Genomic DNA, 53671 nt, shown 5'->3' on the forward strand with positions numbered 1-53671 from the left:
TAATATATTGATCAAGTCTGCAGCCAGGCCAGGAGGACACTTTTATTCAGATTTCTGCTGGGATGTCTAACAGCCCATTCCCCACACCTGCGAAGGGGAAACAAGACCCAAGAGTCATTCCCTATGGCTAAAACCATGGAGGACCTAAAGGTTAAAGGCCGGGAACTGTCAGCAGGCCTTTTACTCTATCTTTTCACACTATGTACTCTGTCTCTTCCTCGCTATATATCCATGTCAAAGGAAATGGGAACTAATGAATGATTTATAAACTGAATTCCCTGAACACTCTGAGTCCCTCTCAGTGCCTTTACTCTCTCTCTCTCTCTCTCTTTCTCTTCCTCTCACTGTCCCTCTTCCTCTCTGCCTCTGAGAGGAGACCACACTCTGTCTATAGAATATTACCCTTTACTAATAAACTTTCCTTTTGAATTTAACTTTGGCATATGTGTTGAATTCTTTCTACGCTCTTTGTCAAAGGACCCTCTTCTCTCACACTCGGAGAAATTTGCCCTGCCCTGAATCATCAGGACCATGACTCCTGCGTGGGAAGACGGGGGTCATGTGCACTCAGCTATTTCTGCTTTAAGAGGACTAATTAGGGTCCTTTTTTTTTTTTTTTGAACTTGGGAAACAAAGGAGGTTGTTGAGAATAATCAAAACAATATTCAGAGTGAGTGAAAGTGAGTTAATGTCTGTTCTGTGCCAGGTGCTTCTGAAGGGGGTATGGGAGGAGGAAGATTTGTCCCAGATTTCCAGGAGATAGAAAAAGCTGGCGAAAACTTCATGTCCTTTGAAATTTTATGTATTGTTAGGAATGGTAATGGCACTTGCTAGAATGTTGGATGACCTTAACGGCCCTGTTTTCATGAGGTCATTTCTGGGTTGGGATTGGAAGGGAAGGAAATGACAATACTTCATCTCATTAGAATCACCTGGTTACATCAGTAAGCGCTTGTACTTTATTTATTTATTTATTTATTTATTTATTTATTTATTTATTTATTTATTTATTTAATTTGACCCCAGGGGAACCAAACCAGTGGACAGGCCTCCAGGGGGGAAGAAATAATCCTGAGTAATGGCCCCTAAACAGCACTTGTGAGTCTCCCTCCTAGACATGAGTTGCATAGTGTGGAGGACAACTTTTTTGGCTCAAAAAATATATATTCCTATCTGCCGTGATACTGTGTCATGAGATAGGGAGCAGAAAGAAAACAAAATCTCCTTTGAGCAGGTGAAGGACTGACTCCTAAAGAAGAGGAGACTTCCGCAGGCCATGCAGTGAGTTAGGCTGGGTGTATACGCCTCTTCTCCTGATTAATGCTGGAGTTGTTTGGTCCTCTATTCCTGCTGACACTCCTTAGAACTGCAGTGAGGCATTGTGAATGGTCGACTGGAAGTAGGGAGCTTCCTCTGTGGGATGCTGAGGTAGCCGACCCGCTTTAGTCATTCACTAAATATTCAGTGACTTTTACAGTCTGGGCACTATTCTAGTTGAGATTCATTTGCAAATAAAACAGACACAAGTCCTCACCTTCATAGAAGTGATGTTCTAGTGAAAGGAGGCAGACAGAAAACATAATAAGCACATTATAGAACATGTTAGAAAATGTACATGTCTGGAAAGAAAAGAGTAGAGCAGGGTAATGAGGGAGAATAGTTTGGGGTGGTTTGAGACCCAATTTTAAAATAGGGTGCTCTGTGTAGAATTCAATGAAAAGGTATGAGACAAGCAAAAGCTTGAAGGAGGTGAGGGAGTTAGCCAGGCAGATCTCTTGAAGATGAGAGTTTCAGGCAGAAGGAATAGGTCAGTGCAGAAACCCTGGGGTAGAAGTGTGACTGGTATTTTTACCAGGGAGTGGGCACGTTGTCCAGGTTCTTGATGTCTCGAACAAAGAATTGAGCAAGACACCGAAATACAGTAGAAAATAAAAGTTTTATTAGAAAGGAAAGTACACTTCCAGAAGTGGAAGTGGGCCCGAGTAAGAGAAGCATGGCTCAAAATGCCTGGTAACAAAGACTCTGGGGTTTTTATCCCTTTCTGCTGTGGGTGGTTACTTTTCTTAGAGGAACGGGCTTCCTTGATTGACAACTAAGATCAACAGGACTCAGTGATTCATCATTTTGCTTTCTGTGCATGTTTGTCCCCAGAATTCAGTCTGTTATAATGATATTAATGAACTTCATATTATAATGATGCATCATATTATAATGATGGTATGATGAGGCTCAACTGAGTTGAAGGATATTGGGCTCTTCATTGCGCAAGTGCGAGTGACTGGCTTAAAGTGGTACCTAATTCTTTGCCTACTGGTTTCTTCCTGTGAGTTAAAAAATGCCTTCTGGCTTGCTTAATTGTGGGTGGATTAGGGTGGACCTCTTCTAAAAGAGGATGACCTCAGTGTCTTTGCAGGCAGACCAGAAACTCCCAAATTTTCTTGCCTACCTCTTCTAAGAGCCATGAACTTCCTTATTAGTGTGGACGTTGAGGGATGGGAGGTCTGTTTTTCCGTATCTGCTTCCTGCTGAGAATGGCCCATAGTTCCTATCTACAGGAGTTTCAAGGAGCTCTTTCCTTTTCTGCCTCAGTCAGGGTGGGGTCTTGGGTTTCCTGCTGAAGTGCCACCTCAGTCCCTAGACAAGGAAAAGAAAATACAAACTCATTATTTAAATCATACATCTATTAATTTCTATTATTGATTTTCCTATTAAGTGAGTAAAGGAAAACAGGCTTAGTTAATATGTTTCTTACACAGTAAAAAGAAAAACCTTTGGCTTAAAGTCTCCTTCCCCATCAGACTCTATGGGTTCTGCCTGGCTTAACACCATTTCTGCTTAAAGATGGGCTGATAACTCTTATCAATAGCCCGAGAATCTGAGTTGCCAGGGCAATTATTAGGATTTGAGGGAGAGGGCCTTTTTCCCAAGGAAAGGAGGGAAGAAAATGAGGTTTACTAAAAAGATTAATTCTGTAACTAAAAAGATTAACTCTACAAGAGATGTTCTGTTTTATTTCCTGCTAAAAGATTAAGAATTTTACAAATGATGTCCTGTCTCAGTATTTTCAAAAATATTGAGACCAGTGTGACTGGGGGTGACTGAGGGAGAGAACACAAGTTATGGGGCCAAGTCATGGAGGACTGGGGGACTGGGGTGGGGGTGCTTTGGTGGTTATTCTAAGTGGTTTGAGAAAACATCTGAAGGTGTTAAGCGAGGGTGATCTCATCTAATTTATATTTGAATAGAATCTCCAGGACAGCTGAGTAGAGAATTTCCCACTTAAATTGCCAACGTTTCTAATCAGTCCTTTGCTCTGCTTCTGTAAACATGCTTGCTGCATAGGCCAAAAATCTCAGGGTCAACTAAGAACTAACCCTTCCCTTAAGTGTTCAGTGCTTTTAGTGTTTATACAGATGTATCCCCTCCCCTCAAGAAGTATTGCTTTAGTGCTTGTTAGAAACTGCCCGTAGCACATAGCAATTTCAGGGGTCTGTAAATCAGCCCATGCCAACTGTAACAACATGGGTATAAAAGTGAAATTGCCCTTAAGCTCTGGGCCCAGATTTTCAGAGCACTAGCTCTTCTGGGACCGCTGGTGTAATAAAACAGTTCTCTTTCTCTGGGTTACTGCTTGGATTTTTGCTGGTCTGATTTTTGGAGCTTTGGGGATTTTTCCATAACACTTATAGGGTTTGAAGGTGGAAGAGTGAGGTGAGTCAGGAGGCTGTCAGAATAGCCCAGGTGAGCAGTGATGGTGGCTTTGGCTGGGGTGGTAGCTGCAAAGAGGAAGACAGATTATGGATCTATTTCTAACGAAGAAGCAACAAGATTTGCTTGTGGATTAGATGTCAGGCATGTGGGGAGGAGAGAAATAGTTGAGAACTCTGAGTACTCCATGGTTCTTAGTCTGAATCGTTGGCAAATGGGAAGAGGTTATTCAATGAGATGGAAGCACAAGGATGACTCAGAGTTAGGGACACCGTTAAGTTTGAGATCATACTGACACCCAAGTGGAGATGTTAAATAAGCAGTTGGATCTATCAGACCATAGTTCAGGGCCAAAGTTAGGGCTGAAGACATGCTCTTGTTGATGCACTTTAAAATCATGGCGCTAGATGAGCTTAATGAGGAAGTTAATCTAGATAGAAAAGAGGTTTGAAGACTCAGCCCAACTTTCAAAGGTCAGATAAAAGAACAGGATGTATTAATAAGTCAGGACACTGAGAAGGAGTCAGGTGTTGTGGTGTGATCAACTTTAAGACCCATGGAGCCAATTGAGATGAATTGTGAGCTTTTATTAGCCGGCCAGCAACTGATTCTCCCCACTAGAAAGAATCAGCCCCGAGCTCCCAAAAGAGGCAGTTTATAAAGCCTAGAACAAGCAAGCAGACTACAGAAGCAGAAGTTGGCCGTTAGCATATCTTTGAGCAGATTACCCCACACCCTGGTTTACAAAAGCAGATTATAGAAGCGGAAGAAGTTGGCTGTTATTGTCTGGTGCAAAATTGTTGTTTCCGGGAGACTGGCACCTGAGGATATCACTACTCCCTGTCTTGCTCTAGTGACTAGTAGGTTACAAAAGCAGAAGTTGGCCATTAGCATATCTTTGCACAATACATCTCCTAGAACCACACCCTTACACTCACCTTTGTCGGAGGCTGCTATGGACTGAGAATGACCACTGGATTTGGCCATGAGGAGGTTATTGGTAATCTTATTAAGAGAGGTTTTTCTATGGGGGACCAAAGTCTGATTGAAGTGGATTACCTCCCACAAAGGGAAATGAAGAAGCGGAGACTGAGTATAGGCAACTCTTTCAGGAAGTTTTACTATTAAGGAGAAACTGATGAATAATAGCTGGAAAAAGAGTGAGCAAGCAAAGAAGGGGGAAATGACACAGAAAGGAAGAGGGTAATTGCAGGTCACTATCTTTCAGTGGGTGAGGTGATGCGGGCTCCAAGGTGGTAGGCAGCCACAGGCAGGAGCGCAGACAGGTGACCCACCTTCTTCCCTGTCTTTGTCCACACCTCAGCTGCCTTTCCCAGCTCTGCTGGCCTAGGAACGTGGCCGTAGCAGGGTCTTTGCCCTGTAGCAACCAGGAGAACTCTATGGCCTACAAACTCAGAGGTTTTAGACCTAATATCAGGCCTAAGAATAATGAATACTCTGATATAAGGCTCAAGTGAAACACGTAATGTCTTTGACAAAAAAAAAAAAAGGAAAAAATACTTTATTCTAAAAAAAAACAGCCTATTGGGAGCATGGCTATGTAAAAGAAGCACTGTGCCCCCATAGAGTAAAACACACTCCACTTCACCCAAGAAAGGAGGAAAAGAGGATGTCATGAGTTTTCCTTCCATGGCGACGTTTTACTTCATTACTAATCAGATAAAGGCAAATAAAAACTGAAAGGTATCATTTTTTGTCTAATTGACAAATATTTTAAAGGATAATCCTTAGTCGTCACAAGTTTGGTGAAACACATTCTCTTAAAACATGGGTGGAAGTGAAAATTAGTTCAAGATTTTGGGATGTAATTTGGCTATATTGAAAGACAGAAAAGTTCATACTTTTGGAGATCAGTAATTCCTCTTTGGGGAATTCCGTCTAGAGAAACCATTGGAAAGTTGGAAAAAGATGTAATTACAAGATTTCTCACGAACTTGAGAAATTAAGTTACTCTTAATGGAATAGATAGAAAAAATTAGCTGTCCAAACATGACTAGTTTATAACATTATTACATATTCATATTTAAAAATATGGAAAAATGCTTAAAATATGTTGATAAGTGAAAAAAGTTACAAAATGATTCCAAATGAATCATTCAATACTATCTTAGAGATTATACATCCACTTTTCAAATATGCCTAATCTAAAAATTGTCCTATTCGTTGAATAATTAAACATTTTTAAATACCATATTTTTTCTAGTTGTGTTTTCTATAACACCAACTGTGGTTGATTTCATTTCTGCCTATTTTAATTTCTTAAATTCTTATCCTTATTTATTTAAATGAATATTTTTTTTTCCTTTCTCCTTTTGAGGATTCTAAATATGCTTGAAGTCTACTATTTTCACTCTTCACAGAATGAATTCTCCCTATTGTTGGTTTGACTGGCTGTCTTCTTAGCATTCATTCTTTTTGGGTCTTTTGGAATACCAGCTTGCTGACTCATTTTGAACAGTGTGTGTGTGTGTGTTTGGCCCATCTCTGGAAGTTTTGTGGTTGCTTCCACCCAGCCTCCTGATTCCTGCAGTTTAGTATTGGCCACACCTTGGTGGCTTCGCGCTCTGGTCCATGAGAATCGGAAGATAACGTGGGTCCAGTCACCAAGCAGCAGTAGGCCTTGCCCAGGTCTTGGCTAGGAAGCTACATCAACTTCTCCTTTTCTTCTAAGTACAAAATACAAATCGCAGTTCCCCGACGATGGTCAGTCACAGCTTTTTCACCCCTCTCCCATAAGCAGGGTCCGCCTCAGCTGAGGGGTTCATATCTCTTCCCCACAGCAGAGCTCCCAGAAGCCTCTGCTTGCCTCTGCACCCAGAGCTGAGCAGGACCAGAGCTTCCATTTCATTTGCTGTTGTTGCGTGTTTCTGCTTCATCTTTGGTCAACAGAAATGTTTATCTTATTTTTGAGAGCAGCTTAAAAGTTTTTCTAAATATTTTATCTATCATTACTTAGTATGTGGTACAGACGAGGATGCATCAGAAAGTGAACTTAATGCCATCTTAGCTGGAAGTTCTGTGTTGCAGCTTCTTACTTTCCTGACTTCAGTCTTGTGGGTGTGAAGGAAGTGTCATTAGCATTTATGTGCACCTTTTGTTGATGGCATTGCTTACTCCACTTCCAGTTTTCCCCAGGCATTTCTGTGTGGGCACTTGGGTGCCTCACTCGTATTCACCAGCCAGCCTGCCTCAGGTCTGGCCCCTCTGGTATCATGGGACTGTCTACCATCTGGCAGTCATTTGAGGGCATCTCCCCTCCCACTGCCTGTAGCTGGTGTCCTTTCGAAAAGCACTTCCTAGTGCAGGGGTGATCTCCTGGGCCCCCAAATATTCAAGACCCCTTAGTCCAAACAGTACCAGAGCCACCTGAATTCCCTGCAAAAGAGGAGAGAGAACCCCATGAAATAAAAACAGCAAAATGGAGTTGATACTGTGAAACGGAGCCAGGAGGCATCTAGAAAGCTGAGCTCACATACCCCTCCCTGTGAAACTGAACTAAACTTCAAATGGCGACACCCTGAAACAGTGCCTGGAACTGGCTCTGCATCACTGAACTCTCTATAAGGAAATAAAATTTCCACCTAGCAGCCAATGATATACAGCAGCGGTCCCCAACCTTTTTGGCACCAGGGACCGGTGCTCCTATGAGAATCTCATGCCTGATGATCTGAGGTGGAGCTGAGGCGGTGATGCTAGCGCTGGGGAGCGGCTGCAAATATAGATGAAGCTTCACTCACTGGCCTATCACTCACCTCCTGCTGTGCGGCCCAGTTGCTAATAGACCAAGGATCGCTACCAGTCCAGGTTGGGGACCCCTGAGCACAGAATAAGTCAGCTTGCCAGCACCAATCAAACTCTTTCAAAACAACTTGTATACCCCCCTTTCAAGCTCCCTTTTTCTGTCTTTATAGACTCTTTTTTCAGATCACAGTTGGGTTTCTGCTCAAATCTGTGTCTTCCAATCACAATTCTCAAGACCTCCAAATAAAGCTTTTGTCTGCTTTGCAGTTCTTGGTCAAAACTGAGTGATAATCCCCTCTCTTCAGAGAGCTCAGACCAGAGTCCAAGAGCAGAGCTAAAGAACAGACACATGCTTTCCCCTCCCTCTTCTCCAGTGCCACCCCAAGCCCTCCACTGACACCATTCTCCTCAGTGGCCTCTTTCCCGCAGGCAAACCAGCTCTTGTGGATGAGTTCATCAGACACAACCCCACTCTGGATCCCATACCGGCTTACCTTCTACAGTAGGCTAGAGATAAATCTTCAACTTTAGCAGAGATTTTAACTGAGTGGGTGAATTACAGTGACTTTTAAAAATCATATTTTGAGCTTTTAGGTATTTTTCTGATTTTCATAATTAACATATATAACTTTTATAATAATGCAAAAATGTTATTGGGAAAAAAAATTCTGTCCTTCTAGAATGTCTGTTAAAAGGAAGACCCCTTTAAAAATTAATTTTCACAATGTTGATCATCTTCCTTTTAAAAACTTGCACTTTGTCCAGCTACTAGGGTACAAACTAGACTTTTATCTGCCTGAACTTTGGCAAGCATCTGCTGTTTCTCCTTCTCCAGCTCCCAGAGCTGAGTCCTAGCTCTTTTGCTTGCCTCATACCAAACCCTTCATGATGCGACTCCTGCTTCCCACTCCAGTTCTGCTTTCAAGCTTGTTCCATCCCATGTAATGGTTTAGTTATACCCGAACTGCTTATACTTCCCCAAACGCAGAACGCATCCTCATTTTCATGCCTCTGTATTTGATCTTCCTGCTGCTCAGAATTTCCTTTTCCTTTTCTACCTGAAAAACTCCTATGCATACTCTAAAACCCATCTCAGATCAGTCACTTCCACTGAGAAGTCCTCCTGATGCTCTCCTTCTTGGCGCTCTCTCTCCACCACGTACATACTTCTGTATCTGCCTTTATCATGTTAGATGCTCATCTCTGTATACCTACACAGTGCCTGGCATGTGATAAGTCTTTCATAAGTATTAGTTCAATGGAGGATGGTTTATTCATTCCACAAATATACATTGAATGCCCACTGTGTACTGAGCATAGTGTTGGTTTCCTGGGATTCAAAATTAATGAGACATAGGTTTTGCCTTAAAGAGCTCATGTCTAGTGGGGTAGCCAGAGAGATGCACAGATAATTACAATGACAATAGGATACAGGTAACTCTGTCTCATCTCTTCTCATTCTTCCTTTTCCCCCATAGTTGGCCATAACTTGAAAACATAATTCATACTTACTACTTGGCTCATTTCTTCAAAACATTTTTTCATTTGGAAACTGCTTAATACAATTCTTTATTATTTCTGTCTTCACTCTAGTATGAGGAAGACTATTTGAACAGTCAAAGTATCCCCCCAAATTGCTGCTTCCCGAGCGAGTCAGCATCCCGTCACTGGAGGCATGCAAGTGAGAACCAGTGACCACCGGGAATGGCTGGGGAAGGCTGGAATAGGAATCAAAGCTAAAAAAAAGGATTGGTTGAACTCTGCAACCTTGAAGGGCTTTCCAAACATGATTCTCAGAAAAATAAGGCAAGTCTAAACTGAGATCATGAAACTGGCCTCCTAAAATACTGTCATCTCAGTGCGAACCCTGGGGCAGTTCCCTTTGTGGGAGAAAAACCGAACATAGCGGATGTTCTTCATCCTCCCTGGAATTCTGTATTAAATCATTTGGACCCAATGGATTTAATCTCTTGCCAAGTCAGAATGAGAACATTTCTAGAGATCATCATCAGATCATCTCAGTTCTGCAAACTTTATCTTGCCTTGGGCCTGGCCTAAATGAGAACTGCTGAGCCTGTGGGTAGAGGAGTATGTGGGTAACAGCAGAGGGGCTTCCGTTGAGCCCCCATTAAATCAAGAGTCCTGACATGACTACCACCCGAAGAGCCCTTTAAAGTATCCCATGTAGGCCACAGAATTGGAGAAATTTCTTCTACCAATCTGCTTTAATTTTTTATTTTTCAATTTTGTGTATATATATATATATTTTTATTTTTATTTTTCAATTTGAGTTGACATTCAATATTATTTTATATTAGTTTCAGATGTACAGTATAGTGGTTATACATTTATACGATTTAAGAAATAATCTCCCCCATTAATCTAGTACCCACCTGCCACTATACATAGTTATTCCAATATTATTGACTAAATTCTCTACGCTGTGCTTCACATTCCATGACTATTTTGTTACTGCCAATTCATACTTCTTAGCTCTTCACCTTTTTTACTCAGCCTCCCCAACCCCCCTGTCTCCCAACCTGGCACTCACCAGTTTGTTCTCTGTATCTATGAGTCTGTTTCTGTTCTGTTGGTTCATTTATTTCGGTTTTCAGATTCCATGTATAAGTGAAATAACATGGTATTTGTCTTTCTCTGTCTGACTTATTTCACTTAGCATAATACTTTCTAGGTCTATCCATATTGTTGCAAATGGTAAGACTTCTTTTTTTATGGCTGAGTAATATTCCATTGTACATATGTACCATAACTTAAGTTGCTTCCATATCTTGAATACTGTAAATAATGCTGCAGTGAACCTAGGGGTGCATATGTCTTTTCAAATTATTGTTTTGGTTTTCTTTGGATAAATACCCAAAACTGCAATTTCCGGATCATAAGGTAGTTCTATTTTTAATTTTTTGAGGAACTATGAAACTTTTTTCTATAGTGGCTGCACCAATTTGCAATCCCACCAACAGTGCATGGAGTTTCCCTTTTTTCCCCATCCTTGCCAACATTTGTTGTTTTTTGACTTATTGATGATAGTCATTCTGACAGGTGTAAACTCTAGCAACTTGCTTTAAAACAAAACAAAACCAAAATTATTTCTCTCATTTGGAAATAAACCAGGAACATCTAAGGTCACTAGTAGGATGTCCTAATTTTCAACAAATGTCGAGGTTTAACAGCCCAAGCTGATCTCTTGCCAGGTAGGACAAAAAATAATAAGCACTTAGAATTTTAGTTGCAGAGTGGCTTTATTTAAGTAATTGTATAATTTCTCTTACATTTTTAACAAATAGAGCTTGCAGACCTCTGTCCTTCCCTGGATCCCTTGGACCAGGAACCCCTACAAATGACTGTTCCAGTATATTTTTTCATGGTATGTTGGGGCTGAGTTTAACATCTTGCATAGTTAATGCAGTCTCCAGAGTCAGCACATCATAGCTGATTCCTGCCAAGCCATCTGGACATGTTACTCTACCCATCTGAGTTTCCCTTTTCTCATCCATAAAATGATACTGTTAACGTCCACCAGGCAGGGTCATATCATGTAGTAAATTGAACAACATGTGTAAAGTCCTAGCACAGGGCTCAGCTCAGAGTAAGCGCCTCAACATTTTTGTTGGTAATTGACATTTATGTGATCGTATAAGTCTCACATAGCTCATTGGTATGGAGCAGGGCCTGCCTCCAGTTGTTGGTGATTTTTTTCGCGGCGCATTTCTAGATCTCTTACTTGCATTCTCTCCTTAAGGGAGGAAAAGTAGAAGATATGGGGGCAGTGGGAAGGCAGCCAGTATTCTTCCCAGGGAAAGTCTTGCCCCGCCCTTGCATCAATCTTCCTTTTTGGAATTTCTCTAGACCAAGCCAGCTGCCAGTCAACATATGGCTGTGGGTGTGAGCAGCTCTTTAAGAAACTCTGAAAGAGGAGGAGCTGGGGAGAGGTGAGCTGTGGGCTTTACCATAGAGGCTACTGTACAGACGGCAGCTTCTCTGGGACCTGTGGTCTGAAAGACAGGAGAAAGGATGAGCATACCAGGAGACCCCACCCAGCCAGACCCTGAAGGGCACAGAGGGTGAGTGGTTCATTTGTCAAGCTTCCCATGCCAGCGACAAAGGAAAGGCAAGTGTTCTTTGCTTTTGGGGGCGGGGCAAGACTTTCAAAGAGTGACTATGCCTGCAGAAGTCAGGAAAACTGAGCTCTGCTCTTGCTTGGTTACTAGCAAGCTGTGCAGTCTTGCATAAGCCACCAGCTCTCTCTGGACCTGTTTTCTCATCTGTAAAATAAGGAATTGGCCAACTCACACTAATAACAATAGCTAACATTGGTACAGTACTCGTCAGTTGTACTTTCCCAAATAGAATCTCATTTGGTCCTAAGGGCAGCCCTTGGCTGGAGGGATGCTTGTCACATTTCATAGATGAGGAAACTATAGTGCAGTGGGATGAGGTATTCAGTTAATACAAAGCAAGGTTGGACCTAAAATCCTGGCCTCTTGGTGACAATTCTAGCCTCTGTGAGCACATTATTCTCTGGAACTCTGGCATCTGAAGATCCCCAGTTCCTTGTCAGGACTTGTGTCTCCCTCGGAATTGCCTTCCCCCCTCCGTCCTCACATCCTATGCCCTCGCCCCCTACCTCTCTCCAGCCGTTTCAGTCTCTTCTCCACCTTATACCCAGAGATACCTTTCTCATTCTGCAGGCCAACACATATTTCTGAGACACCCAATCCCCACTCTCCCTGGGTTAGCACTTACCTGCAGCTTATTTTCCGGAGCTCTCTCTGCTTTATGGAATATCTTCCTGTGTGAGAGATGAAGTAAGTGGAGGCTGTTTAACCCTCAGGGCAGCGTTTCTCCAGCTGTGAGCCTGGCCCACACTGCGTAGTTCATAAACATCCAGAGTTCTGATTAAATGTTCAGATTCTTGGGTCCCACTCCGAAGTTGTGTTTTAGCGAGCTTCCTCTGTTTCTAACAGGCATATATCAGACAGTTTGAGAACCACTACTCTTTAGCAGACTGTACTGTTGGGTTGTAGAAGGTTGTCAATAGATTTCTTAATAGTGAACTGTCCTTAAATTACTGGAATAAGTCCTTCCTGATAAAGGTAGATTATTATTTTTTAAAGTAGACTTCAAGTTTTAATTTGGTTATATTCTGGTTTGAGTTTTGCATCTCTATAAGTTAAAATTGTCTAGAATTTACTTTTGTGTGTGTGTTATCTTCATCGAGATTGGGTAATGCTAGCTTGGTAAAATAAATTGTAAAACTTACCATTATTTTCTACAATTTGAGAAAGTTTGACATTGGACTTATTCTTTGAAGATCAGATAGTACTTGACTATGAAAACAAGCTGGGTTTGACATTATTTTAAATGGTTAACATTTAACTGCCTTTCTAATTTCTTAAATGATTATTGGTCAGTTCAGGTTATTACTTCTTGAAATTAATTAATTTCTCTAAGTTCACTAAACATTTGCACTTGACATTCTTATATTTCTGTAGCCTTCCATTTTCTGGGGGTTCTATTGCTTTTCTCAATGTTAATGTTATAATTTTTTTCACTTTTTTTCTTTATTCATGATTTTCTATTTAGTCTTTTCAAAGAACTAATTTGTTTCTTCACTACGTTGAGGCATAATTAATGTACAACTGCATATTTAAAATGAACAATTTAGTGAGTTTCAACTTATAGATATCTGTAAAACCATCATCATAATCGAAATAAATTTATCACTTTGATCTTTTTTAGTTTTCTAGTTCCTTAATTTTAGATTTTATATTTATTAGTCTATCCCTCTACCTGTGTATGTGTGTACTTATTCTTTTTCTAGTCCTTTAAACAGAAGTTAACTCATTTATTTTTAATCCTTATTTATAAATATAGTTGATTCTTGTTATTCATGATTGTTATGTTCTATAAAGTCACTGTAAACACTGAGGTAGAGAATCCTGAACAATTACTTCTAGGGAAAAATACATCTTGGTTCCTGCCAACATCTGGGCACAAATTTTTCATCAAACGAGCAGTATATAACCTTGTGTTATATGTGTTTCTGTTTAAAGACTCCTTTAACTTTGATTTGTTAAAGTTAAATAGAACTCACAGTCAATAGCACTAGAACTCATATATGAACAAAGCTTATCTAACATGTGTTTTCTCTGTAAGGCACATCCCAGCCTTTTTGTGCTTAGAAAACTAGACAGCTCTTCAACACTACTCTAGGGGGCTATTTTAAAGAGCAACATCACCAACAAAGGCACGGAAATGTGAAACATGCAGCACTGAATAGATGGTGAAAAAGACACTCGTTCACAGTATGAGAACTGAAACAAGAAGGCAGAATGTTGCCTTATTTAACCTCAGCTGGTAACGTGTGCATCAGGAGATTCAAAATTCATCACTGCTTTGCTCATATCCACAAGGATTGCTTAAGATGCTGCAAGTATTGATTTGGGAGTTACAAATAACGAGTAGGTTAATTTGCAAATATGGAATCTCCAACTAATGAGGACTGATTTTGCTAAATTATTTAAAGTTATATCAAACTTATAGGTAGCCATTCTTTCAGAGGAAAATTTGTAGCAACAGGATGCTGCTATAAATCCTCACTCAGTGCCTCATTTTTGGTTTGTTGTGTCCTGATGCCTAAGGAAGTGGTGTTCTCATTTCATCACTAACCTCTGTTCAGATCATTGGATAGATAGCTCACCCGTGATGGTTTTAGACAGCTGATACCCTTGGGGTTTTGTAGAATGAGCCCTGGACCTGCAGAGTCAAGACCCAAAGTCTGAATTCCGGGGTGGCTTGTGCTATAAGTGTTCTAGCACAGGGTGAAGGCCCTGGGGAGTGATGGAAAAAACACTGGCTTTGGATTTGAACTGTCTCTCTGTCTCTCAACTGCTGAGTAAATTTTGCTAAATTACTCGACTGCTTTGAGACTATTTCCTCCCTGTAAAATATCATGGTCCACCAGATTGTCACAGAGACCAAATGAAGTAGTGGGTAGGAAGCATTTGGGAAACGGTACAGACCTGTGTAAATGTGAGTGGGAAAGTCATTGTCATCCTGTTGACAGCGCTCCTGTAGTGTGCCATTTTTAACCTTATGTCCACAGTCTTGGGTCCATCTCACTGGGGCCCTGTCCTTACAGAACCTAAAGAGACACAAACCTAGGCCAGCCAATGGGAGATGAAAAGAAGAGACAGTGACTTAGAGACGAAAGCAGCAGCTGTGAGGAGGCTCTGCTCCCATGGCCGTACTGAGTCAACCCCATGGGAAGCCTGAGGCCCTCGCTAGAAGTAAGCAGAGGTCCTGGGACCACTGTAAGCCCTTGGCTTCGCCAAACCCATATGCCTGTCTCCTTTGTCTCTCAGCACCGTGAGTGCCAAGGAGGATGCCAAATGGCTTCAGTGGGTGACACAGCAGTTTGAGACCATTGCAGGAGAAGACCGAGAGATCGACCTGCAAGAATTCAAAACAGCCCTGAATGTAAAAGAGGCAAGTGTCCACTCCAGAAGCGAGGGCCCTGAGAGTTCCTCCGGGCTTAAGGCTCCAATGCTAGCAGAATCGAAGTGTTTCTGTCTGTGCTACTGGGGCCCTTCCATCTCTCTTGCTTGCCATACCTCCTATGATCTTCGAAACAACACATGAAGTTGGAAATCAGTAGCTTGTCAAATCTCGAGAAAAATTATTGACCTCACAATTCCCACTGGCCTCTGGGGCAGAGGCAGTGTTATGATGTAAGCCTCCTTCCAGGAAATAAGTTTTTCCCACCATCACACCATTCCCAGTCCTCAGTTTCGTGGTCTTCTGCCCACGTCCATAATAGTCTGCATGCTTGAAAAACAATGGTGACATTAGCAGAGAGATCAGAGGAGTGAGCCTGCAGAAGCCAACTTCTCTCCCCAACTGTCCTTTGCGATGGCATTTGGTGGCCTGTGTCCTTGATAAAGGCGAGCCAACAAACGTTTGAATGCCCCTGTTTGGATTGGAGGGCCACTCACTTGCCGGTGCCTGTGGTACCACTAAGGACTCTAAATGCTCTGCCTCCTTCCGTTGTAATTGTAGGGAAGGAAAAAAAGACCTTCTGCCTAACGACACATTACCATCATAACAGGAAGCTGTGAAATGTTTTAAGACAGAGGCCATTCAGGATGGTAGAGAATAATAAAGGCAAATACTCAATGGATCTGGGGAAAAGAGTAAAGCCAGGGCAGCCTTGACTGTCCACACTAGACTTCATGCTTCATGTGAACTCATGGTTTCTTTAGGTCAGACACAAAATCCCTGCAGGCTTCTCTCCCTGCCTGGAGGACAGCATCCAGGGCGCAGCAGAGCTGGGAGTGACCAAGCCTGTCTTCTTTATTTTTCCAGTGCCTACCACCAGATCTGGCAAGGAGGGGCTATGCAGGACATAAAGAAAGAAAGAAAGAGAGAAAGAGAGAGAGAAAGAGAGAAAGAGAGAAGAAAGAAAAAAGAAAAAGAAAGAAAGAAAGAAAGAAAGAAAGAAAGAAAGAAAGAAAGAAAGAAAGAAAGAAAGAAGGAGGGAGGGAGAATTGGCATTTAGGACTACGTCTTAAGTGTATATGGTAGGCAGTGTAAACAACAAGGAAAAGACACAGGTATTCAAGTGACATCTACTCCGTAAGTTCTTCTCAGGGTTTACTTTTCTCTGGAGGTCACCCTAAGAGGGATAGACAGGACCTGGGAGATCCTACAGGGGGATCCTCTGTCTGACCCTTTCCCATGTTGATTAAGGGACCACCAGAGGTCAGGACTGCGAGGCTGATGAAGATGATGGTATGTAGGGACACAGAGCTTATACCAATGCCCAGGCCCAGGGGCCAGAAGGGGGCTTGAGCCCCAGACACAAGTGCATCCTCACTGTAGGGTTCTGAATAGTTCTTTCACCAGAGCCCAAACTTGCTCTTAGCAGGCGGGATGGGCCATGGACACTGAAGTCGTGGTGTGGCCTCGTTGGCGGATAGCACTAGAGTCCTGTCCGAATTCCACCACCCCGTCTCCACCCCTTTTCCCACCACAGCCCTTCTTTGCGGAGCGGTTCTTTGCTCTGTTTGACTCCGATGGAAGCGGCACCATCACCCTCCAGGAGCTGAAGGAGGCGCTGAACCTGCTCATTCACGGCAACCCCATGGACAAACTCAAATTTCTCTTCCAGGTGTATGATGTCGATGGTAAGGACACTCTGGGAGAGAGGGGACTCAGTGGGAGGGGACAAAGGGAATCAGCCCATCTCTGTGCCGTGCCCAGCACAGGGCTGTTTTCTCCAGGTAAGGCTGACAGTTCTTTCTCTCTCTATCCAATGCCACACCTATGGTCTGTCTGGTCTCTGCCTCCCCTTTGTGGGGAATGGGGGAGAAGAGAGGATTCTGGCCCAGGAGACGAATGCCCTCGATTCGACTCACCAGAAACCAGAGCTTTCCTTTTTTTTTCTTCTATGTTTGAAAAAAGAAATCTCTTTGTTGCTTTTCCTTTATAACAATAATAATCTAAGCCCACAGTGAACATTTTAGAATAGTTTAAATAAGAAAGCAAAAATTACCCATAATATTTTTCTATATTGTCTTCTAACTGACCACAAACACACATTTTTAAAACAATACTATATATATTGTCTTTTATTACTAAACAATTTGAACGTTTGTTCATGTAAGACTATACTGCTTTATAACATCATTTTTATTGTAGTAAGTATACATACCATTAAATTTATCATTTTAACCATTTTTGTGTGTACAGTTTAGCAGCGTTAAGTATATTCACACTGTTGTGCAACCGTTACCACCATCTATTTCCAGGACTTTTTCACTTTTCCAAATTAAAACTCCGTACCCGTTAAACACTAACTCCCATTACTCTCTCCTTCAGCCCCTGGCAACCACCATTCTACTTTCTGTCTCTATGAATTTGATTTTTCTAGGTATATCATATAAGTGGAAGCACACAATATTTGTCCTTTTGTGACCGGCTTATTTCATTTAGCATAATGTCTTCAAGATCCATGTTGTACTAGGTGACAAGATTTCATTCTTTTAAAGACTGAATAACAAATAATTTATTGTACATATGTATCTCATTTTGTCTATCCGTTCATTTATCAATGGATGCTTGGGTTGTTTTCACCTCTCGACTATTGCAAATAATGCTGCAATGAACATAGGTGTACAAATAGTTCTTTAAGACTATGATTTCAATTCCTGTGGCATATATCCAGAAGTGGAATTGTTGGATCATATGGCAATTCTATTTTTTGAGGAACTGCCATAATCTTTCCCACAGCAGTTACACCATTTTATATTCCTACCAGCAATACACAAGGGTTCCAATTTCTCCATGTCCTTGCCAGAATTTTTTTTTTTATATATAATAGCAAATCTAGTGGGTGTGAAATGGTAAGTCAATGTAGTTATAACATTATTTTTAGTGCCTGTATCATACCCTACTGTTATGTATGTGATCCCATGCTCCATGTAGCTCAGCCTAGTAGTTAAGATTTCTGACTCTGAGGCCAGTTTACCTAGGCTCAAATCTCAGCTCCACCAGTTACTAACCAGGTGACCTTGGACAAGTTCCTTCATGTTTCAATTTCTTCATGTATTACATGAGAATAATGGTCATAATAATACTACATACTCATGATGTTTATATGAAGATTAAAGTAGTTAACTTACGTAAACTCAAGACAATGCCTAGTACAGGTACACTCTTTATAGATATCAGCTGTTTATTACTATTACTATTTACTCAGACCTTGTTACCAAAATGGAGAATTCCTTTCTCGTTCCCCTCTGGGGGTGGGGGGAATGGGCATCATAAATGATGCTGCAATGAATATTCTGGTATTTACATCTTCGGTGACTTTGTAACTTAAAGGGTCTCAGAAGGCTTGGAATCAGAGCCAAAGGAGCTGAAATGGGAAAGAAGCACCCAATGAGACTGGGATGGTGAGTGAGGCCAGACTACATAGGCCTCGATCTCAGTGCAGTGAGCAATGTGGAGCCATCGAAGAGTGTTGAGCAGGAGAGACACAGGGCTGGACTTCCATCCTGTCAAGCTCAGCCTAGCTGCAGACCTGCTTCTGGGCAAGGCCTTCTGGCCTGTGGGGTTTCTCTGGCTCCCATTCCCAGTCTAACCAGACATCATTCCTGGAACCCTTTTCCCTAAGTTGACAGCTCCCTCCGCCCCCCACTCCATGGGCAATTCACCATGCCTGCTTCCCAAGCATCCTCCTCAGACTCCACTCCAGGAGTCATCATGGGATCCTTTTCACTGACTTTTCTGACCACCAAGCTTTGCTCATATGTGAGGTTTGACGGAGAGGTTGGCCTGTAACAGGAGGAAGCAGCACACTCATACTCGCGAAGACAGAAGTGGGGAAGGAGACAGGACTTGTTGCAGGCAATGTGAGAGTGACCTTAACAGAGAAGTAGGAGAGGCCTATCTGGCAAGTTGCAGGCCTTTCTGGGGATCAAATACTTCCTGCCCTCTCGGAGACTGTTCTTCAGCAATGCCACTTAGCTGCCCCGGAGTAGGAAAGGAGAAAACAGGTGGTCGGATTCACCCAGAGATGGGATATTTTTAGGGCCAGGGGAATAGAAGGACAGAGGGATGAGGAAGAAGAATGTGCGCATGAGGATGATCGTGAAGGAGGACCCTGGATTTGCACTGCCCAAGGAGAGAATAAAGCTCAACAGACGAGAGGGTGTGAAGGGTGCAAGGGAGGGACTGGCATTCGGGATGTGCTCAGAAACCTGTTGCATGGTGGCTCTTGACTAGAAAAGCTGGGGATAGGAGGTGTGGCTGGAGAGGGATATGTTAGGCTCTGCACTGATTGTGATTACGGACTTTGGCTTTGGCCCAAATAATGATCACAAAAGTAATAAGACTTTGCATTTATGTGCAACTACCTTCTTCTAAATTCTGTGTTAAGTACTTTGTAATTAATTATCTCTCGTCCTTGAACCAGTTCTTAAAGGGAGGAATTATTATCCCACTTCCTGAGACAAGCAGAGCAGGCTTCACTACTCTAAATGCCTTATAGCCCAGCATCACATAGCTAATATGGGGTGGAAGAATGTTGCCACGAGTGTGTCTATATCCAAAGAGGGCCAAGGAATCATTAATGACGGGTCCTCCTGCTCCTGAAGAATGAAAATATGTACAGGGGAAAAACGCCCCAAATTTCATCTCAATTGATAGTTTTGGCTTCCTTTTTACATCACTTTCACATAAGGCCTCATGCTGGAATTGCATGCCCAGATGTGGCCTGTCGGGACAATACCGATGAGCAGAATCTGCTACAAGATGGAGAACAACAGATTCTGCAGAAAGGCATGCACCAAGGCCAAAGATTGTCCATGCTTGGGAAGGCGTTAATTTCTGTTGAGCTCCGCAGTAGGAAGCCATGGAAAGTTTGCGAGCCGCGGGCGACACATGTCCGACGACTGCCTGGGTCCTTTGACTGCCTGGTCTATCTCGCAGAAGGGAGTTGGTTGGCGGGAGGATGGAGGTGGGCGATCAGGAAAAGTTCATCACTCCATGCAATGATTGTGCAAGGCAGGGGTGCCTGCAGGTACAGAGTGCGGCTCGGGGGCAGGCACCCACTCTCGGCTTAATCCCCACTGGGAACAGGCAGCGGTTCCATCGACGCGGACGAGCTGCGCACGGTGCTGCAGTCCTGCCTGCGGGAGAGTGCCATCTCGCTGCCGGAGGAGAAGCTGGACCAGCTAACGCTGGCGCTCTTCGAGTCGGCCGACAAGGACTGCAGCGGTACCATTACCTTCGACGAGCTCCGAGACGAACTGCAGCGCTTCCCCGGGGTTATGGAGAACCTGACCATCAGGTACGGCCCGATCTCCGGCAAGGGCACTGCACGCGTTGGGTTACAGTCCAGGTGCGAAGAGTGCCCTGAACTCACTCGCGATCCCTCAGTCCCGCCCCGTTGCCCCAGATGAGCTCTGCCCAGTTTAACCCAGCCCAGCCCAGCCCCGTCGCAGCCCAGCTCCGCCCCAGATCAGCGAAGCCCCGCCCAGACCAGCCTAGCGGGTCTCCAGCCCAACCCCGCCCCACCCCACCGTGCCCCAAGCCAGCTTAGCCCAGTCATGCCCACTTTTTCATAGGGGACAAAGATCTATCCCGCAGGGCGGCTATTGTCATACCTCAATTTTCTACTGTGTCGCTTCGGAGTCAACTCAGGATTATGCACCTACTATGTGCTGAGCATAAACTGGTACATTTGGAAAAGGAAATTAAAGTTATAAAAGGAATTAAAGTTACAAAAGGAAATTAAAGTTACTTCACATGAATATGCCTAGGATCACACAAGTAATTTGAAAAGGCAGTCATTTATTCAACTTGGTCAGGCAGCTACTATGTACTAGCCACTATTCTGAATGATGGCCGTGCCCTGCTGGGGCTGCACGTAATTTATATCAAACAAATACGTAACTAAAGGAATACAAATGTGATGAGGGCTGTGGAGAAATAATACAAATAGGTTGTAATAGACTCAAGTTTGTCTGACTCCAAGCACTGAATAGGGCCAGGTTTGTAGTACATTCTCTTTATGTATTAACTTTCTTGTGGGTTATTTGCCACAACCCTTCTCAGTTGGCAAGTCAGGAGAGATAATGAAAATAGCCACAGATGTGGCATCAGACCGACCAGAGTTCCATCGCAGCTCCACTTAGCCGTGTAACTGTAAGCAAGCTGTTTGAGCTGTTTTCTACTCTGAAAGGAAGCTGGCCTGCTTGCCACAAGGCTCCAAAGAGCTGGGGGGCTGCAGAGGGAGTGAGTCTCTATGTTCAGATTCCAGTGGTCCCATCAGACCCATCCAGATTCCTTCTGACCCCAGCACGCCCCACCGCATCCCTCTTGAGTGGACCCCCTCTCTCGCAGCGCTGCCCACTGGCTGAAGCCGCCCAGTGCTCCGCGGTGCCGGTACCGGCCTCGCCCACTGACCTCCGCCTACTGGCACAACCACCGCAGCCAGCTCCTCTGCTTGACCGCCTACGTGGGCCTCCACGTGCTGCTCTTCGCGCTGGCAGCTAGCGCGCACCGGGCCCTCGGCGTCAGCGTCATGGTGGCCAAGGGCTGTGGCCAATGCCTCAACTTTGACTGCAGCTTCATCGTGGTAGGGCTCTGAGGACACAGTGTAGGGAAGTGGGCAGGGGGTTGATGTAGGCTCCTTGTAGATAAAACGACCCACATGAGGACACCTGGGGTGCCAGGGCAGGATGACATCTTAGAAATCAACTGCGGTGACACTCAGCATTGGAGACTGAGGCCCAGAGAGGGACAGTAGCTTGTCTATAATCACACAGCTCATAAATAATACAGCTGGCATTGTTGTGCACTTTACTACATTCCAATCAGGGTGCTAAGCACCTTCAATTTGATCTGCACAACAACCCTGTGGTGGATCCCAAGGAGGTGGAGCTGGCTCCTTGGCAGGGCTCCAACCAGAGGGAATACTTCAAGAGGCCTCAAATGTCAGACTAGGGAATCAATGTTATTGATCCTCTGGGCCGGGGAGTGAGGTCACCGAGCATTTTTGCACACTCCTACAATTAAAACAAAGCAAAACAAAACAAAAACAAACAGAAAACAAAGACCTTTCCAATAACCTAATATATGTTCATTTACTTATAATTACATGCATGCTCTATTATCATTAGCCAATAGACTTATGGCAGTATATAACTATAAGGCAAGGTTCGTTCTTAATGATCAGGGATGTACATTTCTAGTTTAAATATTCATCTGGATACTATCAGCTTCTGATGAGTGTGGATTGTATTTTTAACCTCATAACTGGCTATAAAAAGTTCATACCAGAAGTGGGAGATACGTGACTCATTTTCTTGGTCACTTGCTATTGCATTATTAATATTATTTTCAATCTGCACTTTCTTTGCAGTGAACATTTTTAAGATACGTGTGCTTTCTGTGAGGAGCCATTAGCTTAGTTAAATTAAAACCAGACAATGTAGTCTGCACATCCACACATCCAGGTGTGCATAATTACATTGAGAGCAAAAGAGCAAGTGAGGAACCCCTCATCAAAAGTCCCTTAAAAGCCAGGTCTTCCTCTAGGACACCTCGAGAACCACACGTGACATGTGCCCATCTGACATATAGACTCAATGAGGGCACTATGTCAACATAGATATTAAATATTAGTAAAAGCGCATGTGCTTCTCATGCATTTAGATAAAAGTAATATCGGCAAGTGTTCTGTAACATTTTCTCTTCCCATTCCAATTTTGGAGACCCTACTTTAGAGACTCCAGCTGTGGGCCCAGGCTTGGGGGCTGGGGGGATGGTGAGGGGGCCCCTCCAGGAAGCCCACCCAGCTCAGGAAGACAACTGCTGGGGAAGGAGGACAGGACAGCGAGACAGCCAGCTGAGGCTCCCCGCTGCTTTGCCCGCCAGGTGCTGATGCTCAGGCGCTGCCTCACATGGCTGCGGGCCACGTGGCTGGCTCAGGTCCTGCCTCTGGACCAAAACATCCAGTTCCACCAGCTTATGGGCTACGTGGTTGTCGGGCTCTCCCTTGTGCACACTGTGGCCCACATTGTGAACTTCGGTGAGTGGCCCCGAGGCTGGGGAGATTGTGGGACCCGAGTCTTTCACAGACCACTCGGTTATCCAGCCCTCGTGTGTCCTTCCTGCCCAGTGTGTGGAAAAGGGGTGCCTGGATAAGCCAGTGCTCTGGATGAAAGTCCCTGCATGCATGGGTTTCTTATGGGGGCGGAGTGGGGACCACGAAGGGAACATGGAGTGGAAAGAGCTTGTACTTGTCTTGTGCTTGTCTCCAGCACTCCAGGCTCAGTCTGAGTCTAGCCCCTTCCGGTTTTGGGAACTGCTGCTCACCACGAGGCCTGGTATTGGCTGGGTCCATGGCTTGGCATCCCCGACCGGTGTGGCGCTCTTGCTGCTGCTGCTCCTCATGTTTGTCTGCTCCAGCCCCTGCATCCGCAGGAGTGGCCACTTCGAGGTGACCAGCCCTTGCCCCTCTGCCTCTCCCAGGCTGGGCTCCCACCTTCGTTTCATGCCGTGTCCCTTCTAATTACTCCAGAGCCCAGGAAGATCCCAGGCTAGTCTGTATGTTATGCATATGATTTGAGTTCTGCCTTTGGACTGTAGTTAATGTCTTCCAAGTGCAAATATTTTGCTCTGGAAGATTCTGCCTTTTTCCTCACTTGTCCTCTTGCCCTAATTGGCTTAAACTGGGCTCAAGATGGTACAGGGAGGGGAAGGAACAGGTTCACCAGGGTTCTAATCCCCACACTACTATTTACAGGCCATTCAGCTTCCTCATCTATAAAATAGAGCTATAATCTACCTTCAAAGTTATTTTAGGAATTAAATAAGATAATATATGTGAAGCCAGTAACTACACAGCTGGAACATAGGTGCTCCAAACATGTTAGTTTCATCTTTACGTCCCTCTCTCTAGCCTCCTCAAGACTTAGGAGGTCATAGAGGATTCAGTTTAGAACCCTGGCTATCGCCTGGACTGATCTGATCATATCAGAAATATACAAAGCACCTACTCTGGGTCAGCATCCTCATTTAACTGATGAGGAATCTGATGCTCAGAAAAGTAATATATCAGGCCAAGGTCCCAAGCTAGTAGCAGGGAAGATATTAAAACTCAGCACTTTCTTCTCTACTCCCAGAAAACCATTACTGTCTTTCTTTTTGTCCCCATCCCCCTTCCCTGAGAAAGGGTTGGTGTGATGGGCCATTGGTGCTCAGGAGCCCTTTGAGGGTGCTCTACTTTTCCCAGAACATCCTTCGGCAGATGTATCAGATGTTTGCCACTGGCACCAGGACTCTTCCCTTACAGTCTCCCTGGTCCAGGCCCCTAGAACAAAGAAGCAAGGAAGCTTCCCAAAACTTTTACCCAGCCTGGTCCCCAGGAGAGGGTGTGTAGGGCCAAGGCTCTGGGTACTGTGCTTTTAAGGATGGCTCCGAGCCCTGGCTCTGTTCCACCCCAAGCCTTGAGCTCTGGCAGCTTACTTTCCTCACACCCACAGGTGTTCTACTGGACCCACCTGTCCTACCTCCCCATGTGGCTCCTGCTCATCCTACATGGACCCAACTTCTGGAAGTGGCTGCTGGTCCCCGGCACCTTGTTCTTCTTGGAGAAGGCCATCGGACTGGCAGTGTCCCGCATGGCAGCCCTATGCATTGTGGAAGTCAATCTCCTTCCCTCCAAGGTGCAAAGGGAGTCCAGGTGGTGGTAGGTTACAGCAGCTGGATGCCCTATTTGGCTCCCGAGGAAACAGGGAACCCCAGCACAGTGGAGGAGATAAGCAAACTGCAAGACCCAGTCCAGTCCTTCAGGAGTGACACTATAGGAAGGGCAATGACAGGTAGGCAGGATACCACTTAAGGCCAGGTCTGCATAGAACATGCTCGGTTAAGTACCTGCAAGATGGCAAGCCCTACACTAGGTGACAGAGACACAGGGAAAGCTCAGGCACTCTCCCGCTTTCCGCAGGTCCACAGGTGAGCAGGGAGCTGGCCTTTCATTACAGTGTAGGGCTGTGTTGATGAGAGAAGTAGAGTCCCAGAAGTAGAGTCCCTTTGTCTTTGAGAGGTTAGGGAAGACTTCAGAATGTGGGAGATACCATATCTGGGTTTTGAGAGATGAGTAGGAGTTTGTTGGATAGACAAGACAGAGAAGGGTATTGCTGAAGGGATGGGCAGGGCCTGATCATGAATGGAGCCTCATTCTGTAGGCTACGGGGTACCCCTGAGCAGGGTGAGGGAAGGGTGGTGGTATTAAGATGGTTTATATTCCAGCTAAATTCCTTTAGTTGCTTTGAAGAAGACGGCTTGGAGAAGACCATTTAGGAGGCTCTTGCACATAGGTAGATGAGAGCTCATGAGGGTCTCGACCCTGGGGCTGTGGCTGTGGGATGGGGAGAGGGCATATCACAGAAAGACTCAGGAGGCAACAGGATGCAATTTGGGGTGAGAGAGAGAATGGAGGCTAGGACTCCCAAGGGTCCAAATGACAAATTTATGGAGAAAGGGAAGGCAGCTCTGAGTGGACTAGGCTCTGGATATAGAAGCTAAATAACGAGGGTGTGGTTTACGTCTAGGCTCTAGCATTAGACAGCTGTGATTGGATTCAGATCCCATGGTATTCTAGCTGGTGGCCTTGAGCAAACTATTTAACTTCTCTGAGCTTCAGCTTTTCATCCATAAAGTGAAAAAAGTATGTCATTCATCTTAGAGAGTTACTGTGAGAACCAGAAGTAAGAAAGTACTCCACACGGCTCTGGAAGACAGTAAGTGCTGAATAAACGGAAGCCATCTTCCAGAAGGATGTTATTATCCCAGGGGAAATGTCCATTAGTGGTTGGAATGCTGGCCAAGTGCTACAAGAGTTCCAGGAAAGGGGCTAGAACAGTCAGCGGGGCTTCACAGAGGAAGGGACTGCTGATAAACAGCATTTATACCATAAGCGGGATCAAACCATGAGCCTTACTCCAGACATAGCCTGACTCCTCCCTTCTCTGAATTTTGCCCATCTCTGGTTAGCAGATGTGCTGCAGGGGTGGCCCCCACTCACAGGCACAGAAGGGTCTCCCGTCTGGGCTGGCCTGGTTTATGGTGGAGAATGGCCCAGCCTCTGTCCCCCTGGCAGCTTTGGGTCCGTACGGATGATGCCGATTGCCTTGTCTCCCCAGGTGACTCATCTTCTCATCAAGAGGCCCCCTCTTTTCAACTACAGACCTGGCGATTACTTGTATCTGAACATCCCCGCCATTGCGCGCTATGAGTGGCACCCTTTCACCATCAGCAGTGCTCCAGAGCAGAGAGGTAAGCCAACTCCTCCAGGCGTTCAGACATGTACTGAGTTCTGCCACGTGCCAAGCACGGGCTGGGAGCCAGGCGCGTGGAGGTAAATAAGACCACGGTTGCAAAGTGGGCCTCCCAAAGCTCCCTCTGGAACAGGGAGGCAGACAGGCAAACGCTTACTGAATGGTATGGTCAGGGCTGTACCAGGTGCTGTGAGGGTCACAGGAGAGGGCCTGGCATGGTGGGATAAGTGAGCAAGGCTTCCCAGACATGTGACATTTCAACTGAACTTTGAAAGATTAGTCAGAGTTTGTCGTACTAGGAAGTTGGGGGAGGAGGTAGAGGAAGAAGCATAGGCAAAAGCATATTCCTGGAAACATGGAATAGTCTGAAGTTAGAGCTAAGGGTGGGGGTGGAGTAGGGAGGAAGGAAGGGCGGGACAGAGAGAGCATGGGAGAACAGGAGAGAGGGTCAGAATATGATAGAAAGGCAGACAATGTGCTGGCAAAGCCAATCAGAGCCAGGGTAGGACCAAGGAAGACTTGGAATACAGAGTTGGAAGCTAAGTTGGACGGCACAGGCAGTTGGGAGCCCACAGAGATCTTAAGCAGAGGACTAGCCGACTCAGAGAAAGGGGTACCAGAGCACTTTCGAGGAGGCTGTGACAAGAAGCTGGGGCTCCCCTGCTCCCTGTGGGCATGAGCCCTGTGGACTCCTAGGCAGCAGACTGCCCCACACCCTTCTCCCCCAGCCCTGTACCACTTCCATTTCTCTGTGGGTTCCCCACACCCATACGATGGCTCAGCAGACCTTCTCTTTGCCCATCTGTCCTCTGACCCCCACCCATGCATGTACTTTCCTTGTGTTCCTGGCCTACCCACCTTACTGGTGCTTCTGACAGGAAAGGCTTTTCGTGGCCTGTTACAACGAGATCCTTGCTCGGCTTCATGAGGGGTAAAGGGGTTCTCTGACCCATCTCCATTAAAAGCTTTAGCTTTACTCAGGATGCCTCTGAGTTGGAGCGCAGCAGGAACCAGCTCCCGCAGCTCAGGGCACAGACCCAAGGTGGGGGTTCCCCTTGTTAGACTCCACACCTCTTCCCTGGAATCACCTGAGTGGTGGCCTGGATGTGCAACGGGAAGAAGGAAAGCATGGGGGTTGGAGAGGGTGAGTTATTTTCTTCCTATTTTTATTCCCTTTTCTGTTTTCTAAAGAAGATAATGAGCTCTCAGAAAATTCAGACAATATAGAAATATGTATAGAAGAAAATTAAAATCCCTCAAATTAAAAAAAAAAAAACTATTGTCATTCTTTTTGCCAAACAGCCTTCCAGATCTCTCTATATCTACGTGGGTAATCAGATGCAGAGATAATTTTGCACACATGGGATCAGACTGTTCACACTGTTTTGCAGCCCACTTTTCTTGGTGAACAGTATGTTATGAAGATCTTTGCATGTCGGTTCTTTCAAAAAAAAAAAAAACAACCTTTTCCTTTTCATGGCTGCATAGTATTCCAGCATATAGCTATGACTCTGATTATAATGACAGTGTTTACCATATGATGGTTCATTTATCTGACCAATTCTTGAGGGGGTTTCTTCAGGAACTTGGCTTAGAATTTGCCTATCTCTTGAGCCCACGTCTCCTGTAATGAGCTTAGCGAGTCCGTATGGGGACTGGTAAATACTCCGACTTTGTTTACAGAGCTTGTTTACAGAAATAAGGAGTGGGGATCAGGTTGGCAGCTGTGGCTGATCGAATTCGACCAACATTCATGGAGGCCTTTTACATATGAGTTACTGGGTGAGGGACTTCCAGTTGCATTTGTGTAGACAAGGCATAGCTCAACCTTCCTGGTGATTGCACCTTGAAGGGGAAAGAAGCCTCAGAGAGGTTTGTGGGAGCAGAGGTCCGAGGACCTGAAGTGCAGTCTTGACTTTTCAGTTCACTTCTCACAAAGCTGTGAGGGTATATACACACCACTCCTGGCCTCTGTATTACAGGGTTGAACAAGTTCATTCATGAACTTGGATAAGGGGAAAAAAAGTGACATCTTTATTTTCACTAACCTCTAGCTGAAATTCAGTCTTTTCTTCAATTATGAATGCAGACAACAAACCACAGTAACGTTAACAATACCTGTGACTTTTTGAAATAAAAAGCGTAGATTCCTTTATATCACAAGACAGATGTTTCCGATACCTCACCACTGCTTCAGATTTCCAGTGGCCACGAGACTCCCTCTGGATCTCGTTAGTTCACGTGTTAACAAAGAAGCACTTGTATTCTTAAATCACATATTTGCTTGTTTAGTATTTTGATAACTGTCTCATAACCGGTTTTATTTATAATATCTATATATGTTACTTTATGTATTTAAAAACCTTATCCTGAGAAGGAATCTATCCATTGCCTTCAAAGAACTGCCCCAAATAATTCATGGTTTAAAATAAAAGAAAAGGGGTAAGAACCCCAGACTAGGAAAACTCTTAGGGATTGCCTTACCTTAATATGTGAACTCTCTCTGTCCCCCTCAGCAGAGGCGTAGTCACCCACACCCCCTTCCTGCCAGTCATCCACTCAACAGAGAATCTTAGTAAGCACCTGCTACATCCCAGGCACTGGGTATAATGAAAGATGTTGGTCCCACCATCTGTTGAGCACCTATTGTGTCCAGAGTCATTGACAGGCACTTGGTTGAATGTGGGAGGGAGATGGTCCCCATGTTGGTGAGACCATAGCCTGATGGAAGAGGCAGGGCCCCCATCCCTAGGGAAGTCTTAGTATACTCAGGGCCGCTCTGACACCTGCCCTGGTAGAGGAGACTGAACTCATTCCATAAGCTTAGATTGACTTCGCTGAGAAAATTTGTATGGTCTGCACTGGAGAGATCCGATCTCCGTGTCCTGTGGCTATGGCTGCCGGTCTGCACCTGAGGAAGAGCATCCAGCTTGGGACTTGAGCAGTGGACACCTAGCCCCAACCACCCAGGGGAGATAGGCCTGCTCCCTGCTGGAGCCCGGCATTCATCCTGCCCCTATCTTTTGCTCAGACACCATCTGGCTACACATCCGGTCCCAAGGCCAGTGGACAAACAGGCTGTATGAGTCTTTCAAGGCATCAGACCCAGTGGGCTGTGGCTCCAAGAGACTGTCGAGGAGTTTGAAAATGAAGAGGAGCCAGAGGAGGTCCCAGGTAGGTGGCTGTGGGGGAGGAAAGGTCTACAGTGGTGGCAAACCCACTGGGACCAAGCTGCTTCTGAGTTGGTGGGCACCAAATATTGAGCAGCAGTTGTGTACACTGGCTGGGCGGCAGCACGAGGGGCAAGGCAGCTGCAGGCTGTGTGGTCCTTGGAAGCCTGAGCATCCCTGACCCTCCCCAGTCCACATTCTCCATTAGAAGGCGAGGGCAATGGAAAGAAGGGCATTTGGGATCAGAAGAACTCGACTCTGTGTCTCTGCTCCAGTGCTTGCTGACTGCATGGCCATTGGCTCATCCTTTAACCTCTCTGAGCCTCAGGTTATTCGTTGATAAACTGAGGGTAATTCCCATCCTCGGCTTCCCTTTTTCACAAGATTCTTTTAAAGACCAATAGAATGAATGCCCGTAAAATATTGAGTGAACTGAGCAGCTCGATCCTGGTGGACCATTCATTATCACCATCAACGCCATTATCATCACCAGTATCAATATTAGCATCACCATTGTTGTCTTTTGTTGAGCCCTGATGAAACCCACAAAGCTGACAACTTGCTAGTGCCTAGAGTGAATACAGGTTCTAGAGGGGTGTCGGAAGAATACATAAAAATAAGAACAGCACTTGAGGAAGTAAGAATAGATAAAGGAGGCTGAGGGTGCCTGGACACTAAGTAGGCTGTATCACCAGGCTGGGAGGATAGGTTCATGTGTGGAAACCCTGCTAAGGGTCAAAAAGAGAGAAGACCCTGGACCTGGCCCAGCCCTGTTTTACTTTGGCATGAATTAAAGTCTGGTGGGAGAACCAGGTGGCATCCTGCCTGGCCAGGCTAAAGGACCCTTCTAGAATGGTGCCAAGAGTAAAGCTTTGGGAAATGGAGGAGTAGGTAGAAACAAGAGAGCTTTCTCTACTGTTAATCAGGGGAAACTTTCTGAAGGAGGAAGCTGACTTTCAAAACCAGGTGGGTCACAGCCCACTGGGAATTGGTGGGTAGATCCATTAAAAGCTGTGTTTCCTTGGGACCTTAGGCACTTCTGCCAAAGAAGAATTTGGCACAATCTTTCTGGCAGGCAGTCTAGCCATATGTGTCAGCATTTTAAATGTATATACCCGCTGGCCCAGCAGTTCCATTTTTAGGATTTTTCCTAAAAAGCTAATTGGACAGGTGCACAAGAAGTATTTTAATCACCTTGTTCATTCATTCGTGTAGCAAATATTTACTGAGCACAGCACCTACTGTTGTCCAAGTACTATTCTAGGTGCTAGCGATATATCAATAAGCAAAATAGACACAGTCACTGCTTATGTTCTGGAAAGATAGACACTAAACAAACAAAATGAATACATACTGTGTCAAGTGATAATAAATGCTATGGAGAAAAATAAATCAGGGCAAATGATAGAGATGGAGAAGGTGCTATTTTATGTATGGTGATTGTTAACAATAATGAGAAAATGAGGATAATCAAAATTCTACAATAGGAAAGTAGCTAAATAATTACTGATTACCATTATAACGGGATGGTAGGTCACCTAAAAAATGTATGCATTGGAAAGCATGGAAAGCTAGTCAAGATGTAGTAAGTGGAAAAGCCAGATAAAAAAGCAGTGTTTTCATTTATGTAAAAGTGTGGTGTATGTGGTGCGTGCGTGTGTGTGTGTTTGCGCACACGCATGTGCGCATGAGAGAGAGAGATACTGAGACTGGAGGGGCTTAGAGAAAATGTTTAGAGAAGTTAGGTTGTCTGATTCAGGGCACTTTTTCATTTAATTTGTTAATGTTCTGTCATATCTGAATCTTTAAAATTAGCATGTATTAATTTTGTGATTTAAATAATAAAGTAATTCTCATTTTGAAACCAAACAGGGTTTGCAACCCCAGCCCCTCTTTTCTGGGGCCCTGGCACAGGAAGCAGTGGCCTCCCAAAAAGACGTCCTGGTGGAGCTGACACCCTACAGTCCTGAGGGAACTCCGTGGCAGGGGCATGAAGGCCTGGTGCACACGGGGACAGAGGACAGGATTCAGGCGACCTCAGCGAGCAACCAGGTTCTGGTAAGGCCGAGGAAGCTGGGGCTGGAGGCTGGAGAGCCAGTGGTTTGTCTCCCCAGGGATGGCAGGTCCTTGGGACCTGGAAGAGAGCACCTCACGGGCAGGCCACGTTCGGGGAGCACTGCACATTGCATGGTGTTTCTGCAGCCAGTCGTCTGTGTATCGCCTTTATAACTTTTGCCATATTTACTTCCCTCTGATAATAGTTCCTACCTGACATTTTTCTTTACCACCCAACATTACTTTAAACTTAATTGTATTTAAAAAGGACTCTTTCAATGGCTATCGTTAACGGAAAACTATCTTCTGTTTATGTGCCATAAACAGAAGATAGCCCTAAAAGTTAAAACACTGAAAACCAATGTTACTGAAAGTTTGCCAGATGTTTCTGCCTGCTAAGGCGCTGAGCCTCCACTGCCCGCTCCACTCCTCATGTGCTCACACCCTCTCTCCTGCTCACTCTCTCCCTTTCTCATTTTATTAGAAGAAAAAAAGAAAGAGGAGGGATTAGTAAGGGTTAAAGATAAAGTAACTGTGATGTAAGGCTTTCTCCTTGCAATCAGAAGGATTAAAGAAGAATCGAAAGGGATCACTAGCTCTCACAGCATGTCTCCCCAAATCACAAGTAGTTCACGTCCAGCACCATGGGGAACACAGTGGTCAGTTGAACACAGACAAAGAAGTGACATGGAGGAATGTGAAGAGCCCTGGATGGCCAGCAGGAGGTGCAGGCTCTAGGAGAACTTGGGCGATTCATTGCTGGGTTCTCAGACTCAGCTCCTCTCCTGTGAAATGAGGGATTGGCTGGGATGACTGTGAAGGTCACTCCTCACTCTGCCTTCTGGCATCAGAGAGTGATGTATCACTGCAGCCTGTTTTGGGGTCTGTTTCTTTCACCTTCCAGAATTTGATCTCTATAAATCTGGTCTGACCTTCTACCTTTGCTCAGACCCAGAGGAGTCAGGCAGGTCTGTGCCCTGGTTTCAGGTTGCTCCTTGTCAGCTAGCACAGAGCAGGGTCCCAAGAATGGGGTGGAGCTGTGAGCCAGGTCAGCCACGCTGGTGTAGCCGGGTAAACTTCCAGGAGGAGCAGCCACTTCAAAGGAGATGGACACCGAAGGATGCACAGGAATTTGCCAGCTGGGTCAGAGGAAAGGATGTTCTAGGTCGAGGGAAAAGAATGCTCAAGGACAAGGGATGTATCTAGAGACATGGAAGTTATTGGGACTGGCTGGAGACAGAGCCGAAGATACGACTGGAGGTGAGTGCTGTTCAGGCACACCCTGAAGCTAACTCGTATCAGACCACAAGAGCCGACTGTAAAATTTCCAGAAATTTTGAGGGCTAGTTATTAAATACAATCATTGGCGGGAGCTGTGATGGCAGAATTTATACCAGAAATCAATAATCACTAGCAATCAGGAGTTTGTTGTTGTCGTCGTTTTTGTTTTTGAAGAGTCAGTTTTCCAGAACACCACTTAGGTTCTTCCTCAAAAGGTCTCCATGCTTTCAGTAATAACTGAGGCAGTAATAATCAATTCCCCTTTTGTAATGTTGTTCAGACCGGCAAAGACTAGGAAGCCTCTGAGAAATGCCCGATATGCACGCTCCCAGTGACCCACAGCTCTGTTCTCCACAGGTCTCTGCGATGTCCCTTGAGAACCACCAATTCTGTAACATCAAGGTAAGAGGCTCCAGGACCCCCTGCCCCAACCTGCCTGTAGGGAGGGCTTGTCGTAGCTTCAGTTCCCAAGCCCCGCAAGTCCCCCTGACTGACTTCCAGGTATCTGCAGAAAGAAACCAAACCCTCCCATCACAGGTGCACACAGAGCTGCTGGCTGGGCCCTACTCTCACCATTCTGGCCTTCTAGGGCTCTCCCAGACGTGTGCTCAGGGCACAGGAGTGGAGGCCACTTAGACCCGGTCCAGCCCAGGAGACGACTGCCTGTGTATAAGGGGGGTCCTGAAGTCTTCGGGTCCAGCTCTTCTCCACACCCACCCACCCACCTCTCTCTTTCCTCTAATCCCTCTGGTGCACAGTGCTACATCGACGGCCCGTATGGAACCCCCACCCGCAGGATCTTTGCCTCTGAGCATGCCGTGCTCATTGGGGCTGGCATTGGCATCACCCCCTTTGCTTCTATCCTGCAGAGCATCATGTACAGGTGGGTGCCCAGGCTGAGGCCCCAGCCTGCATCCTCGGGCCGAGTCCCAAGAGATGCCATCCCCTTTTCTCCCCCTGTCTCCCTCCCTTCTCTCCTTTCACTTGTCTCCTTCACCTCCCCCTTTTCTCTCTTCCCTCCCCTGCTCCTCCGCCCTCTCTTTTTCTGGGTCTCACCCCTCTCCTTCCTCACAGGGTGGGCTCTGTCAGCTCACCCTCGCTCTCTGTCCCTGCACTGTTGTCTGAGGTCCTGAAAAGTCTCCTACTCACCCCAAATTCAAGACCCCTCTTCCTGCCTCCCCTAAGGCACCAGAAGAGAAAGCACGTTTGCCCCAACTGCCAGCACTCCTGGATGGAGGGCATCCAGGACAACGACATGAAGCTCCACAAGGTGAGCAGGGTATCTTGTAGGCAGGCCTGGGACCCTCTCTCTGGGTCACCACCTGGAACAGAAGCCGGGCCCTCCTGTGCAGAGGCAGGGAAGGAACAGGTGACTTCTCCCCTGCTGGGATCCACTGAGATATACACATATATATATATATACACACACATACACACACACACACACTTCTCTCAGTGCCTCAAATTCTCCTGGTGCCTTCTAAGTGTCCAGGCCTCCCTCTTCCCCGACACCCCTTGTCACCTCTGAGAGATGCTCTGAAGTGGTATCTCATTAAAGACCCAGGAGCTTGAAAGTCAGGCAGCCTAGATAAGTTACAGCTATGATACTTACTAGCCAGCTCCTGGTGGTGGCTTTAAAAATGAAAATGTGTTTGCCTTTTGAAAATTCGTTATTTTGTATAGACCACTTCAAAGAGTTTCTTAAAAAATAAGTAATGTTTATCTGACTGTCCTAACCTTACGATCCTAGAACATTGCTTGCTATAACAATAAATTATTAGATAAAATCCTGAACCAGCAGTTAGGAACCTAAGTTCTGGTCTGGGCAAGGCTCCTCCCCTCTGTGAGCCACGGTTTTCCCCTCCGCTAAGTGGGGACACTAATGTGTGCCCTGCTCACACCAGGGTGACCATACGGACCCTGGAGATCACAATATGAGCATGCTGTGACGAGGTAGACCCCACCTCTGAGCCCAAGGGCCTCTCTCCCTAGGTGGATTTCATCTGGATCAACCGGGACCAGAGGTCTTTTGAGTGGTTTGTGAGCCTGCTGACCAAACTGGAGATGGACCAGGCTGAGGAGCCTCAAGAGGGTAGGAGAGGGACAGGGCCCGAGGAGGATGGGAACAGGGCAGGGGTGTTTAACGTCAGGGGCTTTTTAAGAAGATATGTAGATTATTCCGTTTCTTTCAAAAATGTGGGGGAGAGAGGTTTGCTTTTTTTTTTTTTTAACTTAAATGTAATATTTTGTGAAATGAAAAATTAAGCAGAAAAAATCATTCAGCTATCCATACTATTCCAGCTTTTTAAAGGAATTGCCTTCTGATGTTTCTTCTTATTCATATTTTATGAACATGTATGTCCTTTTCCCCTATTTTCTTTTTTATAAGACTTTTTTTTTGTTTTTATTCAGAACGAGTACTTGTTAAGAATTTAGATTTTGAAAACTTCCAAAGTAGATTCTCTGCGAAGAGGGCCCAGGAACATACATTTTAATATGCTTTTCAGATGATTCTTAATCACATTCTTTTGTAAATAAGTTTTTTTCAGGGATAATTTATATACAATAAAATTTACCAATATAACTGTACAGCTAATACAAAGACATTTTGACAAATGTGTGCAATCATCAGCACGATCAAAATAAGAAACATTCCTTTTACCCCCAAAAGTTCTCTCATCTCATTTTTAATCAACACTCTCCCTCAATTTGTAACCCCTCACGACCACTACTCTGCTTTATCACTACTATAGTTTTGTCTTTTCTAGAATTTCATATAAATGTAATTATGTAATACATAGTCTTTTCTGTCTGCTTCTTTCACTTAACATAATATCTTTGAGATTTATCTATATTGTCACATGTATCAGTAAGTAGTTAGTTCTTTTTATTGCTAGGTAGTGTTCTGTTTAATGGATATACCTCAATCTGTTTTTCCATTCTCTTGTTGATGGGTGTTAGAGTTGTTTCTACTTTGTGGCTATTTTGCATAAAGCTGCTATGAATATGTGCATACAAATCTTTGTGGGGACATATGTTTTCATTTCTCTTGGGTAAATACTTAGGAGTGGGATTTCTGGATAGTGTGGTATGTGTTAAATTTAACTTTATTATGAAACTGCCAAACTGTTTTCCAAAGTGACTGTACCATTTTGCATTTTCATCAGTAATAGATGAGAGTTCCAATTGCTCCACGACTCACCAACATTTGATATTGGCAGTCTTTTTCATTTTAGCTATTGTGGTGGGTACATAGGGGTATCTTAATGTGCTCTTAATTTGTAATTTCCTAATAATTAATGATATTGAACATATTTTCATGTTATTATTTATTGTTTGTACATCTTCAAATATTTTGTCCACTCTTTAGATGTTTGTCTTTTTTATTAAGTTGTAAGAGTTCTTTACACACTGTCAGCTGTACATCTTACTAATAAATTCTCCCAGTCTATGGTTTCTCTTTTCATTTTTTAAAACTGTTTGAAGGACTAAACTTTGAAATTTTAATGATGTCCAATTTATCATATTTTTTCTTTTATTCTTCATACTTTTTGTATCCTATTTAAAAATCTCAGATCTTTTTCTATTTACTGATTTTCTCCTCATTATGAATTATGTGCCTGATAATTTTTTTATCGGTTGCCAGGCATTGTAAATTGTGTGTTGTCGTGTTCTAGATTTTGTGGTATTTCTTTAAATAGTACTTACTTTTTTTCTAGTGCAGTTACATCATTTAGGATAATTTGGATCCTTCCAAGACTAACTTTTAACTTTTGTTAGGGCAAGCTCAGAGTAGCGTTTACTGTGGGACTAATTTAGTCCCAGTACTAAGATGCTACACCTCTGATGCTACCTACTGCCCTGTGTATTACAAGGTCTCCCCACTCTTGCTGATTGGCCTAGTGCTGTCTGGAAAATTTCTTTCACCCATGTACAAATTAATGCTCAGCCAAAGGCTTAGGGGAAAACTTTATGCAGATTTCCAGAGCTAACTTCCTCCCTCTCTGACTCCTTCTCTTTCTCTCTTCCTTTTTCTCTTCTTCCTTCCCTCTCTCTTTCTGCAGATTCCTTTTTCGTATATTGTGCCTGCACATTTACCTTGAGCTCCATCTTCTGTCTCCCCACTCAGTGAGACCAGGACCAGGATGGGCCAATTGCATCTGCTGATCAATGTCTGGAAACCGTTGTTTTATATATTTTGTCCATTTTTCTAGTTGTTTAAGGTGAAGAAGTAAATATGATCCTTTTTACTCCAACATACATTTTTAATGTGCATAATTTGTTGGTAAAGCCAAACCTATATCTATTTATTGGGGGTGAATGTTCAATATTTTCCCTGATATGGTATTAATCAAAAAGTTTAGAGAATGGTCTATGATAAAGATTAAACGTTATAACATGTGTGAGTTCTTTTACTCTTTGGTTCTTTCTTTTATACTTTCATCAAAAACGAATGTTTTGAATGTCTTTCTCCAGCCCCTGCAGCCTTCCCCTACCCTATCCAAGCATGGCATTCTACAGTTTTTACTAAACCAATGCTTAGTACGTACAACAACATGTTTCTCTGGGTTACATCACAGTCTTCATGGGACATCTTTGTGGGATACTGAGGTTTTGTTTTGTGTTTTAAAGTTAATCTGTTAGAATCATTATTTTGTTTTGTTTTGTTTTGTTTTACTTATGGAATAACTTATCAAGGAGGAATATGTTCAGATATGTTTCTAACTTCAAGAGAATTGGTATGCTTTTTTATACGTGGTCAAGTTCATCTGAACTAGGCCTTAGTTGGCTGTTTAATTATCGCAAGGTTGCTGTGAGTAAATTCAAATTCTTCTGATCAACATAGTTTATAAGTTCAAGTAATCAACACAGTTTCCTACAAAAAAACGTTCAAACAGTTGTAGCTTACTATAACAAACATTCAAAGCCTTAAAGCCCAAGCCCTTTAGAAGATAACTATTAAACCTTGGAATGTTGCAGTAAATATTTATATAACACTGACTTTGTTCTAAATGCTTTTACGTATATTAATTCATTAGAAACTCGATTTTAGGATAAGCTAGGGCAAAAGTTTAGATTTAATTTTAATTTCTAGTTACTTGTCTATAAATATTTGCTGTTTACTTCTTCCTAATCTGTGTAAACAAAGAGTAACAGCTAACCCAGTGCTTTGCATTCTCAAAGCCACTTGAGTCAACAACTTTATTACCTCAAATTTCTACCAAGTCTTCTCATTAACTACAACTGAAACTTGTGGTCTCTGATTTTAATTTTAAGCCAAGATTTGAGTTAAAAAAATTGTGATTTGTTGTTTTTAATTTCTGTAGCTCAAGCTTAATCATTCTGTTTGGTTTGGATCTTTACTCAATCCCTTAACAGCTAGAGAAACATGGGCACATTATTTAACTGCTTTCTTTCAATTTCCTCATCTGAAAAATACTGGTACCTCACAGGACTGTAGTGAGGATTCAATGAGATATCATCTCTACAGCACTTAGAACAGTGAGTGGAGCTTAATGACTTCTGAGTAAATTTAGTAATATTAGTAGTAGTTGTTGTCATAGTAGTAGTAGCAGTAGTAGTAGTAGTAATAGTGGCTCAGTACATTTAACAGTAATAAAAATAGTATTTAAATTTAGCAATGGCAGTAGTAGTATTTAACGGCTGTATGATGAATGATACAGTTAATGATTTGCCACAAATTATTTAACCAAGCTCCTACTATTGAACATTTTATTTATTCTTAATTCTCTACCATCATAAATAAAGCTCTGTGCACATAGCTTTTATTTTTCCTTCCTTTGGAGGATTTCCTTAGCAGAGTGTCCCAAACACAGCTGTTCTGGAGACAGCGAAACCACGCCAGGTCACCCTGCAAGCATGGTGTCTCCTGCCTTCTCTTACCGCTCTCTGGAGTGTGGCGACTGTGTGGGAGGGGGAAGAGGGCCAGGGCTCTGGCAGTAGGCATCCCTTATAGTACATCGTCCTCCCTCCCACACCACCCAGCAGTAGTCAAGTTCACTGATACGTGAAATAAAATGTGGTGTCCCTTGTAAGGCCATTTGCATTTTAACAGTGACTAAGACCTTAAGACAAAGGGAAAGTGGGCTAAATGGCGGCATATGAAATGATTGAGAGCAGGTTGCGACAGCACGAATCCTTCGGTCCAGGGAGAGGAGAAGGATGAAGTGATCATCAGCCCATGAATCCAATGTCCCAGCTCAGGCCCTGCCTTTTCTGACTTGCACGGAGATACGGGTCTAAGGCAGCACTTGCAAGTCTTTTCCCCATCATGACACACATGGAAAACGATACTATTTTCTAGGGAAATAGAAGAAGCAGCTTGAACACAGAGGTTCCCTCCTGGAAGTTCCTATTACCCTGAGGGCTGAATGGATCAGCACCTTAGCTAACTTGTCCCGTTGCAGGCACAGAACTGAGGATGCTTGGGCCTAATGAGTCTCTGTGATGCCAGCCTCTGCCCCATCCCTTCCGTCCTCCGACTCTGCCTAGAAGCTGTTTTCACCCTGTCATGCCCTGCTCAGAGACCCTCTACCTGCCCCCATGTCCCAGCTGGGCATCCAAGACCTTTTGCATTCCAGTCTCTGTGTCCAGTCCCCTCTCCTGTTGCTCCTTTCAAGGATCCTCTGACTCAGCCAGGCAGTCACATCGTCCCCCAGAAACACCACGTTTGGTCCAGCCTCTTGCCCTAGGCTCAAGCTATTCCTCCTAAGCTGTCTTCCTTTCACCTTCCCTTTGAATCCTGCCCCTCTTCCAAGACATAACTCAATCCCTGCCCTCCCAGGAAGCAGCTCTGTCTGCTCCAGCCCTTCCCTGTATATCAGTGGCATTTGCCATCTCATCCACTCACTCAACTCTTGGCCCGTTGGTCTCAGTTATGTTTTCATGTGTGCGTAGCTTGTGTCCCTAACCTGATAGAGCAGACACTGTGTGTAATGAAAGGGCGTGCGCTTTGGAGCTCAAGGATTGCCATGCTGCCCTGGGATTCATTTCTCCTCCAGAAATATAACTCGTGGGGTAGTTGTGAGGCTCACATTAGACCATGAATATGAAATCACTCGTGTATGCCATGCACAGAGTAGGCCCAGCTCAAGCACTGGCTGTCTTTTCTCTCTACAGCACTGGTTAAATGGGGGTCCTGGGCAAACACGGTGGCAGCAGGTGTGAGTTTCAGACCCTCTTGGTGTCCCTCCGAGCCCCACAGCGAGGTGGCTGACACCCTGCCCTGTCCCCATCATGGAAGCTGGCCCCTCAGTGTACCCTCTCCTCCCACCTCATAGGCCGCTTCCTGGAATTGCACATGTATATGACCTCTGCACTGGGCAAGAATGACATGAAGGCCATTGGCCTGCAGATGGCTCTCGACCTCCTGGCCAAGAAGGAGAAGAAGGACTCCATCACAGGCCTCCAGACACGCACCCAGCCTGGGCGGCCTGACTGGAACAAGGTAAAGACCAAGCTGGAGCCATGCAGCCTGCAGGGACCAGTAGGGCTGAGAGCTGGAGGTGGTAGCCAAGGATATTAGGGCCAAGCAGCCAGGGGCAAAGCAGGAGGCCAACATCTGGAGTCCAGACAGGAAGCAAGGGGCCTACTTTTGGATCCTTCACTAGCTCACTTTGTGCCATCATTGGCCTCAGTTTCTCCATCTGTTTAGAGAGAAAGTTAGCCTCCGGGGGGCCTGGCCCCGACATGATTCCCTGCAAACCAGAGTCAGGGGGCCCGAGTGGGCAGCGTCCTGGGGAAGCACTGAGTTTTATTCCTTCCTGGCACGAGTGGGTAAACTGAGGCCCGGCACATGAAAGAGTTTGCGGTCTTCCTATTTCATTTCTCGGATTGGTTTTATTATAATTTTTCTCCCGTGAGTGTTTGCCGACAGAGGTCTAGAGTTCCATGAGGTGACACAGGAGGGACCGCTTTTCCAGGCCCAGACAGTGAGAACTAAGCGGGGGACGAGATGCTGGTGGTGCTTAGACACCAAAGTGAACTTTCGGCAAAGGCGATTCTTAAGCAGAACTGGGGTGTTAAAGGGCCCTCACTGGGGAAAACAAAAGCCCGACTTCAGGAAAGAGACATTTCAGTGGAGGCACGTGGCCAGCCGGAGGGCAGTATAAGGTTCAGGCAATCGGGGTTCAGCATGCCCCGCAGGGCTCGGCCATCGCCCGCTAACACTGCAGCTAGTGTGGTACGCGTCTCCCCCACAGATGCGGCTTCTTGAGTGAGGGCCTGGCTCTTATTTCGTTCTGGCCCAGACACTCCCCAGAGTCTGGGCCAGGTTATGGGTGGAGCAAATGGCTCCTAAACAAATGGCTGCATGTTGGACTCTTGGCCCTGAAGCCAAGCAGCTGCGCCCTGGAGTTCCTCACGCGAATGGACAGATGGCCATCGCTGCCACTGCCAACCCGTTACACTGTCAGCTCCAGGTGGGTGTCACTGGGTGTGCCCACGGTCCTACCTCACCTGCCTCTGCTCTCCCCTACCCCCGTGGGCTCCAGGTGTTCCAGAAAGTGGCTGCTGAGAAGAAGGGCAAGGTGCAAGTCTTCTTCTGTGGCTCCCCGGCCCTGGCCAAGGTGCTCAAGGGCCACTGTGAGCGGTTCAGCTTCAAATTCTTCCAAGAGAACTTCTAGCCCCACCTCTCTGAGCTCCGCCCAAATCTACACCGCTGGCCTGCTGGCTCGCATTGCCATAAGTGCCTCACAGAGACCAAGCCAGATGATCCATCTAATCGTACTCCACACACAGAATAGGAAGCCCCAAGGGGTAGATGGACTTCCTTCAGAAAAGGGGTACAGGGGGAGCCTTCCAGGGCATCAGCTCCTCCAAAAGTCCTCCGAGGGAGCCTCCTCCTGCCTAATCATCATGATCATTCGGGAACTTTATCCAATATTCTATTATGAAAATTTTCAAACATACGGAAAATTAAGAGAATTGTACAGTGAACAGTGTTACCCACCTTTTAGAGTCTCCAGTTAACATTTTGCTCCCTTCGCTTTATGACATATTATCCATCTATCCTCCCTTTGTCCACTCATCAATGTATCTTACTTTTCTGATACATTTCAAAGCACATTTTGCCATTCAGAGGAACTTTCTTTTAATATAGATTCCTGAGTCCCACTGCCAGAAATTCTGATTCCGAATGCCTGGCGATGAGATCTAGAAAGTGCATTTTCTCCAAAATCCATTCTCATAGGGAGAGATAAGCAGCTTATTTTTCTTCCTTTCTCTATTTCACAGTCTTCTGGTCATCTCTCGTGTTCTCTCTCTCTCTCTCTCTCTCTCTCTCTCTCTCTCTCTCTCTCTCTCTCTCTCCTGGAAGTGTCTCTCCATTGCACTATATGCTCCTCTCTCCCTGTACTTCATGCACTGAGTTATCAGAGAAATAAGAGGGAGACAGCACCCTTGTGTCCATGGGGTTATAGAGGGCCATATCCCGGGAACCAAATAGCCTGTGACTTGAAGCTCAGCTCAGCCACGCCCCAGCTATAAGACCATGGCAACCCCTCTGAGTCTGTTTCTTCATCTCAAAAATGGGATTGATGACATCTAGTCACAGCTGAAAATGAAATGTAAGTGCTCAGGACATTCATCTTCCGTCTCTGTGTGGCTCTTCATTGTTCCAGACGTTTGTATCTCTGCATCTCTCTAGCAGCTCTCTCTATCTCTGTGTCCCAGCCTCTGTTTGCATCTATCACTCTCCGGGCAGGAGTGGATGGCAGAGATGGCAGGTGCAAAAGCTCTCCTAGGAGACACTTTGGGGAGGAGAGGCCCCGGGCTGTGGGAGGGCTGGCCTCATCCTCTCAGATCTGAGCTGCCCTATACTGCAAACCCCTGTGAATCTCACAGCTCCTGGGCACCCTTCACCTTGTAGCCAGTCTTGCCAGGTTCTGTCTTTTCTATGACAGTCTCAAACACTGCCTTCAGAGGATGGGCATCAAGGACTTTCCAATGCGATTGTAGACTATGCCTTTCTTTTCCACAAGTTGGAGGTCACTGGGGTGGAACAGGAAAAGAAGCTAGGTGACAACAGTGATGATGACACCCTTTATTTGAAAAAATAAAAAATAGAAAAAGGCTGGGAACCTAATCGGGGAGCCAAGGTGCAGCAGATGAGGGGGGTGGTGTGCAAAGAACAAGCAGGGAGGACCAATGAAGGAATCTTGCGGCTGACAATGAAACAAAGCCGGAGGGGAAAGTTCTCTTCGAAAAGCAGCAGCGAGAAGAGGGGGTGGTGGATGAAGAAGTAGCCGTGGGAGAGGACAGGACACACTGTGGGGACTGGAACAAACAAAAGACGGGCACAGGGCAGCATATTCGAGACGCGGGAAGAACGGGAGGAGAACACGAGGAGGGGGACTCGGCTGTCGGCCCCGTGGTGGCGGTGGTAACCACACCCGGGTGGGGGCAAAAGCCAGGGGACCAGGTCTCACGGAGCCCCTGCCAGCGCCGGCAGCCAGCACATCTGGGAGGCTTGGTGTCCGGGGTCTTCCGCCCATGATCGCGCTTAATTTCCAGCAAGCCTGGGGTAGGCGCGCAGTCCATACAGAGAAACTCAGACCTGGAGAGGTTACTTTACAAGCCCAGGGTCACAGTCTTGGAACCCATTCTCTCCTGTTGAGTCTTTGTTTTCCCCTCTTCATTAGACTTTGAAAGGCTTGGAAAAAACTGTCACTATCTGGAGCAAGGAAGTAAAGAAGGTGTCCTGATTTAGAAGATCTGGAGTATGTAAAGAGGATGTACCAAGGTCACTTGGAAACTTGGCAGAGCAGTCTGTTTAGCACAGGACTTCTCACACACACACACCCGTCTCTCTCTCTCTCTCTCTCTCTCTCTCTCTCTCTCTCTCTCTCTCTCTCTCTCTCTCTCTCTCTCTCTCTCTCTCTCACACACACACACACACACACACAGAGTCACCATTTTACATTTTGTTTAGTCTATCCATACTGTCCTAAAACACTGGAGCCCCAATCCTCAGTCCTTTGCCCTCTCGTAATAGATTTCGCAACAGCCAACAGTTCATTTAGAATTCTACGTTACGCAGAGGGTAGGAGCAGGGGGCAGAACTTTAGACTTTAAAATCCATTAAGGGCCCATGTGTTTGACATACGGCCACTGTGTCAGAAGGCTTTCTCACCAGGCATTACAGTTGCCCACTGGAGGGCGCTGCAGAATCAGGGATCCAGGGAGGTGTCGTTTCCTGGGAAGGAGACTGGTTCCTGAGTGGCCGTGGATCAAAGATGGGCCAGAGAAGACTGTGCCCCACCCCAGAGCTCCCAATTCAAGGCAACACCTCTAGGCTGTCTTGGATAGAACTGTGACTTCATAAGAGTTTATTTTCAAGATCGGAGTTTCTCTAGCTGCCAGCCCCTCACCTCAACACCCGACGCATGCACAACCCCCCTCCCCCCATACACACCTCCCTTCCTGTACCCGCTAGCCAGCTTTTGGGCTTCCCTCTTTTCCATCTGCAAGGTCAGGACAGGCCTGGTTACAGGAGAATTCTTAGGTCTGGGCTCTGCCCTCTCATATCATCATAATCGGCTGGACCAAATATGTGGATGTACAGATCCGATCTGTCCATCTGGATGTTTCCCAGATGTTTAGATAGGGCCATCCCGCTGTCAACAAGAAACAAATGGATCCATATGGCTGGCTGACTTCTCCTTTCACCCAGATGTTAGCAATGCTATAGACACATCTGGGCCCGAGCTGGCTAAGGCTGACACATACGCACGGCAGAGCACAGGCTAACTCCAGACAGAGAGTGTGTGCTGTGAGCTCCTCAGGGTCAGGCTTGTGGCCCCAGAATCTAGCACAGAGGGGAGGGCACATCAGTGGACATCAGGCTTAGCGTGGACGTCAGTTCCCACCAGCTCAAGGGGTTACTTAAATGGAATTATCCTTGAGAAGGATCCGCCACATATAACTGCCATTTCTAATCTGGGGAACGAAGGTACAAACACGAGCCCCCTGAATGAATCACTTTGCCAGGTTCCACGGTGCTGGTTTGCTGTAATGACAGCTCTGCCAGAGACAGCAGGCTTTAGTGAAACAAACGATTAGGTGGGCCCCAGGACAAGCGGCTCTAGTGCAGTCTATTTATACACCGAGAGCCACCCGCGTTCCTGGGAAGGGAGGGTGACATGGGCAATAGTGAGAAGTGTCACTGCCTTGCAGACCAGGTTGAGGCGAGATTAGAGATACCAGCCAAGACTGGCTCTGGGCAAATGCCATGGAGTTGTGCAGTGGAAAAGGCCTTTGCCCTTTGAAGTCAGGGTACTGGGCTCCACATTTGCCTCTGCCCCAGTCAGCTGTGTGACCTTGGATATACCTGTGACCTCCCTGAGCTCTCACTTCCTCAGCTATAAAAGGAACATGAAGGACGTCTGTGTTTAAACGTTAGCATATGCATAAATATTTTTAAAAAGATACACGAAGATATATTCATTTTATTTGTTTGCTCTAAGGAGTAGGAATGGAGGAACAGGAAGGCAATAGTTTTGCTTTTTAGGGATAGGGGTTTACTTTTTTCTACCCATCTATAAAGTTTGAAGATTTTATGGTAAACATGTATTAGTTTTGTTATTGTGTTTTTAAAAGAAACTCAAAATGGAATGTTAAGTTTAAAAAAAAAGTACCAAGTTTTGATATGATTCTATTCATGTAACAAAAATAAACAGTGTATGTGTATTGTGCAGAGGATGATAAGTAGAAATGCATTGGAAGAGAATGAGAAGGAGACACATCGAACAGTTCACCATGGTCACTGTGGAGGAAGTAGAGGAGGACTGACATTTTTTCTCTTTACTATTTTATGCGTTTATGTGTTTCCCATGTAATGTTTCATGGCATAGAATTTTTACACTACACACTTCACTTATCACTTGTGTGATGTGTTACTTTTTCATCTATGTACTGATGTTACGTCCTGGGTACATTTTTTTAAAAGAATAAGACAAAATGGGGAGTTTGAGGTGTCGTCTAAGATCCCTGGTATTGATTAATTCTCAAATGAAAGTGTTTCAGACACATCTGGGGCCATAGGACTACCCCTCCAGCTGAGGGCGCCGCTGTCCTCTTCTGAAAAGTGAGGCTCCTATAGCTTCATATTTGATATGCAAAGCTGCTGGCCCTAGACAATCTAAATATTAAACAAAGGCCCCTTCCAGGCTGAGGCTGGTCCAGAGAGACGGCAGAGGACACCGACATTCAGGTAAAATTGCATGTACAGGGCTAGGCCCAGCACCCCAGCCTCACAGTGACACCTCAGGGAATGCTGTCTCTGCTAAACAAATACTCATGTTAACTATGCTTCTTTATGATCTGTCTTTACAATATGATGACTTTCTCCTTTTAAGAATATGATTAGTTCAGACAAGGTATTTATTTTATAGGGAAATCCACCCCAAGGGAAAAAATACTCAAGCTAAATGACAGACATGGCCCGAAAGAGACTTGACTCTCAAAAAAGCTCCCAGAGTCCCAATCTTAGCCATGCAGCAACAGACCCAAATGGGCTGCCCTGATCCTACCCGCGGACAAATGGGGCCATCTTGAATCATCACAGTTGACGGGAGAAAAGAGTGCATTTTTTGGCAAAGGAAAAAAGTTCTGAGATTCACCCAAATTTGGCTGGATATGAGTACATATATGAAGCTTGTCTTTAAATAACCCTGAAGAACATTCGAGGGAAGTGAATTATTTGTCTCTGCATCTCTGTGAGATGCTTGACAGGGTTTCATGAATGTTGCTACTGCAATATGCCCTGTGTCAGCTGCTGGCATGAGGAGAAACCCTTGGCTCCTATATCTCCCCCATTCTCCTCCCTCAGCCAATGTCAATGGGACATTCTACATGTTTCTCAAATCTGTTCCCTTTCCCATTGGCCTTGCCTTGGTTCAGCCCTTAAATCAGCCTTTGCCTGGACTATTGCATGTACCTCTTGACTGACCTTCTTTTCTCCAGCCTCTTCTGGCTCTAATCCATCCTCTACGCCAGAGCGTATCTGGTCACACAACTTTCTATTGGATAACTGTTCTATTGTTGTCGTCAAACCCCTGAGACTGGCACACAGGCTGTTATTACAACCAGTATTATGCCTGGCCCTTGTCTACCTCTTGTGTCTTGCCAATGTCACTCTCCATGCCACAAAAATCCTATCTAACTTACATTACCCCAGAACGCCATGCAGCATCGCACCTTTTAGCCTTCGCCTCTGCAGCAGCTGACATTTGGAGCACACTTCCTCGCCTTCAAATTTCAGAATATTTCATCATCAGCCCACCTGTGAAGACTTCCTCGCAAGTCCCTCTCATCACAGAATGAACAGTCTACTTCATGTGACTGCATGTAACCAACTACTAGAGCAAGGGTCCCTAACTCCCTGGCCTTGGAATGGTGTCAGTCCGTGGCCTGCTAGGACCCGGGTCACACAGCAGGAGGTGAGCAGCAGGAGAGTGAGAGAAGCTTCATCTGTATTCGCAGCTGCTCTCAGCACTAGCATCGCCGCCTCAGCTCCACCTCAGATGATCAGGCATTATATTCTCATAAGAGCACTGGTGCCAAAAAGGTCGGGGGCCACCGTACTAGAGCATTTACTTGTTTACTTGTCTGAGAATTTCTTGAGGGCAAGAGCAGTCGGTGTTTGTTGCCTTTTCTCCCCAGTGCCTGGTACAGAAGAAGTGATCAATGGAAGTGTTAGTGAACTGATGTGACTCACTTAAATCCCCATCTCTCCTTCCTTTCCCTACCTTCTCTGCTTCTCCCCTTCCAGGAGAAACCACCAGCATCCTGCAGGTACATAGGACAAGCCTTACATGTGGACAGAGAGGGCAGCTGTCTTCAAGGTGTGGCTTCAGGGGCCCTAGAAAGAGGCTTGCCTCCCCCCACTTCCCATCCCTCCCACACTTGCTTTTTTTCTTCCAGAGGAGGTCAGGGTAATATAGAACTCCTAATGGCCGAGGGGCACTCTGTCTTCGGCTTCCTCTGTAAAATGAGGAGGTGGGGCTCAGGCTTAACTGTGCTCCTGTGACACCTCCTTCTCTTCTTCCTCATTCTTCTTCTTTGAACTCAAAAGACGTGAATGACTTAGAAAGAGCAAATGAATCAGGAATAGAGAAAGCAAAAAGAGAGAGTAATTTTGCCGAGTTATTATTCAAAGGAGCTCTCTGGGACCCAGAGCAAGAGCAGCCCCATCAATCACCCCACGGAGAAGGGGCAGGAGGTCCGGAGCAGCCACGAGATGTCTGAGACTGCTGTGTGTGTGAACCGCCAGGCCAGGAGCCTGGGGCCCTCTGCCAGGCACCACGGAGGAAGGCAGGGAAGGAGGGATGGAGACCAGGGACACTGAAAGAGGACAGTCAGCCCAAAGCCTCTCTGACCTGCTTTTCTCGCTGGAGGCCCTACTCAGGGCTGGACCAGCTCTGGAGAAAGCACCACTCAAAGCAGAGAGGAAAGGGATGGGGGGTAGGCCCCAGGCTTGGAGTGGGCTCCCTGGACTGCTCTCCTCAAGCCTCTGCTACCCTGTGGGAGGCAGTCGCTGCCTCATCTGACCAGAAGGGGGGCCTAAGTCACACTGAGCCCTGCATCCCAGGGCTTAGCTATGGATGTCCTCGAATGAGTGACTGAGTGGATGGATGGATGGATGACAAAATTAGTACAGCAAATTTTCTGCTTCTTTTTGTGTTTTATTACTTTACCATAATTATTATGCATAGCTTATTTCTGCTTCTTAAATTGTAATTATAATCAACTTGGGGGGCAGGAACTAAATCTGATCCCTCTCTGTTCATGAGTTATGCATCTAGGAGGCCCCTGAAAAATAAGTTTGGGAGAAAAGAGGATAGGAAAGATGTGTAGAGCCTCCTGAATAATTTCAGAGGCTCAGTCCACCTCCAGGTCACAGTATGCCTTCGCTTGGAAGATTATTGGCCTTCATGCTTCACATTAGAGCACATCACGGTGCTAAGTAGAGGAGTTTGTTGAATTCCTACCATCCTGGGTGCTGAAGTTCGCCAGTGGATGGAAGACTCAAGGTTCCTGTTCTCACTTTTCTCATCTGCAAAATGGGGACAATAATAAAAATGGTACCTATTAGATACAGTAATGATAAGGACTAAATGAGTTAATATATGAAAGGTGCTTAAAACAGAGCTTGGCACATAGCGAGCTTCAGCAGATGTTTGTTAATCTCTCTTCGTCCATCTGGACTACTGTAATGAGATATCATGGACTGGGTGGCTCGTAAACCACAGAATTCATTTCTCTCAGTTCTGGAGGTTAGAGTCGAGATCGGGGCGCCAACATGGTACAGTTTTGATGAGGACCCTCTTCTGGGTTGCCCCACTGCTGCCAGAGGCATCTGCAGCTCCTTGTCTTCAGGTTCTTTATGACCAGACACATTTAGGGGTCTAATAAATGCCTTCCCCTCCCAGGGGAGTCCACGAGGCTCCTGGTCAGCAACACCACACCCCTCCTTTGTGCCGAAGCCCTGGTCATGCTGCGTGGACACCATTGTAGCAGATGGCACCCCTCCCTGTTCTTTTCCCAAACTCACTAGTTTGGGCTACAGGAAGTAGGAGATCAAATCGCAGCTCCCTCAGCTCATTAGCGCTGCATTATAAATTCCAGGGATAATGTATGTTCTTTTTTTCCCCTTATTGCTTCTGAAATCACCTGCCTGTTTATCAAATCTGAGCCACACTTCCCCTCCCTCTGGCTTTGGCTCTGAGCTCCTCTTCTCTAGAAGGAAAACAAGGAAATGCTCTTGGGGTTGGGGGCTGGGGGGTTCTGGTATTGAGAAGGGGAAGGCCAATTTCCTTGAGCTCATCCCCAGGGAAGGGGGAGATTGGGTGGGGAGACTTTGGGAGTAGGAGGCAAGAGGGCCTCAAAAAGCTCGCGACTTCCCACTCAGGCCGGACTAAGGAAGGAAAGCCCCTTCCTCATGGCCCTACTGTGCCCAGGAAAACCCTATCATGTGAGCTGAAGCCTACTAGTTCACCATTAGAGAATCACTTGTTCATTCATTCATTCATTCATTCACCCTGCAGCATTTGTTGAATGTCTGCTTTGTGCCAGGCACTGTGCCAGGAGACGAGGATACCAAGTGTAATGTCATACAATGAGGTAGATGCCAGTGCAAGGCTTCACAAAGTGTGGTGGTGGCCAAAGCGGGGGAAAGTCAAGGTCAGGGTGGGAATGAGATGATCTCTGACCTTGGTTCTGAAGGAGTGGGAGACGAGGGTATGCGTGTGTAGGGGGCCAGTATTTGAGCATAAAAGTCCAGACACTGCACAGGCAGAGAGATATGACTGTTTATCTTGACGTAGCTGGAGAGTGGGTCAGGAGACCAGTCGTGGGAGATACGCCTGGAGGCTGAGTTATGAGGAGCCACTCAAAGGGTTAAAGCAAGGGGGTGACAGGGTCATTTTAGAAAGATGTGAGGAATAAATTGGAGGGAGAGAGCAAATGCAGGGAGAGCTGTTGGGGGAAGAGGACGTGGACTGGGGAGGGCGGAGGAGGGAGGAGAAAGACTTCCTACGCCAAGACTGTTCAAGCTAAGACACAAAACCCTTTCAAACCAGCTCTAGTGAAAGAAAAGTTGATGGTCAGGATGGAATGTGCAACCCACAACCCCAGGACAGGATAGACTCAAGTCGGAAGTGAGGCTTGTCCTTTCTCCTTCTTGAGGACATGTGTGGCCTCTTGATACAACCTCACATAGTACCAGGACCTTTCACACTGGGGCAGTAGTCTATGTCTCTTACTGCAGATTTTCAAGAAATAGAATTTGAGTGGCTCGATTCACCTCCTTGCTGCGACAGTGGATTTAATGTAGAGAGGAGGCAAGAAAACTAAAGTATTAAAGCAAGCTACATTCAGAGACTGCGATATGTTGATCAGCCCTGCAGCCAGGCCAGGAGGACACCTGCAGAACAAAGGGAGATTTCCGCTGAGATTGCTGACAACTCATTTCCCACACCTGTGAAGGGGAAACAGGAAAAACATAGTCTTTAAGTGTCTGCTCTACACAAAATAAAATTACTCATTCTCTATGGCTAAAACCTTAGGGAACCTGTGGATAAAAGGCTGGGAACTACCAGCAGGCTTTTCACACTACATAGTCTTATCTTTTCATTACATACTCTTCCCCTTCCCCTTCCTCATTGTATGTCCATATCAAAGGAAATGGGTAAACAAAGTCTTTATAACTCACAGAAACTAAAGAACGATATATAAACTGGGTCTCACTGACACTGGGGGTCCTCCTCAGGGTCTTTCTCTCCATCTCTCTCACTGTTCTCATCTCTATTGTCTCTGTCCCCCTGAGCCTCTCTCAGGCTCTCTCACCCTCTGCCTCTGAGAGGACACCACACTCTATGGAGTGTTACACCTTCTCCAATAAACTTTCCTTTTGCCCCTAACTTTGGCGCGTGTGTTGAATTCTTTCTACACTCTCCACCAAAGAACCCTCTTCTTTTGGTGCAGGGTTTAGTCTCCCCCAACTTGAGGAAATTTGCCCTGTCCTGCATCAGATTGGCTCCCTATAGCTCAGGGTCCATGTCTGGTCCTACAGCCATGGCTGGGGAGGGTGTGGCCTGGATATCATAGAACTGCCCCTTTGGGAGCTGTGACATATTCTCTAGAAGGGGTGTGAGCAGGAAAGGTTGTGGGAATGCCTTTTATGACTGCCTTTACTTGGGCCTCTATTTAATGCCTATGCTTTCAGGTCCAACCAAAGCCCTTTTCACTCTTTCGTGGTCACAGGTTGTTTTATATGTTGTATGTGTCATCTCCGGCTGGCCTGGTTCTGAGGCTGGGTTCTTTCTTCCCCCTGCACATTTCCTACTGAGCACTTGAAAAGGAGTGAACAGCAGGCATTCAATAAAGACTCTTTGCCTGATCTTGGATTGTATCTAATGTAATTATCAAGTAGTCTCACTATCTACTTAAGGTTTGTAGTCATGTATTTGCCCATGGAGTTTTCCTTATTGTCAGTGTCTGGGAGGAAGCAAGGCCACCTGACTCCACTATTCTTCCTCCCTCTCCTGTGCAAATTCGAATGCTGACTTTGTTCTGGGCAACCCCAGGTGACAAATAAGGACCAAATTAATAGTCATAAAAATTCCGATATAGCCATGCCTGTGACGGTAAGGGAGAATCCGCTGAGGGTTCTGGGACAGCTTTGTTTTCCTGGTAAAGGAACAGGTGGGACTGGTGCCACTTCTGTCTCCTGCTTCCTGTCTTGACCAAGATTCCTGGGCATCCTGAGTGATCCAATGGCTGTGAGGCAGAAGCCGATACACAGGGTGCATGGAGGGGAGAGACAGAGATCATTCAGGTGTTCAGGGAGGCGTCAAGCCCCTGCCTTCGCCTGGGCTACGGTGCTTGGCACATGATCACCTCTCAATAATTCTTTGCACATTGAGGGAATGTCTGTATTACTTAGGTCACCATTAGTTGGGAGGTATGTTTGTTACTGTTGGGGCCTATAGGAGTTCAGCATCTCCCCAATGGCAGGAGGGGAGGGAGAAGTGTAGTTAGCATTTTCCCTCCATTCTTCCTCATGTGAGGCAGTGAAGAATCATAGGTCATTAAAATTTAGAGAAGATTTATTAAAAGTATATTTTAGAAAGACGAAGCATGCTCCAAGGAGACACATGGTCTCAGTGCTATAACCAACACAAAAGGCCACAAAAAAGAGGGCTCAGAAGTGGGAATGTCTGGATTATATCTGGGTCATGATGGGTAGTTCCAAAGGCATTCCTAGGTGATTGGCAAGTGAGGTCATTCTGATTGACACCTGGCTGTTATATAACTCTGCCTAATGTGCACGTGTGTACCCAGAATGCAGTCTGTTACAATTAGATTCATGAACTTCTAGGCATAAACATAGTATTATCATGAAGCTTAAATTGTAGGCAGATTAGGGTAGTATCTTCTGCACAGGCATCTGTAGCTGGATTAGGCCAGCTAAGACTATGATCCTCCTTTCCTATGTCTCTGGGGATGCAGGAGGAATTCTCTAAGTACTAACAGGGTGTTCTCTGGGCGGTCTCTGGGCTGGGCCCCCATTCTTTTGTTCCCCCGTCACTCGTCACTCGTGTCTCACGAGCTACATAACACATTACTTAGAACTAAATGCATTCCTAACTGATTCACTCAGTATCTGTAAAAACTAATAACAGTGTATGCTAAGATTATAAGTGAAATAAACTGGGCAGACCCACAAACTCAGGTGCTACCCTAAAATTTGAATAGATGCTGTGATGAGTCACCGGGTCCCCTACCTATCAGTCTTTTTCTACCCAGAGTGGGGAACGCTTGCACTTTCACCCCTCTCTATCTCTCTAGGGAAAGGCAGAGACCCTCATTTTCTTAGAAGTTACTGTTTCCTAGTGCTGGCCATCTGGCCTGGCCCTGACTCCCCAAGCTGAGGAGGCAAACAGGATCCAGCACTTCCCAGGTAAAAGAGTGTCAAAGCTCTACCAAACACCAAGAGGGGAAGGAAGAAAGATGGGACACTTTAAAGTCATTTCCTGCCCCGTGGCTCCAGCCTTACTTTATCCCTAAAGTGTGCTGTTAACCTGCTAATTACCAAACAATTAGCTCTAGTTGAGGCTGCTACTTTCACAGACTTTTAAGTTTCCTGTTCCTCAGCTACTCAGAGAGGCCCTGCCAACCTCACTTCCCACCCCTCTCTCCCAAGCTGTTTTTGGGAGAGAACTAAAGAATTCTCTGTAAACAGATTCTGCGCATCCTCCTAAGCTCCCTTCTAAAGGCGCTGAAAAGAAACTTTACCCC

The 53671-nt window shown here is 45.5% G+C and overlaps 1 protein-coding gene across 3 annotated transcripts; it reads left to right on the top strand.

Annotated features, from left to right (window-relative positions):
- The first annotated feature begins 11426 nt into the window (after window positions 1-11426).
- On the top strand, window positions 11427-42170 carry NOX5 (NADPH oxidase 5). 3 transcript variants are annotated; one of them, XM_016145748.2, is made up of 17 exons: window positions 11427-11552; window positions 14856-14979; window positions 16526-16676; window positions 20134-20344; window positions 21400-21634; window positions 22936-23089; window positions 23322-23500; window positions 24546-24728; window positions 26211-26343; window positions 29377-29519; window positions 31388-31573; window positions 33209-33253; window positions 33610-33734; window positions 34037-34121; window positions 34844-34943; window positions 40153-40319; window positions 41365-42170. In XM_016145748.2, exons 1-17 carry the CDS (start codon window positions 11503-11505, stop codon window positions 41494-41496), a joined length of 2403 nt encoding a protein of 800 aa, XP_016001234.2. In that variant the 5' UTR covers window positions 11427-11502; the 3' UTR covers window positions 41497-42170. The 3 variants fall into 3 exon arrangements, with proteins under 3 accessions (XP_016001234.2, XP_016001236.2, XP_016001235.2); XM_016145750.2 differs by lacking the exons at window positions 40153-40319; window positions 41365-42170 and adding an exon at window positions 36916-37340; XM_016145749.2 differs by lacking the exons at window positions 33610-33734; window positions 34037-34121.
- Window positions 42171-53671: the final 11501 nt, after the last annotated feature.

This window comes from Rousettus aegyptiacus, unplaced genomic scaffold (assembly GCF_014176215.1).
Source record: "Rousettus aegyptiacus isolate mRouAeg1 unplaced genomic scaffold, mRouAeg1.p scaffold_m13_p_3, whole genome shotgun sequence".
In the NCBI taxonomy this organism is placed as follows: Eukaryota; Metazoa; Chordata; class Mammalia; order Chiroptera; family Pteropodidae; genus Rousettus; species Rousettus aegyptiacus.

Excerpts from the sequence above, each read along its gene's own strand:
- NOX5 (XM_016145748.2), top strand. The coding sequence starts at position 11,503 with ATGAGCATACCAGGAGACCCCACCCAGCCAGACCCTGAAGGGCACAGA. Across the intron at positions 11,553-14,855 it reads GACCCTGAAGGGCACAGAGG|CACCGTGAGTGCCAAGGAGG; the intron begins GTGAGTGGTTCA and ends TTTGTCTCTCAG. Across the intron at positions 14,980-16,525 it reads CAGCCCTGAATGTAAAAGAG|CCCTTCTTTGCGGAGCGGTT; the intron begins GCAAGTGTCCAC and ends TTCCCACCACAG.